This window comes from Hyperoodon ampullatus (assembly GCF_949752795.1).
Source record: "Hyperoodon ampullatus genome assembly, chromosome: 11".
Taxonomy (NCBI): Eukaryota; Metazoa; Chordata; class Mammalia; order Artiodactyla; family Ziphiidae; genus Hyperoodon; species Hyperoodon ampullatus.
Genome location: NC_136924.1, coordinates 56,872,377 through 56,936,239, shown reverse-complemented (window position 1 = coordinate 56,936,239; position 63,863 = coordinate 56,872,377). Strand labels below are relative to the sequence as shown.

Genomic DNA, 63,863 nt, shown 5'->3' with positions numbered 1-63,863 from the left:
CGCACAGTTTGCCGTTTATCCTAATATCCTTCATACTCTATAGCATCACTCAACAGCTCTCCAGCCCGATATGATGCATGCCCAACTGAGGTGCCCTGCTGTGGTGCTCAGTTTCCTCACCCCGACCACACAACAGCAGAGCATCTCGCAAGGGCGGTCAGCTAAGGGTAACCCACCGGGACTGAGAGATGCAGCAGGTTTGGGGGTGAAGGGTGGACTAGGGAAGAGAGGTGCTCAAGAAGAGGGAGAGGGCACGAACAGGGCACGAACAGGGCACTGGGAGGACTCAAGAAACCAGCTTCTTGGCCTCCCCTTAGCCGAGGATGGCCTTGCCCTAACCCCACATCTGCACTATTAAAATCCACTCTGACCATTCTTAGGCTAACCTAAAACCTTAAGTCCTGCTTAAAATCTTATTTATTTATTTTTGGCTGCGTTGGGTCTTCGTTGCTGCGGAGAGCGGGGGCTACTCTTCGTTGCGGTGCGCAGGCTTCTCATTGCAGTGGCTTCTCGTTGCGGAGCACAGGCTCTAGGTGTGCAGGCTTCAGGAGTTGTGGCTCGTGGGCTCTGGAGTGCAGGCTCCGTAGTTGTGGTTCACAGGCTTAGTTGCTCGGCAGCATGTGGGATCTTCCCGGACCAGGGCTCAAACCCGTGTCCCCTGCATTGGCAGGTGGATTTTTAACCACTGCACCACCAGGGATGCCCAAGTCCTGCTTAAACTCTTGATGCTAACTAGCCCTGTGTTACTATCTCCTGGCTCCAGGAACCTCTCTCCCCTTAGCACTGCATGGCTCGTCTCCTCTGGGGATCTGTTTCCCACTTGAAGAGTATTGGCGCCATTGCCAAAAATAGATAAATGTCCCAGAATATATTCTTATTTTTAATTACAAAAATAAGAGACTACCCTGGCAGTCCAGCGGTTAAGACTCCTCACTTCCAATGCAGGGGACACGGGTTCGATCCCTGGTCGAGGAGCTGAGATCCTGCAAGCCATGAGATATGACTGAAAAATTACAACAAAAGAAAAAGTGAAATTGATCCTCACGACGCTGCCATACCTATTGATTCATTCTCTAGAAGTAATAACTTCTAGAAAAGTAATAATTTCTAGGTATAAACTTTCTATACCCTTTTTCTATGAATATACATAATACATATATAAATACACACACACACACACACAATACCATATTGTTTGAAACTTGATATCTTCATTTAATATACCAAGGACATCTTTTCATGTCAGGTCATTTAAGTCTAACTCATTCTTTTTAAAAGCTGGATAGTATTGGGATTCCTTGGTGGTGAAGCCCTGGTGGTTCGATCCCTGGTCCGGGAAGATCCCACATGCCGCGCAGCAACAAAGCCTGTGCGCCACAACTACTGAGCCTGCGCTCTAGAGCCCGTGAGCCACAACTACTGAAGACCGTGCGCCTAGAGCCCATGCTCCACAGCAAGAGAAGCCACCGCAATGAGAAGCCTGCGCACCACAACAAAGAGTAGCCCCCGCTCACTGCAACTAGAGGAAGCCCACACGCAGCAACGAAGACCCAATGCAGCCAAAAATAAAAACAAATAAATAAATTTATTTTTTTAAAAAAGCTGGATAGTATTCCTTAATATGATTAAACCCAATTTCTCTAACCTTCCCCTATTGATGAATACTTGGGTTTTTCCCAATTTTGCGACAAACTTTATGACAAACTACACAAAGTTTGGTGACAGACTATACTAGAACCCACATCCTTGTACATTTATTTTTGTGCCCGTGTTTATTTCAAAAGGACACATTCCTTTTGGAAAATATGCAGTGCCTCAGAATGAAAGCCAAAGCCCTCCTCTACACCTCACCCTAAGAGGAGGAAAAGAGTCTGACCAGTGTGGGAGATGAGGCTGGGTATGTAGATTACTCAATGGCTTGGGAGCATTAAGTGCAATCCTAAACAGTTTGGTTTTTAAGCGAATACAGATTAGGCTTCGCCAAGGGTACAGCGATGGATGTGATATTGACCCTGCGCTCAAGGGCTCACTTTGCAGTCTGTGATGTGCAGGGGTAACCTTTAAGAGGCCCTTGAGCCTCCCCTTTTACTTCTGATCCTGGGGGCTAGAGCTGTCTCCCTATTCTCCAGAGGAGGCCACGGGGGTGGGGGGTGGAGAATGACAAAGGAGGCCCGGATTCCCCAGCCGGCTCAACCCTTTTCCCCCCCGGGGTCTCCTTTGGGTTAGAATGTTGGGGGTGGGACTGGAGAGGGAGCCCTTAGTGCAATTCCCACCCATCACCCCCCCACCCCCACCCCAGCTCAAGGATCTGAAAAGGTGACCCTCTGCACAGAACTCCTTCCTCAGCCTTTTCCAGGCCTCTCCCACACCTGCAGGCATGAAACTTGAATTCTGGAGTGTCTAGGCAACAAAAGCCCCCAGGTGGACTGGCAGACTTTCCTGCCTGCCTCCCCCTGGGCTTCCTGGCTTCTCTCAGCCTAAATCTCAGCTCCACCCACAGTCCTTGCTCTGGGACCTCCCAGCCCAAAGTTCTCTGCCCACCGCAAGGCCCGCGGCACCTCCCTCGGTCCCCCTCTCCTGACTCCGACGGCCAGAGCCTCTCATCTCCTGCAGGACACTCCTGCCCTGCAACTCCCGCTTTCCTGCTCTCCACCCTCACAGCACGCAGACTAGCTCCCTATCCTGAGGGCTCCCTCTTCTCACCGACACTCTCATATCAAACAGTGGGCGGTGGCCCAATTCCTGGAAATCCCCTCCCCTTCCTAAAATAGCTGGAATACTCCTCCCACTCATTAGCCTATGAAATTACCCACTCCTATAAAAACTGACAACCCCATACTCTGGGGCCTTTCTCTCCTTCTGAGATGGCCTGCGCTCTGTCTGTGGAGTGTGTTTCTCTCTAAGTAAATCCACTTCTTACCTATCCCTTTGTCTCTCACTGAATTCTTTCTGTGATGAGACATCAAGAACCTGAGCTTCATTAAGTCCTGAAACCAGGTGTGTGATCTCAGTTGGCAGACTGTGGGTTTTGGCCAGGTTCGAGTTCCAGCCGCGTGGGTTCAAGTCCCAATCTGTGGTGCACGGTTTCACTAGTACCCTCTTCCATCAGAACTCTGTCCACTGCATCTACTCTGCTTTTGTCTCCTTGCATCTACACCACTGTCTGCGTCCTGGGGGCACGTGCCATTTCCCTCTTCACTGTCTCTTCCTTCTTGCTCTCCTTGCACACTTCCCTCCTCCAGCCCCCCATGCCTCCACCCCCTGGTGCACAGGGTAGGTCTCTGCACTTACAGTGCCCCCGAGGGCAGTGAGACGGTGGCAGTCTATGAGCAAGTGGAGCATCCCAAGGGAAATGCCAGTCCTGGTTCTCCATCTAATTTCTTTTTTTTTTTTTTTTAGCATCTTTATTGGAGTATAATCGCTTTACAATGGTGTGTTAGTTTCTGCTTTTTAACAGTGAATCAGTTATACATATACATATGTTCCCATATCTCTTCCCTCTTGCATCTCCCTCCCTCCCACCTTCCCTATCCCATCCCTCTAGGTGGTCACAAAGCACCGAGCTGATCTCGCTGTGCTGTTCCATCTTATTTCTGAAAAAGACTTGGTTGGATGCTTTTCAACTGAAAGAGATGATTAATTCAGCCCTGATCTTGTTCTGTCTTTGTTCATAGATAAATTCTTTTACTTGAAAAGAAACCTTTTCATTTGTGTTTCCATATCACCTGTGATTTCCCCTGCCTTCCACCCGCGGCCCTGCCAGTTGACAGGAAGGTCAGCAAAGCTGCTGATAAGCGGAGCGTAAAGAGGGCTTGGTTCGTGGCAAGGGGGCAGTGGTCTCCTTGCGGGCAACATGCTGCGCTTGCTGGTGTTCACCACGCTGGTCCTTTATGGTAAGTGGGTCATCTGGCTGGAGCTCTGTAGGGAGGGAGATTGAGCAGGGGGGTTGGAAAGCTTTCCTTAAGCCCAGGTCTGCTCTCTATCCCAGGATGGGAAGGAGACTCTGCCTGTGAGTCCAGCAAAAACTTTATTCTCCTGGAGCCCATGATAGAAAAGGTCGGGGGCCTCTGGTTGAAAAGTCCCTGAGCCATGAAGCAGAGAGAAGCCTCTTCCAGAGCCCTGGGCTCCCCCACCAACCCCACTGACAGGAAGACATCCTCAGTGGGCATCTGGTGGCATGTGCACTGCTGTCCCTGCCCCCTGGAGAATCCTGCCAAAGCACTGTGTGTGGGAGGGTGAGGGTGGGGTCAGGGGTGGGGGGTAGGGAGCGGGGAGTCACCTCAGGCCAAGGGGTGACCCTAAGCAAAGCTGAGACCATGAGGAACCTCTGGGGCCTGGCACGGCAATGTGAGATGGGTCCTTGTAGCATGCTAAAGTTCTGGGGACGTGTAGGGGAAGCAGAAAAGCAGAAGGCACTTAGACTTATCTGCTTTCAAAAGGGGCTCAAAGAACTCACAGCTGGGCCCCTCATTTGCTAGGGAGGAACTGTGAGTTTGCAGACAAAGCACAACTGCCACCCGCCCTTCCACCCTGAGCTGACCCCATGCTTAGTCATCACTCACTTTTCTTCTGCCCCACAAAGGACATAGTGCCCAGGACTTTCCAGAAACCAACGCCCGGGTAGTTGGAGGGACTGAGGCCCGGAGGCCTTCTTGGCCCTCTCAGGTGGGTGTTCCTTCACAGCCCCAGGCTGCCAACAAAATGAGAGTTGCCCGTGTATTGACATGCAATACTATGTATGTTTGTGTATATCCTTATCAACAGGAAGCCCTCCAACTGCCTGGATTCTAGCTTTAAAAGATGAATGGGGCTTCCCTGGTGGTGCAGTGTGTTGAGAGTCCGCCTGCCGATGCAGGGGACACGGGTTCGTGCCCCGGTCTGGGAGGATCCCACATGCCGCGGAGCGGCTGGGCCCGTGAGCCATGGCCGCTGGGCCTGCGCATCTGGAGCCTGTGCTCCGCAACGGGAGAGGCCACAACAATGAGAGGCCCGCATAATGCAAAAAAAAAAAAAGATGAATGGGACCAGGCTTAGGAGTTTTTTTCTAAATGCAAAAGGCTTGGAGGAAAGGATTTAAACACCAACCACACTCACTCTCCCAGGCACACACCCAAACACAAACCACATTTACACTCCCAGCAATACCTCTTGTGCCACACTAGCAAGACTGTGTGCCAGACCCATACCTCAGACTCTATACACCTTAACACATACACACACACACACACACACACACCCCACTCCACGCAGTGCGTGTCACCCATGCAAACACACCTCTGCCCCCAAATGGAGCACGTTGCTCATTTGGCTATTTAAAGAGTTTCCACTTTCAAAATAGGACAGCTAGGCTGTGATTTAAGCAATTCTAAAAGGGTAAAACTGGCACATTAACTGGTGCATAGCCATACTTTGAGAGGAATCACTGCGATTAGAATTAAATTCAATTTACAAAAGTTTGTGCCCCAATTTTCAGGGGTAGAGCTATTGTGTGACATGAGACAATGAAGGAGGAGGCGTGAACTGATAAAAATGAATACTCCAGTGGTGTTTCTAAGTATCTGCTGGGGTGAGGGGACACGGTGTATCTTAAAATCTTTGGAGGGGAGTTCTGGGGACCTAAGTTTGTGGCTTAGGTGATGGAGCAATTCCATGGCTACATTTCCTTCCCAAGAGGGAATGGAGGTAGAAGAACCTGGGTTCCTGGCCCTTTGCAATAATATAGGGTAAGGATGCTGAATGCACTGTGTGTGTATGTCTTTACTCCCCCTTCCATGTACACAGCAAACATCACCAAACGACGGAGCCCTCTTTTCTGCTGGTCCCAGGGGCATCTACACGCCCCTTCTCCCCACTACTCCAGATAGCCACTACCAACCAATCAATAGCAACAGGTCAAATGAAAACAATTCGCCATCTCTAGCCCAGAAAGTTGGAGGATGTTTTGAGGTGTGGCAGGAGTTTAAGGAGGTAACACGTGGCTTGGGTCAATGCCTTTCAAGAATCACCAACCTATCCCTCTTTTCTTCTCTCCCCAACTAGATTTCCCTCCAGTACCAGTCTGGAGGTTCCTGGTTTCACACCTGTGGAGGGACCCTCATCAGACGGAACTGGGTGATGACAGCTGCTCACTGTGTGGACAAGTGAGAAAAACAAAGACCAGCTTTTCTGAGTCCCTGGGAGGGGAAGAGTCTGGTCTTTCTGGAGGAATATGTATCTTTTTTTTTTTTTTTTTTGCTGTACGCGGGCCTCTCACTGTTGTGGCCTCTCCTGTTGCGGAGCACAGGCTCCGGACGCGCAGGCTCAGTGGCCATGGCTCACGGGCCCAGCCGCTCGGCGGCATGTGGGATCTTCCTGGACCGGGGCACGAACCCATGTCCCCTGCATCGGCAGGCAGACTCCCAACCACTGCGCCACCAGGGAAGCCCAGGAATATGTATCTTTGACCACTCAGGGCAAGACTTTAAGGAGGTGTTTGGGGGCCTGTGGGGAGGTAGTAGGATATAATGGAAAGTACAAACTATGATGTCAGGCAAACTCAGGTTCACCTCCTGTCCCAGCTTCTTCTAGCTCTGTGAACTCGGATGGCTTACTTAGCTCTCTAAGCTTTCACTCTCTTATCTCTACCTACTTTGTAGAATTATTGTGAGAATTAAGTAGGTAAATATTTAAGTGCCTAGTCAACGCCTGACTGGTAACCATTTTTTCATATTTATCGTGAGCAATGGTTCTTAAATTTGAGCATGGATCAGAATCACCTGCAAGGCACAGATTGCTGGGCCCCACCCAGTAGAGTTTCTGATAGGAAGGTCCAGGTTGAGGCCTGATAATCTGCATTTCTAACACGTTTCCAGGTTATATTGATGCTGCTGGTCCAGGGACCATGCTTTAAGAACTACTGGTCTAGGACTTCCAGTGGTTAAGGCTCCACGCTTCCAATGCAGGAGGCACGGGTTCAATCCCTGGTCGGCAGGGACTGAGATCCCGTGTGCCATGTGGTGTGGCCAAAAAATTTTAAAAACAAAAGAACTACTGCTACTGGTCTAGAAGTTTATATGTCCCTCGAAACCCCTCTATGGGCTGAGAGCCATTATTTCATTTATGCTCACCACACCTCTCCCAAGTTATGAGATACTCAGCCTCTGATGTTTAGCTTAGTAAATTGGGAAAATGAAGTTGATGGTAGTTTTTGTCACTTCCACAGGTTAGCAAATTGGGGATGAGAGGGTTGGTTACTTCCTCATCTTCCAGGGTCTTCCATCCTTCCACTGCCTGGGCCAGATAAGATGGGTTCCTGTCCTAAAGATAAGATGTAAGATGGCTTCCCAACTTTTCTCTAAGAGGGGAAAAAGAAGGAACACTCAGGGCTTCCCTCTCTCCCTCCAGCCAGATGAGCTTCCGTGTGGTGGTTGGAGACCACAACCTGAGCCAGAACGACGGCACCGAGCAGTACGTGAGAGTGCAGAGGATCGAGGTGCATCCCCACTGGAACAGCAACAATATGGCTGCAGGGTAGGGGCAAGGCGGGGCTGGCCTGGGGCTGGGAGGTGGAGGGCTGACTGGCCAGCTATGGGGTCTTGGCTTCCTTCACATTCATCCAGGAGGACTTTGAGAATTAAGATGTTGGAGGACTTGAGAATGTTTGAAGATCTTTGGGGATCTGTTTGATCTACGCTGGTTTGCATGTTTGGATCCCCTGAATCTCCTTCTCTGCACAGTTTAATGTTCCTGTTTTTATTGTTAGTTATTATTAATTTTATGGAATAGACTCCATCAGCAAAAGTAGATTTCTTAAAATGAATCTCACAATGAGAAAACTCCTGCAAGACTGAGCTGTAAACTTTTGGAAAGGAAGTAGTTAAGATGGTAGCCAATTCTATAGCGTGAGTTCAAGTACTTCGGATATTTCTGCAGAGCATTTGACATCTTTCTCCTTTGAGAACTCTTCTCTGCTACGAAGATCAAAACACTCTGCTCCTTTCTGAGTCCCCATTCACAGCTCAAAGAGCGAGCTCCACTCCCCCTGGGCTGCAGACCAGAGCTAGGCGACAATGCTGAGACCTCACCAGCAGGGGCTGCTGTTAAACGTAGAATATCCTACAATCCAAATGCGTAGTTCCTCAAATTTGAGTCTTGGCGAGTCAGTCCCCTCCTTCTTCGAAGTCATTGGTTTCCAATTCCATGGGCACACAAGGCTTAGGGAGAGCTTGTCCCTATGCTGACTTAAAGGAAGGCCTCGTCCTGCAAGCGAGCAGTCTCCTTTCCTCCCGCAGCTATGACATCGCCCTGCTGCGCCTGGCCCAGAACGTTACCCTCAACAGCTATGTCCAGCTGGGTGTTCTGCCAAAGGAGGGAACCATCCTGGCTAACAACAGCCCCTGCTACATCACAGGTTGGGGCAGGACCAGGAGTAAGTCGCCTACATTGGCACCATCCACCACATGGATCTTGATTAGGTAGCTGAGCTTCTGGGGCACTTTTTCTGTGGTCCTAGGTGTTCAGAGCCAAAGACCAGGAACCAGAGATGAAATAACTGGTTCATGAAATCAAGCTAAGAACAAGCCATGGAATAGTCAATTCAGAAATTCTCAGATTCTTATAAAAACAACAACAAAAAAAGATAGACACCTTACCTCCGAGAGTATTTTGTTACCAGCCTCTCATTTTATACATAAGGAAACTGAGGCCCAAAGAAATTAAAGAACTTGTTCAAGATCACATGACCAGGGAATTCCCTGGTGGTCCAGCGGTTAAGACTCTGCACTCCCATTGCAGGGGGCCAGGTTCTATCCCTGGTCAGGGACTATAGATCGGGCATGGCACAGCTAAGAACCTGCATGCTGCAACTAAAAGATAACGCATGCTGCAAAGAAGATCTCTCACACAGCAACAAAGATCCCGTGTGCTGCAAGTGAGACCCAGCACAGCCAAACAAACAAACAACAAATAAATTTTTTTTTTTTTTTCTGGTACACGGGCCTCTCACTGTTGTGGCATCTCCCGTTGCGGAGCACAGGCTCCGGATGCGCAGGCTCAGCGGCCATGGCTCACGGGCCCAGCCGCTCCGCGGCATGTGGGATCTTCCCGGACCGGGGCACGAACCCGTGTCCCCTGCATCGGCAGGCAGACTCTGAACCACTGCGCCACCAGGGAAGCCCAATAAATATTAAAAAAAAAAAAAAAAATCACATGACTAGTTAGTAACTAGTTAGCTGGGGCCAGAACGCAGGTATCCTGGCTTCTGCTTTGGTGGTCATTACACCGTCACGCTACCTTCATAGACAGTCTATAGGCTGTGGGTTGGAGTGAATGAGCCAGGGGTGGCTGCAGGTCCAGAGAAGTCGAGGCAGAGGAGGCCTCAGCTTCTTCCAGTCAATCATGGGAAGATTTCTGGAAGGAAAATTCATTAGATGACATGGAAAGGTGGGAGGCTATGAGCAGAGATGGTTAACAAGGGTAGAGACAGCAGGCCTGGCACAGAAGGCTGTCAGCCATCAGACAGGATCTGAGCTCTGGAGGAGAGGCAAGGCCTTGCTGGGAGCAGCCAGTCTACTGGGGAAGCCTGGGGCTGAGAGAGACATGCTTCTAATCCAGCTCTGCTCCCAGTTCACTCAGTGTCATTGTAGTTCAATTTCCTGATCTATATATAACATGAAAGGATTGTTGTAAGTATCCACAGAAGTAATTCATGTGCAAAGGCTTTGAAAAGTCAAAAAATGCAGATAAAGGAAAGCTCTTAATAAATGGAAACAAGGGTGCATAGTCCCAGTTCTGCTTCACAGGGTTTACAGTGTAAGGAGGAAGCAGGACAGATAAGTTATTAACAGATAAGACCATTCTAGTTACTTAATTAAGGTATCCATGAGATTAAAAAAAAAAAAAAAGCAGGCGTAGGATTAGTGGTTTGGAACCTGGGAACAGTAGTCAAGGATGACTCTTTAAAGGAAGGTGCCTGTAGCTTTTATATAAAGAGAGACAAAAGGAGGATCTATGACATTCAATGGGCAGAGAAAAGGAACTTGCCCGGACATCAGCTTTCATCAGAGCTTGGGAAGGTTTGGCCGGGTGTGGAAGGTTTTTTTTCCCTGGATAGCATCTCAGGCTGACCTCCAATGCTGTGTGTCCTGTTCAGCCAATGGGCAGCTGGCCCAGACCCTGCAGCAGGCTTACCTGCCCACCGTGGACTATGCCACCTGCTCCAGCTCCTCTTACTGGGGCTCCACCGTGAAGAATACCATGGTGTGCGCTGGAGGAGACGGAGTTCGCTCTGGATGCCAGGTGAACACAGGCAGGAAGAGTCAGAAGTCTCACCCTAGGTCCCTCCCCTCTCTGTTTCCCATCCCCCACCTTTTACTCACCTATCTCACACCTACTCCCACCCCTATGTACAGACTAAACTTTCTATTCTAGCATCTGAAGGAGAATGATTCTGTGCTACTAGGTCTATATTCACAGAATCTCCAAGTTTAAAGAAACCTTAAAATTCATCTTCCCTGTTGCCCTCCCCCACCTCAAAAGTTTGTATGTGGCCCAACATTTGTGTGTTGGTATATGTGAGTGTTCTTTAGAAGTTATTTGTGCCCTAGATTTTTTAAAAATAATTTTTTTATTTTTATTTTTATTTATTTTTGGCTGCGTTGGGTCTTTGTTGCTGTGCGTGGGCTTTCTCTAGTTGCAGCGAGTGGAGGCTACTCTTCTTGTAGTGCATGGGCTTCTCTTGTTGCGGAACACGGGCTCTAGGCGTGCGGGCTTCGGTAGTTGTGGCTCACGGGCTTAGTTGCTCTGCGGCATGTGGGATCTTCCCGGACCAGGGCTCGAACCTGTGTCCCCTGCATTGGCAGGCAGATTGTTAACCACTGCACCACCAGGGAAGCCCCTGTGCCCTAGATTTTTAATGGCTGCCATGGGGCTAGGCCTGGAGTGGTGGTTGTAATTGTGTATAAGTTAGCTCCCCTCCCATCAGCCCCAATTTTTCTTATAGCTCCTCCACCACCACCCTTTTGACCCAATATTATTGATAGCAGAATGTATACAGGTGAATATGGTAGGGGAAAGTGCACAAAATCGTTTTATAATAGTATATATAACTATATATATATAAATCATCTTCTATTTAGACAAGATCAATCAGCAATGCACCATCTTACAGATTTCTTTTTTTTTTAATTTTTATTGGGTATAGTTGATTTACAATGTGTTAGTTTCAAGTGTACAGCAAAGTGAATCAGTTATACATATACATTTATCCACTCTTTTTTTTTTTTAGATTCTTTTCCCATATAAGCCATTATAGAGCACTGAGTAGAGTTCCCTGTGCTATACAGCAGGTTCTTCTTAGTTATCTATTTTATATATAGTAGTGTGTATATGTCAATCCCAATCTCCCAATTTATCCCTCCCTTACCCTTATCCCCTGGTGACCATAAGTTTACAGATTTCTTAATGCAGTTCAACAAATATTCTTGATCATCTGCTAAATACTAGGCACTGTGTTTGACTCATCTTTGTATAAAAGATACAAAGATAAATATAAACACAGTGTCTAGTGGAAGAATGGGAAGAGCAGACATAGGACAGAACATTGGAATACAATGTGGTTAAGTGTTATAACAAAAATATGCATAGGGTGATATGGGAGTCCAAAAGATAGGTACTTACCTCTACCTGTTGGTGTCGGAAAAGACTTGCCTTCCCTGAGAAACTAGAGTCTGTACTGAGTCATAAAGCTTAAATAGGAGAAAGCCAGGCAAAAAAAGAGGAAAAGATATTCAGAGAGAGGGAACATGAAGAAAGGCATGGCCCAAGAACCTAGAACACATAGAGAATTATAGGGCATTCCCTACCGTTAGAGCAGAGGTCAGGGCCCACAGCCTCCAAGCCCAGCTTGCTGCCTGTTTTCGCATGGTCCATGAGCTAAGAATGTTTTTCACATTTTTTAAAGGTTGGGAACAAATTAAGAAAGGAATAATATGTCATGGCACATGAAAAATATAAAATTTCAGTGTTCGTTAAAAAAAAGTTTTATTGGAATACAGCCTTACTTGTTCGTTACATATTGTTTATGGCTGCTTTCATGGAGTTGAACAGTTGCAAGAGAGACTGGCCTGCAAAGCCTGAGATATTTACTCTTTGGCTCTTTACAGAAAAAGTTTGCTGACCTCTGGGCTAGAATATAAACTATTACCATACTAGGGAATGTCAGGAGATGACACTAGAGACAGGTAGGAGCCACACGACTTAGGCCTTCAAATGTCATGCCTGGGGACATGAACCTTTATCTTAGGCACTGGGAAACCACTGAAGAGTTCTAAACAGGAGAACAGCATGATCAGATTTGCTTTTTAGAAGCACTCTCTGATGACAAGGTAAGCATGTTTTTGAAGAGAGCAAAATTAGCAGGGAGACTGCTTAGGAGACGCTTGCAATTACCTAGGCAAGAAATCTGAGGGCCCGGGCTTCCCTGATGGCGCAGTGGTTGAGAGTCCGCCTGCCGATGCAGGGGACACGGGTTCGTGCCCCGGTCCGGGAGGATCCCACATGCCATGGAACGGCTGGGCCCGTGAGCCACAGCCACTGAGCCTGCGCATCCGGAGCCTGTGCTCCGCAACGGGAGAGGCCACAACAGTGAGAGGCCCGTGTACCGCAAAAAAAAAAAAAAAAAAGAAATCTGAGGGCCCGAATTAGGGCAGTGGAGAGGAGGCAGGAGGATCAGGAATGACTCCCAGGCATCTGATTTAAGTGATTTGGGGGAGGTGTTTGTTGCCTCTATGAGACAATGTTTATAGGATTTTGGAGGGAAGGTTGAGTCTGACAAGTTGAGTCTGAGATCCCAGTGGGACATTCAGTTATAGTTAACTGGTAAGAAACTATATATAAAGAGAGTGGAGCCTGAAGGAGAAAGCTAGGCTAGAGATAAGTTTAACAGGAAATGAGATCCCTCAAAGTCCCCCACCCCCCATCCCCAGCTCCCCCAGGGAAAAGTGGTAGAATGAGGGGAAAAAAACCAAACAGTGAGTTGGGGGGAAGAACTGTGATAACATAAATATTTGAGTGCTTCAGAGATAGGTGGAGGACAAAGGACCCGTAGGGATCTAAAAAAGAGGTAAGAGAAAAGCATAGTAAATAAAGGTTTCACAAAATCTCAGGAAATACTGATAGGTCATCACATAGTATGCATTGCAGCCAGGAGCCATGGTGGATAACTGAAAGTGGCTACTTCTGCAGTTGACGGGTCACTGGTAACTACAGCTAGAACAGTTTCAGTGGAGTGGTGAGGGCAGAAGCTTGATTGAAGGGTAAGGAATGAAGAGGCAACATTGGGTCATTTGTAGAGATGTGGATGGACCTGGAGTCTGTCATACAGGGTGAAGTAAGTCAGAAAGAGAAAAACAGGGCTTCCCTCGTGGCACAGTGGTAGAGAGTCCGCCTGCCGATGCAGGGGACACGGGTTTGTGCCCTGATCCGGGAAGATCCCACATGCCGCGAAGCGGCTGGACCCGTGAGCTATGGCTGCTGAGCCTGCGTGTCCGGAGCCTGTGCTCCGCAACGGGAGAGGCCACAACAGAGAGAGGCCCGCGTAATGCAAAAAAAAAAAGAGAAAAACAAATATCGTATATTGACACATATATGTGGAATCTAGAAAAATGGTACAGGGCTTCCCTGGTGGCGCAGTGGTTGAGAGTCCGCCTGCCGATGCAGGGGACACGGGTTCGTGCCCCGGTCCGGGAAGATCCCACATGCCGCGGAGCGGCTAGGCCCGTGAGCCATGGCCACTGAGCCTGCGCGTCCGGAGCCTGTGCTCCGCAACGGGAGAGGCCACAACGGTGAGAGGCCCACATACCACAAAAAAAAAAAAAAAGAAAAAAGAAAAATGGTACAGATGAACTTATTTGCAGAGCAGGAATAGAGACGCAGACGTGTGGACATGGGGCAGGGGGCAGGGAAGGGGTGGGTGGGATGAACTGGTAGATTAGGTTTGACATAAATGCACTACCATGTGTAAAATAGATAGCTAGTGGGAACCTGCTGTATAGCACAGGGAGCTCAACCCAGTGCTCTGTGATGACCTAGATGGGTGGGATGGAGGGGGGGGGAGGGAGGTCCAAGAGGGAGGGGACATAGGTATACATATAGCTGATTCACGTCGTTGCACAGCAGAAACTAACACATCATTGTAAAGCAATTATACTCCAATTTAAAAGAAAGAAAGAAAGAAACATAGCAAAGAACATAGAATACTCTTTCAAGAATATTGGATGAAAGTGAGGAATTTTAAAAGTCTGGTGGCTTTAAGGAGGATGACAGTCATGGAGGGGGTGGATCTTTTAAGAGGGAAGAAAATTGAGTGTGTTTCTGGGCAGAGAGGAAAGGATCCTGTAGAGTTGGAGAGAGGGAAAAAATGGATGACACAAGATCCCGGAGGAGAAGGAAGAGATGAACCAAGAGCACAGGTGGAGCTGGCCTTGAACAGGATAGGGACACAAAAATGTGCACAGACATGAAAGAGAGTGCAGGCTGAGTAGCTGGAAGTTGGCAGGTGTTCTGCAATCTTGCTTCTATTTACTCATGAACTAGGAGTCAGATTAAATGCTGAAAATGAAGGGACAAGGGTTTTTTGTGTCTGGATTAATTAAGGTGAATGGGTTTAGAAAGACTGGCCTCCATGATGTTACTGATATAGGCTGAGGTTGGAGACCATGCAATAATCATAATGGATATATGATTCACTCCATTCAAGGATCTAGTTGTAGGGAATGGATTAATCCAGGGCTGGGTTTTCATGCATTATTGGGACATAAAGACAAGATTGCAGATCAAATGCAAGCTCCAAGCTAGGTGGAGAAGGAAGAGAAGCCAGAAGGAGGCTGGTAGGCTGGCTGAAATAGTAGAATCAAAGATTAAACGGTTTTTTCTGTGTTTGTTTTAAAGATTTTTTTTTTTTTTTTGATGTGGACCATTTTTAAAGTCGTCACTGAGTTTGTTACAATATTGCTTTTGTTTTATGTTTTGGCCCTTTGGCCTCAAGGCATGTGAGGTCCTGGCTCCCCAACCAGGGATCGAATCCACAGCCCCGCCCCCACACTGGAAGGCTAAGTCCCAACCACTGGACCGCCAGGGAAGTCCCTAAAGGGTTTTTTTTTGTGAGCATTTAGAACTACGGAAGTAAGGTGAGCAACTCATCCCAATTTTCCCAGGACTTCCCCAGTGTCAACTGAAAACAAAACAAAACCACACAGCCTGAAAGTTGAGAGTTATGTTTTATTCAGTGATCTTACTAAGGACTATAGCCTGGGAGACAGCCTCGCAGACAGCTCTGAGCTACTGTTCCAAAGAGGTAAGGGAGGAGCCAGGATATATTGGAGTTTTTGCTGAAAAAAAAACAAGGAGACAACCATCAAAGATTACTGCTAATAACAAGAAACAGACATTTCAAGTGAATGATTTTAGTGTTTTTCTGTGTATGGGAAGATGCAAGAGTCTAGGCTTACAGAAATCATTCCTTTGATATGCATCGTAACTATCTAGGGCCAGTATCATTTTTCTCCATCCTGAAATCCCCTCAGGATGTGGAAGGTGGCTGCAGTGGCTGGTGGCTTGATGGCGGGCAACATTCGTTGTTTCCCAGAATGGAAGGCAAAATTCTTTGTTTACTGATATGGCAGGCAACATTTTTTTGTCCACACCAGTGTCAAAACTTAAAAGTCCTATATCCTAGGAACCCTACCTGCAAGTTGGGGAAAAAAAAAAAAAGATGAACACATAAGTCAAGCTCTTACAGGTCCTCACCAGCCACCTTCACCTATAACCTCTTAAGGTTTAAACTTTCTGAGTTTAATTCACTTTCCTCTGCTCTCTCTCAAGGCCTTGAACTCTGAAAAACTAGAGTATTTTTCTTCTGGCTGCCACTCCAGATAGGCAATTCTTCTGAGGCGATTGTGTTGCCAGGTCTCTTCCCACTGGAATTTCCCTAATATTGTGTCTTTGTTTTCTGAGCTCTGTTTTCTGAGCTCTTTCCCAGCTCTTCCTTCTGCCCTAAAATCCTCAGCCACACCCTCCATCGCTACAGTCTTTGTTTCTTTTCAGGTCAATTAGCATAAGAAAATCGTATGATATACAATTCAATTACCTTCCATTCCTCTAGCTTAGAAATACTATCAAACCCCTATTAGAATTTGGGTGGAAGATATTTAAACTGTTTTGTTTTGTATTGAGTACAATAATCTAAAGGAAGCATCTTCTTTTCCTAAACATAGTTGGGATGGGGTACAGCTATTTCCTTTTTAAAAGAATTATCCCCAATTTGAACTTTTGGTCTCTTTCCCTAGTTCTTTTTTTAAGTTTTAATTTTTATTGAAGCTATGTGTATTAAACTGCTTAAGGTGGCCAATAAAAGTATGAGGCTTGGGCTTCCCTGGTGGCGCAGTGGTTGAGAGTCCACCTGCCGATGTAGGGCACACGGGTTCGTGCCCCGGTCTGGGACAAGATCCCACATGCCGCGGAGCGACTGAGCCCGTGAGCCACGGCCGCTGGGCCTGCGCGTCCGGAGCCTGCACTCCGCAACGGGAGAGGCCACAACAGTGAGAGGCCCGCGTACCGCAAAAAAAAAACAACAAAACAAAACTATGCGGCTTAATAGTGGGAAAGAACAGTCACTGTGTTCCTTCTACCCCCTCAGGTTCTCCCTCTCTAGAGGGGACCACTTTCAACTCCTCAGCTGATTTCTTTCAGTGTCTATTTCCACGTCTCTAAAAGCATATACTTATATTGCCAGGTAATTTTTCAGCTCAGGCATTATGCAAGATGTGCAACCCCTCTTCCTTTTACACATATATACTTGCCCCCAGCATGAACTTTTCTATCTGCACCCCCAACCTCCCCAAATAATTTTGGTTAAATTAGCATTTAGTATTTATTATGATTGTGTAAAATGCTATTCCCTGCATAATTTTGTTTTCCCTGGGGTTAATAATTGTCTTTAAATTTGCATAATGTATACTCAATTTATCACCAGTTCAGCCCCAAACTCTCCACTAATTTATAAGTAACCTATTTTATCTTCTCTTGACCCTAGTGTTCTGTGTCTTGGTATGGGTCTATTTGCATTCATTTTGAGGGACAATTAGTGGGTTTTTCATTCTGGAAACTCCAGACCTTTGCTTCTGAAATGTTTATTTATTGATCATTTCCTCCCCTCCATTTTTATTTTCTCTTTCTAGAATTTCCATTATTCACACACATCTACCTCCTAAATTTTCATATTTTCTCTCTATATATTTTGTCTGCTTTATCTCCTAACCCAATCTTTCATTTCTACTATCATAGTCATAATTTCCAAAGGCTCTTTTTGTTTTCTGAATGCTCTAATAGCTTCCTGTTCTTGTATCATGGATGCAATATTAATCATAGTTTTGTTGTTTATATTCTCCCTGCATAATCTTGGTTGCCTTCATTTTTTATTTCTTTCTCTTTGTTTTGATCTTTATTGTTTTTAATAAGGAGGTTTTAATTTTTTAATTTATTTATTTTTAAATTTATTCATTTTATTTTTGCCTGCATTGGGTCTTTGTTGCTGCGCGCGGGCTTTCTCTAGTTGCCGTGAGCGGGGGCTACTCTTTGTTGCAGTGCGCGGGCTTCTCATTGCGGTGGCTTCTCTTACTGCGGAGCACGGGCTCTAGGCGTACGGGTTTCAGTAGTTGTGGCTCGCGGGCTCTAGAGCGCAGGCTCAGTAGTTGTTGCACACAGGCTTAGTTGCACCACGGCATGTGGGATCTTCCCGGACCAGGGCTCAAACCTGTGTCCCCTGCATTGGCTGGTGATTCTTAACCACTGCGCCACCAGGGAATTCCCTTGATCTTTATTTTGTTTTCTTGTTTTTTGTTTATGGTTTTTTTGGGGGTTTTTTTGTTTTTTTTGCGGTACGCGGGCCTCTCACTGTTGTGGTCTCTCCCGTTGCGGAGCACAGGCTCCGGATGCGCAGGCTCAGCGGCCCTGGCTCACGGTCCCAGCCGCTCTGCGGCATGTGGGATCTTCCCAGACCGGGGCACAAACCCGTGTCCCCTGCATCAGCAGGCAGACTCTCAACCACTGTGCCACCAGGGAAGCCCGATCTTTATTTTTATATTGAGGCTTTCTTCAGATGTTTGGTCATCCTTGACCATATGCTCTTATTTCAGAGTGGGACAGTGAAGAGCTGATAGGTAGCTCTGAGCCTTAGGTGGGGTTCATCTATAGTGAACTGCTTTGTCAGGGGATCTGGCTAGGCCATTTCATTGGGGGACTTCCAATGTTAGTATCTTTAGATCTTGCCTCATGTGCTGGTCAGATTCTCCAAAGAAATATCTTCCAATATTATGTCTGGAATCACAGAACTGACATTCTGGGAACTGAGTAAGGAAACGACTGTCAAGGTCACAGTCTGTAAACTCCGGTTTGTCTGATTCTAAGCCCGAGCACGTAACCACTACCCAATACATCACTTTCTCTTCTCTTTACGCCAGTTTAGTTTAACATGTTTTGACTACCTACCCTGTGTCTAAAGGCTAAGTCTAATTAGCCCCGTTGGTCTGAGTGCTGCGGATAAATAAACCATTAGAACAACCTATTCCCCTCACCCCAGGTTCTGTTTAAGTCAGTAACAGCTATTGAGCCTAAGATGTTCAAAGTTCTATGCTAGCATTGTGGAGAGGAAGATATCAGTAAGATGTAGTTCCTGTCTCAAGAAGCTCACAGATAAGCGTGGGAGATAGAAACAAATTATGAAACCAAAATACAAGGCAGAACATGACATGAGTGCTACAAAAGAAAGGAAGAAGTGCTATGGTCGTTTCGAAAGGAAGAGGAGATTCATCTTGATTGAGGGGATATGAAGGAAGTGGGGATCTTAATTGGAGCTTTTAAACAGTACGGGATTGTACAAACAGAGATGGGGGTGGGTGGGTGTAAGCAGAAACAAAGGCCCAAAGATCAAAAGATCTGGAGTTTTAGGACACTGCTTCTCCTCTCCACAGGGTGATTCTGGGGGCCCCCTTCATTGCTTGGTGAATGGCCAGTATACTGTCCACGGTGTGACCAGCTTTGTGTCCAGCCTGGGCTGTAATGTCTCCAGGAAGCCCACAGTCTTCACTCGGGTTTCTGCTTACATCTCTTGGATAAATAACGTGAGTCCTCTCAAATGAGTTTGAAATAGGGTTACCTGGAGACCCAAGCACTGGCTGGGGTGAGGAGAAAATGTTAAGCAGGGGAAGCCATCTTCTTCCTCACTACATTCAAATGTTTACTCCTTTCCCTTCCTCTATAGTGTACTTTCGCTTGATAACATTGCCATCCTGGTTCCACTTCACATACCCACTAGGAATGCTTCACTGTATTGTTTACTGCTTAGGGTAAGGTGGGTGGTGGCAACAGCAGATCTGAACCAGGTACATATCAGTGCTGTCCAGAGTCAAAGCCAAGGGGAAAATGGCTTCCCTTTCCTGGGCGAGGGAAGAGGCACTAAACTTCTCCTCCACCGGTACTTTCTAAGGGCATCATGAGAATTTGCCCTACCCTTTGCAAAGAGGTTTTACCACCTTAAACAATGCTTGAGGGTTAGGTGAGACTATATCTACACTGACCTGGTGGTAGAGCCTCACAATTATCCCACCTATACCCTCCAGTCTTCAAACACATTCTGGAGTCTTGTGGCATGAACCTTGACTCACAACCGGTTCAAGGTCTGCCCTTGCAACTAAGTCTTGAGTATGTGCCTATAACTTTGAATTGTCCTGACACAGCTGAGAACTACTTCCTGCCGCCCGCCCCGCCCCACCCCACCCCCCCACCCACCCCCCCGCCATAAACCCAGTACAGGGCCATACTCAACTGGGAGCCCTGAAGGAAAAACAAAGGAGGTGGGCAGAAGTTACTGACTGGATATAACCGGTTTTTCCTTCAGGTCATTGCCAACAACTGAACATTTTCTTGTGTCCAACGGCCTTCCCAAGATGTTTCTTAGATCCACAGCAGGACTTGAGGCCATCAAGGAAAAACCATTCTAACAGACTATTGAGCCAGATGCAGAAAAGCAAATAAAATTGAATATATATATTACCCTGTGTCTTTTTATTTGTAATTAAGCCCTCTAGTGGAAATGCAGTTGTAGGGCCTGAGTTGGATTTCACCACATTTCTGGGCTCGTTCTTCCATTTGCTGCCATCTCTATCAGTTCACAAACTAAGCCAAGTGACAGTGGTCTTACATTGTCCTTTTTGGATTATGTTAGGACCTACTCATCCATTAATCTGCCCAGCTGTCCCTCCTCCCAAACATATTTGCTATATTCAAAGGCACAGAGGGCTTTAAAATGTTCCTGAGTGACTAAATGTGCCCTGACTCTCCCAAGTAGACTGTGGGCTTGTCCTTCTTTTGTTTCTCCCTACAGTGCCTAGAACAGTGCTCACCCCAAGGTTCTGAGTCATGGCAACTACAAGGATACATTAGAGATAGGAGTACAGGATTAGGTGGTAGGTCAGATGCCAGCAGACAACGTAAGTGACAAATTAGAAAGGAGACAGAGAGGAAAGAATAGAAAAAAAGGAGAAAAGAAGATAAGGAACAAAGAAAGGAAAGGGTTGAGGGGAAAATAATATGTGGTCTCAAACGAAGTATGAGTCAGCACTTCAAGGCTGGACAAAAATAAGCAACCAGATCCGGGGTTCTATAAACCACAGAGAACTGGGAAGCTGATAATTCTGTCCTATCCTGGCCAGGGCTCAGTCTGTTAGAGTGGCCTGTGATAGAGTGAAGAGGGAACTGAAAGGAGAAGGCTAAGAGGGTGAGAAGTAGCTTTTCATAGCAATCACTGAGGACCAGACAAGAGGTACCAGGATAGTTAACATTACAGCAGGAGAAACTGGCTAAGACCGGTCTTGCAATTTATAGGCTGCTTTGTCAGCAGAGGCCTCTAGAACAGTGTATACACCAAAAGAAGCTGCGCTAGACAGGACACCTTTATTCCCAACTCACTTCTACCACTGAGGAACTGGGTAACCTTGGGCAAGTCACCAGCCCTTTCTGTTACTCAGTTTCCCTACCTAGTTAACTTCTAAAGATTTTTCCTGCTCTAATAATACTATATAGTTTGGTGATGACCAATTTCAGTTCCCAAGGGATTGGCACTGAAGACGGTTTCTTAGGAAGCAGTGGCTGGGCTGCATTGCTGAGGATGCTGAGGATTCCTGACAGTGACCCAGGTATCGGCCTCCTTCTGCTAGTGACACACCTGTTGTCATCGCCATCTCTCCTCAGTGTTCCCACAGCACCACAGTCCTCCCACTTGCCCCCACTTCTTCCCACCCAACGTCAAGTCCTTCCATTTTCTTCACTTTGCCTCTTCTAGACCATCCCCACAGCTAGCGTTATAACAGAATAAACCCTAATGACCTATTACCTGAAATTTTTGTATCCATTTCTAGAAATGAATTAAGCACATAACATTATAAACATCTAATTAACAACCTACCTCAACTTCCAGACATTAAGCATTTTGAAGTCAGGGATCACATTTTTTAAATTCATTCTTGGCTTCCCCAACACCCAGCAATGCCTGTCACATGGTTGACCCTGAGTGCAGTATGCCTTTTTGGGGGAATGACCTGAAAAACAATAGCAGAGAAGGCCCTCCAATTTTGTCTCAGACTTCCAGCTTCCCTCTCCAGTCCTTAGGAAGTGTATTTTGTCCCTCTTCCTTTCTTTCGGGGAATTTTACCTGTACTATAAAATCCTTGAGTAAGCAGTTCCTCCAAACCCAGAGTCCTAATTTCCAGCTATCCCCTCAAACATGTCAGGGAGTAACTTTCTTTTCTTTCTTTGCTTTTTTTTTTTGTTAAATGTGGTCCTCTCTGCATTAGAGATTAAGTTGAGGTTTTTTTTAAATTAATTAATTTATTTATTTTTGGCTGCATTGGGTCTTCGTTGCTGCACGCAGGCTTTCTCTAGTTGCGGCAAGCAAGGGCTACTCTTCGTTGCAGCACGCAGGCTTCTCATTGCGGTGGCTTCTCTTGTTGTGGCATGTGGGCTTCAGTAGTTGTGGCACGGGCTCAGTGGTTGTGGCGTATGGGCTTAGTTGCTGCGCGGCATGTGGGATCTTCCCGGACCAGGGCTCGAACCCCTGTCCCCTGCGTTGGCAGGTGGGATTCTTAACCACTGCGCCACCAGAGAAGTCCCAGGGAGTAACTCATCTGGAGACCTTCTACCTAGAGAAGAAACTTATAATCTGAGCAGTCCCACCCCAAGTTACACAATTGATATCCTCTCTCCATTTAGTACACTGTACTAGTTCCTCCAGCTAGAAAAATTTGCTCCCCATCCCCAGCACAGGCTTCCATACCCTCCTCCTCAGCCTTTTTTCAATAAAGGTCCTCTCCTTTCCTAAGCATCCTTGTTTCTACTTCTAGCTCAGTTGTTCCTCCCTTCCAAGTCCAGATCTGGAGTTGTCCCCTTTGCTCAGCCTACCCCTACCAGATCTAGGTTTAGAGCTGTGAGTGAAAGAATGTTGCCTGCCGTATCAGTAAACAAAGGATGTTGCAGACATCAAGCCATCACACTACAGCAACCCCTCCCCCAGTGGTGAGCCCTGAGGGAACTCAGGATAGAAACAGGATGCTGACCATCAAGCCATCAGCCACTGAAGCCACCCACAGCCCCAACAGTTTACCCTGAGGAGACTCAGGATGAGAAAGCACAGGATACTGGCCCCAGATAGCTGAGGTGCATATCAAAGGAGTGATTTCAGTGAGCCCAGACTCTTGCATCTTCCCACAAATAGAAAAGCGCCAAATTCCTTAACTTGAGATATCTGGTTTTCTTTAATTAACCATAATCTTTTGATGTTCTGACAACCTGGTCTTTGTTGCAAAAACTCCTATATATCCTGGCTCCTCCCTTACCTCTTCCCGGCAGTCTCTCAGAGCTACTTGAGAGGCCGTATCCCAGGCTTAAGTCCTCGGTTTTGTCCGCCAAATAAAACGTAATTCTCAACTTTTAGGTTGTGCTTTTTTTTTTTTCAGTTGACAGAGCCAACCTCCTCTCTGGTAGAGGGTTTCCATCTTTAAAAACTGCACCCTGGAGTAAGAAATTTTATTTGGTGACCCAGTACACATACCTCTTTTCCCATACAACATTCTTTTTATTTATTTATTTATTTTTGGCCGTGTTGGGTCTTCATTGCTGCGCTCAGGCTTTCTCTAGAGCACTGAGCGGGGGCTACTCTTGCGGTGCATGGGCTTCTCATTGCAGTGCCTTCTCTTGCTGCGGAGCACGGGCTTCAGTAGTTGTGGCTCACCAGCTCTAGAGAGCAGGCCCAGTAGTTGTGGCACACGGGTTTAGTTGCTCCGCAGCATATGAGATCTTCCCGGACCAGGGCTCGAACCCGGGCTCGAACCCGTGTCCCCTGCATTGGCAGGCGGACTCAACCACTGCGCCACCGGCGTAGTCCCTTATACAACACTCTTGCTGAGTGGAAATCACAGTATTTTCTACCCCCTTGTTTCAGTTATCCCCCCCCGCTAATCGGTTACAGCTAATTGGCTCTCGGGGAACACTGAGTCTTGGCCCACGTTTGCAAACTCTTCAACGAGGCTGGTGTTCCTCTATCACAGGGCCGGAGGGTTTGGAGTGCCGCCTGAGGGCAGGCCCGCCTTTCCCGCCTCCTGGGAACAGGCCCAGGCCCAGCCCCAGCCTGAGCCCCACAGGTGCCCCATTGGCCCCTCCCCGGGTCCGGGAGCCAGATGGCAATGGGCTTTGGGGGAGGGCCCCGAGGCGCCACCGGCTGGGCCTCGAGTGGGCCTTGCAAGGGTCTCCGTGAGGGCCGTGCGCCCTGGGCCTCAGGCAGCCTCGGGCAGCCCAGGGTGAGCCCGAGGCGGCGGCGGGGCGGGGTGTGCGTCGCGAGGCCCGCCCACCCTCCCGGGTGCGAGGCATGCCGGGAACCTCGCTTCCTCCTCAGGGGCCCCGAGAAAACCACAGGGCTCCGGGCCAGGGCTGCCGCCCCTGGGGAGCCGGCAGGATGGCTGAGGGCAGGGCGAGCGGCGCTGCCGGCCTCTTCGCCAAGCAGGTGCAGAAGAAGTTCAGCAGGGCCCAGGAGAAGGTAGGCAGCCGGGAGCCGAGGCCGAGGCCCAACGGGGCGACCAGGGCGTGCAAGGTGCTCGGGGCCGGGAGGCTGGGCCGCCCTCAGGGGTATCCGGTTGCCCTCGGGAAACGCGAGCGGGGACTGGGTTTGCATTGAAACGGGCAGATTTGAGAGAACGCAGAGCCTTGCCTGGTCTTGGGCAGGGATAGGGGAAGCCTGGAGACGGTTCCCGCGGCCTCTCTCAGGAACCTTAAACAACGCCCAAGCTGACCCAGAAAAGGGGAAAGAAAGGAACTAACGTTGGTGACTGCTGTGTAGCAGATTTTGGCCTCGCAACCCAGCGAGGGTGGTATTTTTTTAGATGATGAAATTGAAGGTTCAAAGAGGGTCATTTCCCAGAGTCATAAGACAGTACTGACCAGCTGGCCTGCCAGCGAGCATCACCCGTTAGCTGGGACAGGGAGTCCAGGAGGACTAGAGGAATTCTGCCCAATTCCCTCTGTACCTGACTCGGCCTGGCCGCGGGGTGTTGCTTAAGCGGATGTAAGCAGAAGCCCGTATCTTCTTCCTGTGCCTCGCTTTGGCGTTGGAGAGTACCCTGTTCAGGGTGGGGAAACAGCACTTCTTTTTGCATTGTATCCTCGGTTAGCTGTGGGTGGCCCTGCGCCATCTAGGTAGGCTGTCTGTACGTCCGTCTGTAACTTGCCTACCTACGGAGATGGTGTGGACGCTGCTCCACACATTTCAGTGGCATTAACTGTTTCTACCCGTTCAGAGTATTTTCTTTGCTTCTAACCTGAACCCCTGCTCTCCACCCACCAGCACTCTGGTAGATGAGATGGTATGGGTAAATGAATAGGCTAGAAGAAAAACCAGAGGGAGAGAGCGATAAGGACCTGGGAGAGAATTTTGGTTTTCTAAGTCTTCGTGGTCTTAGAAGCATTTGAATGAACACCATATGCTTAAGAATTTAAATATTTGTATCATCTTCTAAAAGCGGAGCACTAGCTTGAGTGCTGGGAAGGATTAAAGGCAGCCAGCTCTCCCAAATGGGATTATCAACAGAGAATTGATGGAATATAGATGTAGTCCCTATGTTTAAGAAGCTCACAGTGGAAGGGTAGGGGGAATGTGTGTGTTTTTTCCCCCGGTCTTTGTCTGAGGAAGCTGGGGTCATGTGAAAGAGCAGAGGAAAAGGAAAAGATTTTTTGTTACTTTACCCTAACTTCACCTTGATCATGGTTTCAGGCTCTCCAAAGGCTGTCTAGTTACAAATCTGATAGTGATCAGAGCCTACGGGAAGGTCTAGTTAGAAGTGGTTTATGGAGGAAAAGGAGGTACTAGAGGGCTTCCCTGGTGGCGCAGTGGTTGGGAGTCCCCCTGCCGATGCAGGGGACACGGGTTCGTGCCCCGGTCCGGGAAGATCCCACATGCCGCGGGGAGGCTGGGCCCGTGAGCCATGGCCGCTGAGCCTGCGCGTCCGGAGCCTGTGCTCTGCAGCGGGAGAGGCCATAACAGTGAGAGGCCCGCGTACCGCAAAGACAAGAGAAAGAAAAGGGAAAAGAAAAAAAAAAAAGGAGGTACTAGAGAAGAGAAGGCCAGCTACTCTATGGGTTGGAAAAACAAAAAGAAATCGCCAAAGACCAAAAAGCTCGTGGATAATAGTTATGTTTAAAAGACACAGCAATTGATTTTACCTCACTCACCTTCTGTCCTCATCTAGCCTATCAACACTACGCCCTTGCTTTAGGATTTCTTTCCTTTTTTAGCATGGGCTCCGAAGCCTCAGGTGAACAACATCCCTGCTCTGAGCTTCAGGTTCTGCATCTGTAAAATGAGAATTGATGTTCAGTAATTTGGAAACTCAATTTGGTGAGGACACCAAAGTGAGAAGGGGAGAGGGCGCCTCAAACCTCAGAGTCAAGTATTTCCCAAAAAGAGAACCAGCTGCCCAGGTACACCCTGTTCTTTCTTCCTAGTCTGAACCCTGAGAAAGCAGAGAGAGGAGCAAACTCAAATCTGCCCTGAGGAACTCCCAGGTTGTTGCAGAAAACAAAGAGATACTCTGAACCCAGACTTAGACACAAAGGCAGGCAGACATTGAACTTCGAGCTGTACAGCTGGCACCCTAGAGGTAGTGGATGTTCCCTGGATAGAATGGGAATGGCCTAGGTTTGGGAGAAAGAGCTCAGCTCAGCCTGCCAGAGTTTTTGAGTCTTGGGAAGTTATTGAAGGCAAGATAAAGAGGGAGAATGTTATAGTCAAAAGAAAGGACTCACTGGGACACTGCAGTTTTACTATAAGCAGTTGACTGTAATCATCTGAGTAATATGTAACAACTAATGTGTCAAATATCAAGTGCCTGCTATGGACAAAGCACAGGAATATAAGAAGGACATGATACCTCCCTTTATGGAGCCCACATTCTTGTGATATGATCTCACTTCATCTTTTCAACTCTTTAAGCATGCTATTAGTATCCCAACTTTAGAAATGAGGAAATAAGTCTCAAAAGAGATTGGCAAGTGGCAAAATTATCACTGAAACTCAGGTGTCCTGCCTTAGGATCCCAATCGCAGGCTGCTCTCTTTACAAGTTTCCTGAAAAACCACTCTAACATCTGTGTCTCCCCACTTCCTGCTGTGCCTGCCCACTTCCTGCTGATCTTCTTGAAGGAGCAAACCTAGGAGTGAAGGTCTGGTGACTGTTAAACACAATGGAGATGAAGCATTCCTGTTTTATTTTCCAGTTCCTACTCAGACTCAACAGGAGTCTGGCTTTATTGTGTTTTTACAGTATGATACATCTTCACGTTTCAAACTAATACTTTCACCATCTGTTTGTGATTTCTCTGTGGCAGACTTCTCAGATCTCCCCCAAGAAAGGGCATTCATTGTTTACCACTCCTTTTTTGGTCTTTTCCTCTGTTGACTTTTACTCAGCTTGTATCCCAGAGGGTTCAATCAGCAATATTTACAGAAAAACTCCTTTGTCCGAGATACTGGGCTGGACCCCGGAGGGAATTTAGATATGAGCAAGAGGCATTCTTGCCTGCTAGAAGCTTACAGTCTAGTTGTTTTTTGTTGTTCTTGTTGTTTGTTTGTTTGTTTAAAGTAAAATAAGTGACCTGAGAGATCTGCTTGTCCATGGAAATTCAGAGGACAGAAGAATTGAGAATAGAGGGAGGTTTTGTAGTGAAGGCTGAATTTGAGGTAGGAATTATGGCTGATTAGTAGTTCCTCAGGCAAGTGGTGAGAGAGCAGTCCAGCTGAGGAATGCCAGCATGAGCAAGGCATGGAGTCTAGAAATCCTTTTAGGCAGAATAGGGAGAAATGCAGCTGAGCTGGAGCTCAGGGAGTGGTGGGAGAAAAGGCTGGAAAATATATTAGGGCCATATTAAGGAGAGCCTACTTTAGAATATATCTTGAAAATAAGGGTTTTTTACATAACTACAGCACTATCACATCTAAGAAAAAATTTTCTAACAAAATTCCATAATGTCTAATATCCAACCCCTCTTCAAATTACTCCAATTGACAGAATTAACTAAAATATAAAACATGTCTGCAGTGATTTTTTTTAAGCTTTATACTTTCACCCCAACCTACACAAAAATTAAAATAGGTCAATGAACACTGGAATATTCTTCACCTGTTTCACCAAGTGTTAACATTTTGCCACATTTACTTTCTCTCTTGTCCCTGCTCTTTCTCTTTAAATAATCTGTATTCTAACTTCTCATCTGCTAGGCCAGGCTAACTGGGGCAAAATTCTCAGTGCAGGACTTTAAGGATTGGCATTATATGGGCTTTCATTAGTAAATAATCCAAAGGTAGAATTATTAATTCTTTCAACAAACATCTGTAGAGCATTCGTACATCCTCCTTCCTCAAGGAACTCTAGTTGAGGAAGAACATCTACAACATAGTGTAGGTGCCCTGACACATGGTCCTCTTGCTTAAGGCAATAAATACTTTGGGCCCAGGGCGTTGGGTTATGTTTTCAGGGTGATCATACTCATCTTTTCAGTTTCAGAATTGAAGGTGGGAGTGTTCCCTCAACACACACCCTCCAAGCCTTATTGCCTTGAGCCTTTTGGGGTTTGGGGATATTGGTCTGCTCCAGGGTGTGCCACATTGACTCTAGACTGAACTGACACCTCTCTCCTTTCAGCACCCCTCCCCCCCAGCAGAAGAACCAAGCCCCAGGCAAAGGAAGGGAGGGGTGGCAGGAAGGAAGTGAGAGCTGCCATTACCACTAAACAAGTCGGTGTTGCAACTTTCTGGTAAAGGACAGTGTTTGGTTGGGGGCAGAGGGTGGAGCCTGGGAAGAGGAGCGACTCTGCACACCCAGGGCCGCTGTCAAGTGAGGTGGAGTAGAGAGACACAGACACACTATGGCTAAACTGAAAAGGAAATAAAGACAGGTATTTATAGGTAAGGGAGTGGAACTAGACACAATGATAATATTTGTATTAAGTACTCACCATAGGGCAGCACTGTGAAAGCAATTTATGTGTATAATATCACTTAATTCTCCCAACAACTCCAGGAGGTATTATTATCTTAGTGGGGGAAAGGGAGTTCTGTAAACTGAGGCTCTAGAGTTGAAGTGATTTGCCCAAAGCCTTATAACCAGTAAGTGGAAAAGCCAAGATAGGGGCATATATCTATCTCACTCCAGTGACCTTGAGCTTAACCACCATAGAGAGAGCTCCAGAAGTGAGAGATGTTAGCCCCAGGATTAAGAATGGAGACACCTTAGTCAGAGTCTACATAGAGCCGGTCTCACGCCCAAGACCTGGGCGCTTTTTCAGAAGATTCAGAGTCCTTCGCAATGAGACTCCAATCTCCCTTTCTAGTTTCCTTACCCATCACTCCCCACAACACACCCTAAACCAGTGCTGAACCGTCTCATGAAACTGCCATGAATTTGCATACTCCTGTGACTTTGCTGATGTTGTCTTTGCCTGAAATCCTCTTTCTATCCTCACCCTTTTAACTTTATTTCAGTCTAGCAAAATCTTTTTTTAAAATATTTATTTATTTATTTGGTTGCACCGGCTCTTAGTTGCAGCAGACGGGCTCCTTAGTTGCGGCACACAGGCTCCTTAGTTGTGGCACGTGAACTCTTAGTTGCAGCATGCAGGTGGGATCTAGTTCCCTGACCAGGGATCGAACCCTGGCCCACTGCATTGGGAGCACGGAGTCTTATCCACTGCGCCACCGGGGAAGTCCCTAGCAAAATCTTAATTCAAGGCATTGGTTCCCTCCTGTATCAGTCTCACTCTCCTTCCTGTTGTAAGTATTAAGTATCTATTTGCTGGATACCAAGAAATACAGATAAGGCAAGTGCCCAGTCCGCAAGGAGCTCACAGTTTAGAAGGAGACATAGATAAATGCAAATAATAAAATAGTAATAGGGGAATTCTCTGGTGGTCCAGTGGTTAGGACTCAGCGCTTTGACTGCTGGGGCCCGAGTTCAGTCCCTGGTTGGGGAACTAAGATACTCCGCAAGCAGCACAACATGGCCAAAAGAAACAAAAAAACAAAAACAAAAACCAGTAACAAAAGTGTATACAGGTACAGAAGTTGTAACTGCTTAGGAGGGAGTGATTTAGCTTGATTAATGGGATGAAGTAGATGTGATTAAGTGTCACAAAGGATATAGAGTATGAATTAGGTCTTTTTAGATATTTGGCTGATGATAAGGTGAGGAAGAGCATTCTGGAAAGACGGCATTGGGTTATGGGTTTATTTAATGTAATACTCTCCCCCACGCCGAAAACCACTGTAAATAACAGCATCTACAACAAGCAACAGTATGGCTTATTAGAAAACTAAAGAAGTGTGAGAGAGAGAGACCGGTAGGAAGAAGGAATACTGAGAGCTGAGGCTCAATGAAGGGTCAGATCATTGAGACCCATATGTATGCTAGAGTTAGAACTATAACTTGTAGATACTTTTTTTTTTTTCTTTTGGCTGCGTTGAGTCTTCGTTGCTACGCATGGGCTTTCCCTAGTTGCGGCGAGCGGGGGCTACTATTCATCGCAGTGTACAGGATTCTCATTGCGGTGGCTTCTCTTGTTGCGGAGCGCGGGCTTTAGTTGCTCTGCGACATGTGGGATCTTCCTGGACCAGGGATCAAACCCGTGTCCCCTGTATTGGCAGGTGGATTCTTAACCCCTGTGCCACCAGGGAAGTCCCATATTGGGCATTTAATAAAAATCTGTTGAGCAGATGAATGGAGAATCATCAGAAGGTTTTAAGCAGCAGCATGATAGACCAGGCCAGGTGGAAGACAATGAAGGCCTGGACTAAAGCTATGGCAGTGAGACTGGAAATCATGGGATGGTTTCCGGATGGTGAGGGATTCCATGAAGGAAGTGAGAGAATTAGTTGAGGGCAACTCCTGATTCTGACTTGGGCCTGGGGGATGATGGTGCCTCCTTCCAAAATGGGGTTACAGATACAAGAGTCAGGGTCTTCCTTGTTATAAGTGAGTGTCCCCTATGAGAACAGGAGCTGTGCCTTTCTCATTTCCATATCCTTTGCATCAGCACTCAGATCTGTATGATGGTTGGCTCTCCCAGTATGATGGTTGGTTCTCCTGGTCCCAGGGGAGAGGAGATCAATATGGACAGCCCTCACTTCTAGCTGAGTTTCAAATGCATTATATCAGGGCTTCTTAAAGTTTTCCACAAGGGCCTTCAGAAGAAGAGAGTCTCCTGCTCGCCTATCTGACCTCATCTATCTAAAGGAATCTGCTGCTATGGCTGGAAGAGGGTCTCTCAAGTAAAAAAATATCTTCAAGGCTCATGTTTTATCTTTAAAAGCCATGCACATTTTACATTCTTCTAATTAATTCTTGTTTTAATATAATACTCTCCCCCACACTGAAAACCACTGTAAATAACAATTTCATTCCAGGAACATATACCTTATTTATTCTGGTCTTTATATACACCCCCTAGTACACTGCTGCATATCCCCAGGAGTACCCCAATTTGAGAAGAACCATAAAACGTGATTGATTTTTCAGCAACATGCTATATTTCTAATTCTGTTGGGCTGATATGAGTACATCCCTTAAGTTGCATCTGAGACTCTGAGAGAAGCCAGGGTCAAATGAGGCCAACAGTTAAGAGAGACTTGACTATAACAGTGTGGACCTCTCTGATTTATATCCCCAGGTACTGCAGAAGTTGGGGAAGACTGTGGAAACCAAAGATGAACGGTTTGAACAAAATGCCAGTAACTTCTACCAACAACAGGTAATCTGGAGGGTGGGAAAGGGAAGCTTGGAGGAAGAAAGAAGATATGAGGGCCGAGGGGCAGAAGAACAGCAGGTTCTGCAAATCAGCAAGCATCCCTACTAACCCATCCTCCCTCCAGGAGTACGGGCCACTGGGTGACCTGCTGCTTATCCTTCTCCTGGGAACCACAGAAAATTACCTTTCCTGTTCCTGCTCACTCTGGGTTTAGGGGGACAGACGAGTGTTCTTCTTTTCTCTTGGTGGTTCCCCCAGGGTACAGTGACATCACCAGGTCCTTAGACAAAATCAAAACAAGCCCCTGTCACCTTAGTTTCTGGCTTACTATCTTCCCTAGGCTGCCTCTCTCCCACCCTAAGGGTCTTCTCATCTCAGTGGCCCCATGTTTTGTTGCCTCTTTGTCCACTGCATCTACCTCACCAAAGCCATTTATTCGAAAATAATACCTCCATCTTTTACCTGTCATTCTCACCCAAACCTCCTGTTCTCACTGTTCCTTCTGTCTTCACTGGATGTTATGGGTAATTTTATGTAGAAAACTTACTTTAAGAAGTGGATAACAGGTCACTGCAGCCAACTCTGAAAATTCTATAGTACACATGCAATTGAAACAAGAAAAAATATATAATTCATATATAGTAACATAAAAAAAAAAAGAAGTGGACAACAGTTGGTGGCCTGCAAAAGGGGAGAGGCAACTGGCCAGTCAGTGGGCCTTGGAGAGCCGTGTTTCCAGAACTGCTGGACGTGACACCCTCTCCAGACCCAGCATATGAATGCCAGGTGGCTGCCATGAACTATGGAGCCGTGTTTCCAGAGCTGCTGGACGTGACACCCTCTCCAGACCCAGCATATGAATGCCAGGTGGCTGCCATGAACTACGGAGCCATGAGGATCTACAGCAAAGGACATTTTCAGGGCGGAAGCCATGTCAAAAATGAAAGAAATTGCCGTCTTTAAACTCTGAAAACTGATAACAAACCAGAAAAATCCAAAAGTAAGCCACTTTGGGGAAAAGTATTTTACATTGACTTACCTTCTGTCACTGTATCTGAAAAACTGCCAAAGGACATTAAGGATCTGGGACGGCGAGTTGAAGAATTTCTCAGTAAAGATATCAGTTACCTTATTTCAAATAAAAAGGACAAATTTCTCGTGTACCAAGCCCTGAATTTGCGTATAGTGCAGAAACCACTTCACCTCATTCTAGCCATGATGGAAGTTCATTTGAGTCTCCAGATTCATTCAGTGTGTTTGATGAGAGGAAAATTAGTAGTCGAAAAAGCTAGAAATGACCATGATTTTTTTCCTTCAAATAGTATATTATCAAATGCCTTGTCATGGGGAGTAAAAATTCTTCATATTGATGACATTAGATGCTACATTGAATAAAAGAAAAAAAGAGTTGTATTTACTCAGGAAATCCAGCACTTCTGTAAGCGATGTGGGGAAAAGAATAGGTATTGGTCCACAAAAAGCAAGAGCAAGAAGACTCAAAAAGCCTTTTGTAAAGGTAGAAGATATGAGCCACATATTCCAAGTGAGCAGCATGGAAACTTTGCACAGAGTGATCACTATCAAGTTGTTGATGGTATTGTATCTAAGTTAGTTTTTGACGTTGTGGAATATGAAAGGGACATGCCTAAAAGAATAAAGTACAGTATTAGATCCATTTCTCCTATTACTGCAACTGTCCTGAAAAAGCCTGAATATAAAGAAAAGCTAGAATTGCAACATACATCTCAGACTTCAGGGAAAATAATGTACAAGTGATTGAGCAGAGTTTCCTATATAAAGAAACCCAGGAACCTGAAAAAAATTTGTGTTTATTTCAGAACATATTCCCTACTTTTCCAGTGAATTGAGAGGGCTTGATGAGAAAACATCTAATAAATGTTCCATTTTAAATCCAGCCAAAAATGACATAAAACAAAATTTTACACATCTCCCTCCACATAAAAATGAACAGGAATGCATTCTTGACATTTCTGAACATAAATTAATTATACATGAAAATGACTTAGAAGTAAGGGTAGATCACTATCCATGTAGGCCACAGACATGTATATAAGTTTCTAATTTCAATATGGATAAGAGTGCATCTCAACCAAAATGAAAGTCAGATGCTGTGCATTTTCCAGCACAGGATCTGAAGGAAAAGGACCTTCATTCAGTATTTGGTCATGATTCTAGTCTGTTAGCAATAAACAGTTTACAGGAACATCTAACAATTCAAGCAAAGACTCCATTCCAGAGTCCTCCTAGGAACCCAGTGAATGTGACATCAAGAATACAGGTAGTTTACCTTCTGGTAAAATCCACTGGAGAGTGAAAATATTATAAGGAAGAAAAAAAAAATCTGCAACCGAATGTGGAGTTTGATAAGAAGAGAACTGAACTTCTTACTACACAAGAAGAAAACAATCTGTACTTCACCACTACAATCTCTACTGAACTTATTTCAGACTAGTGAAGTCAGAATTTTTAGATTTCACAAGCTATGCTGAAAACAGTGGTATATGTGATGTTTTAGATATTTGGGAAGAGGGAAATTCAAATAATCTGTTGTCAGTGTTTTTCTCTTCCCTTTCAACCTGTATATTTACTGGCTTTTGACTTAAAATAAATAGCTTTCAGAAGTGATGAAGATCATACTCTTGAAATTTTTAAAATTTGTATAAAATTCTTACTTTTTTTTTGCCAAGTTTGTTTATAGAACCAAATGTAAATATTAACAATAAAGGTGATGTTTGCATTTTTCTGCAGAATTGATTACCTGTTACAGAAAAATTATAGAATAAACTTGTGGCTCATTTTTTAAAAAGGAGGGAAAAGAAGTGGATTACAGAGGTTTAACCTATGGGATATTGACTTTCCATCTCTGTGTGCCAGGCATCACATTTATCTCATTTAATTCTGACATGAGTCCTGGAGATTGGATCCCCTGTTTATAATAGAAGGGAGTTAGTTATTAACTTAAATGAATATCCAGTTGCAATGCAATTCTGACACTAGATACCCAGAGTTAGTTCAAATTTCACAGGTTGAGGGCATAGTCCGCCACTAGGCTACCTCACTTCAGACACCATCTGTAAAGCTCCAAAGTTCCCAGGCCACCTGCACTTTTGATAAACTGGCTACAAATTTGGGGGTTCCTACTGACCCCTCATCTTCCGTAATTCACTAGAATGCTCACAGAATTCAGCAAAGTGCTCTACTTAACTACAGTTTTATTATAAAGGGTACAAATCGGGACCAGCCAAATGAAGAGACACACAAGGGGAGATCTGGGAGGATCCCAAACATGAACCTTCTGTGTTCTCAAGACACGTCACCTTCCCAGCACATTGATGTAGGATTACCAACCAGGGAAGCTCGCCTAAACTTCAGGTGTCTAGAGTTTTTATTGTGATTTCATTACATAGTGAATCATAGGCCGTGTGATTGAACTTAATCTCTAACTTCCCTCCTCTCTTTTCCGGAGGTCATACTGATATCACCTGTATGAAAGCCCCAACCCTCTAATCACTTGGTTCACCTTTCCCACCTGACCAGCACCATCCTGAGTCATTTCTTTAGCATAGACACAGGTATGATCTGAGAGGCCCACCATGAATAACAAAATGCCAAGGATTTAGAAGTTACTTCTCAGAAACCAGGGCCAAAGACCAGTCAAATTCTTTATGGTATAATGTAAGAATTATATGGAGGGCTTCCCTGGTGGCGCAGTGGTTGAGAGTCCGCCTGCTGATGCAGGGGACACGGGTTCGTGCTCCGGTCCGGGAAGATCCCACATGCCGTGGAGCAACTAAGCCTGTGCTCCAGAACTACTGAGCCTGCACTCTAGAGCCCACAGGCCACAACTACTGAGCCCGTGTGCCGCAACTACTAGAGCCCACACTCCTCAACAAGAGAAGCCACCGCAACGAGAAGCCCGCGCTTGCTGCAACTAGAGAAAAGCCCGCGCACAGCAACAAAGACCCAACGCAGCCAAAAATAAAAATTAAAAAAAAAACAAGAAGAAGAATAAGAGGATCAGGTGGGACAACCCCCTCAGAATTCCCTATGTGAGCCTACCAACTAAACACCACTTGAGCAGGGAAATAATTTGAGAAATGAAATGGAGTTAGGCTAGGAATAAGGAAAAACTTTTCTCCTGAGAGAATGATATACATAGTAACTGGTGTTTGAACATGCTTGGGAAGTTTATTTAACAAACATGTCATAAGTACCTGCTGTATGCCAGGCACTGTGCTAGATGCTGGGACTTCAACTTGAATAAGACAACACGCCTGTTCTCAAGGCTCTCACAGTTTAAGGAGAAAGACAGTGAAAAAAGTCAGGTCTGAAGCTGCACCTAGGTGTCTAAGATGAATGGGAGGAAAAAGGACAAGGTCAAGGAAATTGAAAGTGAAGTATTCCAGAAGTTGGACCAGTTGGTCATGTGCCCTACCTTTCACCTGCAACCAGTTTGTAGGTAAACTTTTTTTTTTTTTTTTTGGCTGCGTTGGGTCTTCCTTTCTGCGCATGGGTTTTCTCTAGTTGTGCCGAGTGGGGACTACTCTTCGTTGCGGTGCACGGGCTTCTCACTGTGGAGGCTTCTCGTTGTGGAGCTCTAGGTGTGTGGGCTCTAGGTGCGTGGGCTTCAGTATTTGTGGCACACGGGTTCAGTAGTTGTGGCTTGTGGGCCCTCGAGCACAGGCTCAGTAGTTGTGGCACACGGGCTTAGTTGCTCTGTGGCATGTGGGATCTTCCTGGATCAGGGATCGAACCCGTGTCCCCTGCATTGGCAGGCAGATTCTTAACCACTGTGCCACCAGGTAGCACCTGTAGGTAAACTTTTTATTAATAAATAACACTTCCAAACCTCCCAGCAAGATTTCAAGGCCTTGACACTTACCTAGGTTCTTAATCAAATTTCCGTAAGTAATTTTTCTTTGAGGGCTCTGCTTGCTTCCCCCTTTCCCTTTCCCCAAAACATATATTGGGTTGATTTTTCCATAACATCTTATGGAAAAACCCGAGCAAACTTTTTGGCCAAGCCAATGGGAAAGAATTATTTTCGTCAAGCAACATTTTAATCTCTTATTTCTGGTAGTGACAGCTGCTTCCAGTTCATTGCCTTTAAAATCACATCTAACAATCGAGCTTCATCTTTCCCTTCTGGACCTCGATTAGATCAAGAACTGTCAGCACTTGCTCAGGGTTGGTCATTCTCTTATTTTGCTGAGTGTTTGGGATTCTGAGTCCATTTTTCTCTAGCAAGTTGGGAACTCCAGGACAGGCACTTCTTCTCCATCCTCAGAACCCCAGTCTCTTAGGACATAGCTCTGCTACCTGAGTGCTTAGGACGCACTTCCAGAGTGATTCATTAACTGAGGGCTGGGACTTTGTATCAATATAAGGGATGGGAAGGACTAACTCAGACTCCTTATGGTACTGCCAAGAATTTTGCAAGGACTTAGAGAGCAGAAGTGATAAAATCATAACATTTAGAGCTAGAATTAACATTTAGAGCTAGTCTTACTTGGTATTTACAGATGAGGAAATTAAAGCCAGAGCTAAGACTGTGAGAGTCACATCTGTCAGGAGAGAAGAAAGATGCTGGGATTATTCAGCCTGGAGACATTTCAGGTCAAAGGAATAAAATGTCACAGGTGCTATCCCACCACCCCACCCTCTACTACCACTACCACCACCTCTCTCCCTCTGTCTCTCTCTCTCTCTCTCTCTCCTCTCAAAGGAAACAGGAGCAGAAAAGAAGAACTTTGACCAAAAGACTTGATTCTAAAACACGGACTATGGTATAAATAGTACCCTTAGTTTTGAACAGTGTACATACAACCTGTACCACCATACGTGGTAGCCTTGATCACTGATCAGATTTTTCAGGCCATATAATATCTAGTGGGATAAAAAAATTAAGAATTTCATTTGTAGAAATTATGCAAGATCATTTAACAGCTTTTGTTATTCAAACATGTATTTTGGAGACCAAATCTTCATGGTGAAGTAAAAAGTTGGATCCATGTTGTTTTCTTTCAAGAAAGAAATTAAAATCCTTGTTAACTTTTATAATCCCCAAAACTCTTTCAAACCATGGTTATCACATTTTCAAAACTCTCAGAGTTATACCTACCTACCATATCCATGTTTAAAAGCTATTATGTACATTTAACATCTTAGACTGTTTAAACTTTTTTTTCTGTGAATGAAAAGCAAAGAGGAAGTGAGACATCTTTCCTGGTGAATGCTAAGTGTTTCTGAATTTTGTTAACTGACAGAATCTGTCTCTATCATGCTGTTGAAAGCACTTTCTCAAGGTCACCAGTGACCTCCAATTACCAAGTTCAGTGATTTACTGATTCTTGATGCATTCTAACCTCTCTGTAGTATCTGATCCTTCTTCAGTCATCAGAGGATGCTGTCTTGGTCCTCATTTGCTATAACACACCATAAGATCCCAGTTCTTCTCCTACCTCTTTGACAGTGCCTTAGATTCCCTTGAGACTGTGTCTTCGTGTCCCTTGAGCCCTGGCATTCAGCCTCTTGAAAAGGACTTTTAACCTGAGGTATGGTCAAAAGTTTGGACTGGCTCAGAGGTGAGCTCTGGAGGCAAGAAGATGGATAAAATAATTAGTCCAGTTTCCTTTGTTTACTTGACCAAGTAGACCTGGGTTTTCTGCTGCTAAAATTAAATAATAATGATTTTTCCCTCAAAGAATTGCACAGATTAAAAAATTAAAAATTTAAGTTATTAGATAGAATTTTCTGAATTTTCAGCTTTTCTCTCATAAATTTTTTATACTTTTGGTATGCTCAGTAGCCTACCTGTAATGAACATAAGCAAATAAAACAAGTTCACAAGTTCACAAGTATTTTTATCATGTACTGCAAAATGGATCTTAGCTCAAATCATCTGAACTGGTGTGAGGATCACTGTCCTGGTCCGTAGGCCTGGCCCTGTACGATACCCTTGATGTGGGCTGCACCTTTCAGTCCAGTCTCACGCTCCTGAAGTCAAGCTCCAAAATGTCAACAGCCGGGCTTCCCTGGTGGCGCAGTGGTTGAGAGTCCGCCTGCCGATGCAGGGGACACGGGTTCGTGCCCCGGTCTGGGAAGATCCCACATGCTGTGGAGTGGCTGGGCCCGTGAGCCATGGCCGCTGAGCCTGCGCGTCCGGAGCCTGTGCTCCGCAACGGGAGAGGCCACAACAGTGAGAGGCCCGCGTACGGAAAAAAACAAACAAACAAACAAAATGTCAACAGCCTGGCCTCAAAATTAGTTGTCACCCAACTGGAAACTAGAGTTCACATAGAGGAAAGAGACCAGAATGGGAATGGGCTTTAGACAACACCATGAGGAACAATTGAGGAAGCCTCTGAAAAAGAGGACTCGGTGCAAGCCACGTGAAAGACATCTTCAAACCTGTGTGCAAGAGAAATTAGCCTGCTCCAAATACAGAAGGCCAACCTAAGACCAGTGGGCAGAAGTTCTAATAAAGCTATTAAAAAATGAAGTGCAAACTAATAGAACATTGTAGATCAAGTATACTCCAATAAAAGTTAATTTAAAAAAAACCCTATACATTGGTCAAAATCTTCCTAGAGATGACACAATTTAGTTTCATGATGGTGAACCTAAATTTTCCTAAGACCTGCCTATAATTAGGCCTGGTAAAGAGTGTTATTGATTAAAACATATAATACAGGGGGAAAAAAATGAAGTGCATAGGAGAAGAGGAATGGCCTGTGTGAGGGTGCAGAGAAGAAGAGGGCCTGGTGTCTACAGAAAATGGTAGCAGTTTTTCTACCCAGAGAGGAAGGTGTAAGTCAGAGGATCACGTATATAGTGTCACACAGGACTCAAGTTGCAACAGAGGAACTCTAGGTTCTAGTTCACTGGAAGGGAGAACAAACAGAGGAAAGAAGACATGCCAGTGCAATGGGAGCAATTTCCCAACTTAAAATTTGCCCCAAAAGAGACAACCAACAACTTCTTGGTAAAGAGAGTAGAGGCTAATATATAACAATTGCAAACGTTTGAAGAAATTCCAGGATTGATCTCTGCCTTTAACCTACTTTTCAACTTTGACTTCTGGAGCATCTTTCGAAATATATCTCTTTAGTCATCAAAGGCATTTCTCCCTTTCAGGCAGAAGGCCACAAGCTATACAAGGACCTGAAGAACTTCCTCAGTGCAGTCAAAGGTGGGTATCAGGGAGTACAGGGGGATCCAGAGGGCATTTATGCAGCTACTAAGAGGTCTGGGGGATGGAAAAAAAAAAACAGCTATACTCAGGCTTTTCATCACTAGCCTGTGCCTGACTCCTGGATCTTTGTGGGCCGAGGAAGAGTAACTTTTCCTATCCCAGCCCCATCCAGCTTCTCTGACTGATAACCCAAACCTTCTGAGGTTGTCCTTTTGGATTGGAGCCACTGATTTGTCTGTCACCCATATGATTATACCAAACTACTTTATGGTAGGACTGTGTTCTCTCCTTTCAGTGATGCATGAAAGTTCAAAGAGAGTGTCAGAAACCCTGCAGGAGATCTACAGCAGCAAGTGGGATGGTCATGAGGAGCTGAAGGCCATCGTAGCGGTAAGAGTATTCTGGGCTTTACAGCTCTTCAACACTCACTCTACCCTCATCTCAACCTCACCCCAGCTTCTCTGTCCAAACAAATAGGAAAACAAAGGAGCCAGTTCACACTGTTCATTGGTATAGCTGTGATCACAGGTGGTAGGAAAAAGCTGTAACAGGAAAATATTATATGAAGTTAAAAAGTTTTCTGTAATCTGTGGATTCCTCTGTTTTTTTTTTTTTTTTTTTTTTTTTTTTTTTGTGGTACGCGGGCCTCTCACTGTTGTGGCCTCTCCCGTTGCGGAGCACAGGCTCCGGATGCACAGGCTCAGCAGCCATGGCTCACGGGCCCAGCCGCTCCGCGGTATATGGGATCCTCCCAGACCGGGGCACGAACCCGTATCCCCTGCATCGGCAGGCGGACTCTCAACCACTGCGCCACCAGGGAGGCCCCTCCTCTGTTTTTTTACCCTCTTCCTCTCTTTAAAACCTTAGGAAGTTTTACCTACACAAAACCAATTGGTTGTTTTTGAAAACCAATTTCATGCAGTTATTTGCTCCCAAACTTCCCTGTCCTTCAAGCTCTATAGAGTCCAAGACTCTCGACCAGCGGTTCCTGTTCTTAATCCCTTGAATGCATGTCCAGTCTCTTATACAGCAGTTCCTTGGGGACCGGCTGTTTCTTCATCTGACTCTTCCCCAGAATCCAAAATGATATTCTAAAAATATCAGTGCTCCAGAAAGGAAGTTTGTTGCAGGAAGAATTTGGATATTTCCGTGGAATGCAGTTGCTGTTGAGAAGTGGAGCCCTCAGCACTCCCCTCTGCCTCTACCCCACAGAATAATGATCTCCTCTGGGAAGACTATGAAGAGAAACTAGCTGACCAGGCTTTGAGGACCATGGAAAACTATGTAGGCCAATTCAGCGAGATTAAGGTAATCAATTTACAGAATCAAGGATGGGTTATGGGTGGCCCATATAAGTTAGAAAACATGTTGGGTTAAAAGTATAAGCAGAGTTAGAGCCCATGGTTAGGGAGGAAGTTGGATAGGTTAGGAAAAAGATTGAAAGTTGAGGGTTAGACAAGAGGTGAGGGAGGAGGGTTAGAGATAGTGTGAAGGTTACATTTAGACTTAGATTTCAGTGAACTAGATTCGGGCTGGCTTTGAATTAGATCCAGGTCAGGGCATCCCATTTCGTTGTGAGAAACAGTTGGTGGGACTGTAGACGTTTATTGTAGAGAAGAGGAAACTTGGAGGAGTTACAATAATTATCTTCAAATACTTGAAAGTCTGTTAGATAAAAGAGGAATTCAACCTGTTCTAAACTGTTCCAGAAAGTAGAATTAGAATTCATTAATTCATTCAACTCATATTTATTTATTTATTTATTGAAAAATGCCATGCTCCATGGAATTCAGCTTTTTTTTTTTTAACATCTTTATTGGAGTATAATTGCTTAACAATGGGTGTTAGTTTTTGCTTTATAACAAAGTGAATCAGTTATACATATACATATGTTCCCATATCCCCTCCCTCTTGCGTCTCCCTCCCACCCTCCCTATCCCACCCCTCCAGGCGGTCACAAAGCACCAAGCTGATCTCCCTGTGCTATGCGGCTGCTTCCCACTAGCTATCTACCTTACGTTTGGTAGTGTATATATGTCCATGCTTCTCTTTCGCTTTGTCACAGCTTACCCTTCCCCCTCCCTATATCCTCAAGTCCATTCTCTAGTAGGTCTGTGTCTTTATTCCTGTCTTACCCCTAGGTTCTACATGACATTTTTTTTTCTTCTTAAATTCCATATATATGTGTTAGCATACGGTATTTGTCTTTCTCTTTCTGACTTACTTCACTCTGTATGACAAACTCAAGGTCTATCCACCTCATTACAAATAGCTCAATTTCGTTTCTTTTTATGGCTGAGTAATATTCCATTGTATATATGTGCCACATCTTCTTTATCCATTCATCCGATGATGGACACTTAGGTTGTTTCCATCTCCGGGCTATTGTAAATAGGGCTGCAATGAACATTTTGGTACATAACTCTTTTTGAATTATGGTTTCCTCACGGTATATGCCCAGTAGTGGGATTGCTGGGTCATATGGTAGTTCTATTTGTAGTTTTTTAAGGAACCTCCATACTGTTCTCCATAGTGGCTGTACCAATTCACATTCCCACCAGCAGTGCAAGAGTGTTCCCTTTTTTCCACACCCTCTCCAGCATTTATTGCTTCTAGATTTTTTGGTGATGGCCATTCTGACTGGTGTGAGATGATACCTCATTGTAGTTTTGATTTGCATTTCTCTAATGATGAAAGATGTTGAGCATTCTTTCATGTGTTTGTTGGCAGTCTGTATATCTTCTGTGGAGAAATGTCTATTTAGGTCTTCTGCCCATTTTTGGATTGGGTTGTTTGTTTTTTGTTATTGAGCTGTGTGAGCTGCTTATAAATTTTGGAGATTAATCCTTTGTCAGTTGCTTCATTTGCAAATATTTTCTCCCATTCTGAGGGTTGTCTTTTGGTCTTGTTTATGGTTTTCTTTACTGTGCAAAAGCTTTTAAGTTTCATTAGGTCCCATGTGTTTATTTTGATCTTTATTTCCATTTCTCTAGGAAGTGGGTCAAAAAGGATCTTGCAGTGATTTATGTCATAGAGTGTTCTGCCTATGTTTTCCTCTAAGAGTTTGATAGTGTCTGGCCTTACATTTAGGTCTTTAATCCATTTTGAGCCTATTTTTGTGTATGGTGTTAGGGAGTGATCTAATCTCATACTTTTACATGTCCCTGTCCAGTTTTCCCAGCACCACTTACTGAAGAGGCTGTCCTTTCTCCACTGTACATTCCTGCCTCCTTTATCAAAGATAAGGTGACCATATGTGTATGGGTTTATCTCTGGGCTTTCTATCCTGTTCCATTGATCTATCTTTCTGTTTTTGTGCCAGTACCATACTGTCTTGATTACTGTAGCTTTGTAGTATAGTCTGAAGTCAGGGAGCCTGATTCCTCCAGCTCCATTTTTCGTTCTCAAGATTGCTTTGGCTATTTGGGGTCTTTTGTGTTTCCATACAAATTGTGAAATTTTTTGTTCTAGTTCTGTGAAAAATGCCAGTGGTAGTTTGATAGAGACTGCATTGAATCTGTAGATTGCTTTGGGTAGTAGAGTCATTTTCACAATGTTGATTCTTCCAATCCAAGAACATGGTATATCTCTCCATCTATTTGTATCATCTTTAATTTCTTTCATCTGTGTCTTATAATTTTCTGCATACAGGTCTTTTGTCTCCTTAGGTAGGTTTATTCCTAGATATTTTATTCTTTTTGTTGCAGTGGTAAATGGGAGTGTTTTCTTGATTTCACTTTCAGATTTTTCATCATTAGTATATAGGAATGCCAGAGATTTCTGTGCATTAATTTTGTATCCTGCTACTTTACCAAATTCATTGATTAGCTCTAGTAGTTTTCTGGTAGCATCTTTAGGATTCTCTATGTATAGTATCATGTCATCTGCAAACAGTGACAGCTTTACTTCTTCTTTTCTGATTTGGATTCCTTTTATTTCCTTTTCTTCTCTGATTGCTGTGGCTAAAACTTCCAAAACTATGTTGAATAAGAGTGGTGAGAGTGGGCAACCTTGTCTTGTTCCTGATCTTAGTGGAAATGGTTTCAGTTTTTCACCATTGAGGACGATGTTGGCTGTGGGCTTGTCATATATATGGCCTTTATTATGTTGAGGAAAGTTCCCTCTATGCCTACTTTCTGCAGGGTTTTTATCATAAATGGGTGTTGAATTTTGTCGAAAGCTTTCTCTGCATCTATTGAGATGATCATATGGTTTTTCTCCTTCAATTTGTTAATATGGTGTATCACGTTGATTGATTTGCGTATATTGAAGAATCCTTGCATTCCTGGAATAAACCCCACTTGATCATGGTGTATGATCCTTTTAATGTGCTGTTGGATTCTGTTTGCTAGTATTTTGTTGAGGATTTTTGCATCTATGTTCATCAGTGATATTGGCCTGTAGTTTTCTTTCTCTGTGACATCCTTGACTGGTTTTGGTATCAAGGTGATGGTGGCCTTGTAGAATGAGTTTGGGAGTGTTCCTCCCTCTGCTATATTTTGGAAGAGTTTGAGAAGGATAGGTGTTAGCTCTTCTCTAAATGTTTGATAGAATTCGCCTGTGAAGCCATCTGGTCCTGGGCTTTTGTTTGTTGGAAGACTTTTTATCACAGTTTTCAATTTCAGTGCTTGTGATTGGTCTGTTCATATTTTCTATTTCTTCCTGATTCAGTCTTGGAAGGTTGTGCATTTCTAAGAATTTGTACATTTCTTCCAGGTTGTCCATTTTATTGGCATAGAGTTTCTTGTAGTAATCTCTCATGATCTTTTGTATTTCTGCAGTGTCAGTTGTTACTTCTCCTTTTTCATTTCTAATTCTATTGATTTGAGTCTTCTCCCTTTTTTTCTTGATGAGTCTGGCTAATGGTTTGTCAATTTTGTTTATCTTCTCAAAGAACCAGCTTTTAGTTTTATTGATCTTTGCTATCGTTTCCTTCATTTCTTTTTCATTTATTTCTGATCTGATCTTTATGATTTCTTTCCTTCTGCTAACTTTGGGGTGTTTTTGTTCTTCTTTCTCTAATTGCTTTAGGTGCAAGGTTAGGTTGTTTATTCGAGATGTTTCCTGTTTCTTAAGGTGGGATTGTATTGCTATAAACTTCCCTCTTAGAACTGCTTTTGCTGCATCCCATAGGTTTTGGGTCGTCGTGTCTCCATTGTCATTTATTTCTAGGTATTTTTTTATTTCCTCTTTGATTTCTTCAGTGATCACTTCGTTATTAAGTATTGTATTGTTTAGCCTCCATGTGTTTGTATTTTTTACAGATCTTTTCCTGTAATTGATACCTAGTCTCATAGCATTGTGGTCAGAAAAGATACTTGATACAATTTCAGTTTTCTTAAATTTACCAAGGCTTGATTTGTGACCCAAGATATGATCTATCCTGGAGAATGTTCCATGAGCACTTGAGAAAAATGTGTATTCTGTTGTTTTTGGAGGGAATGTCCTATAAATATCAATTAAGTCCATCTTGTTTAATGTATCATTTAAAGCTTGTGTTTCCTTATTTATTTGCATTTTGGATGATCTGTCCATTGGTGAAAGTGGGGTGTTAAAGTCCCTTACTATGAATGTGTTACTGTCAATTTCCCCTTTTATGGCTGTTAGTATTTGCCTTATGTATTGAGGTGCTCCTATGTTGGGTGCATAAATATTTACAATTGTTATATCTTCTTCTTGGATCAATCCCTTGATCATTATGTAGTGTCCTTCTTTGTCTCTTCTAGTAGTCTTTATTTTAAAGTCTATTTTGTCTGATATGAGAATTGCTACTCCAGCTTTCTTTTGGTTTCCATTTGCATGGAATATCTTTTTCCATCTCCTTACTTTCAGTCTGTATGTGTCTCTAGGTCTGAAGTGGGTCTCTTGTAGACAGCATATATATGGGTCTTGTTTTTGTATCCATTCAGCCAATCTGTGTCTTTTGGTGGGAGCATTTAGTCCATTTACATTTAAGGTAATTATCAATATGTATGTTCCTATTCCCATTTTCTTAATTGTTTTGGGTTCGTTATTGTAGGTCTTTTCCTTCTCTTGTGTTTCCTGCCTAGATAAGTTCCTTTAGCATTTGTTGTAAAGCCGGTTTGGTGGTGCTGAACTCTCTCAGCTTTTGCTTGTCTGTAAATGTTTTAATTTCTCCATCAAATCTGAATGAGATCCTTGCTGGGTCGAGTAATCTTGGTTGCAGGTTTTTCTCCTTCATCACTTTAAATATGTCCTGCCAGTCCCTTCTGGCTTGCAGAGTTTCTGCTGAAAGATCAGCTGTTAACTTTATGGGGATTCCCTTGTGTGTTATTTGTTGATTTTTCCCTTGCTGCTTTTAATATGTTTTCTTTGTATTTAATTTTTGACAGTTTGATTAATATGTGTCTTGGCATATTTCTCCTTGGATTTATCCTGTATGGGACTCTCTGTGCCTCCTGGACTTGATTAACTATTTCCTTTCCCATATTAGGGAAGTTTTCAACTATAATCTCTTCAAATATTTTCTCAGTCCCTTTCTTTTTCTCTTCTTCTGGAACCCCTGTATTTCGAATGTTGGTGCGTTTAATATTGTCCCAGAGGTCTGTGAGACTGTCCTCAGTTCTTTTCATTCTTTTTTCTTTCTTCTGCTCTGCAGTAGTTATTTCCACTATTTTATCTTCCACCTCACTTATCCGTTCTTCTGCCTCAGTTATTCTGCTATTGATCCCATCTAGAGTATTTTTAATTTCATTTACTGTGTTGTTCATCATTGTTTGTTTCATCTTTAGTTCTTCTAGGTCCTTGTTAACTGTTTCTTGCATTTTGTCTATTCTATTTCCAAGATTTTGGATCATCTTTACTATCATTATTCTGAATTCTTTTTCAGGTAGACTGCCTATTTCCTCTTCATTTGTTAGGTCTGGTGGGTTTTTATCTTGCTCCTTCACCTGCTGTGTGTTTTTGTCTTCTCATTTTGCTTATCTTACTGTGTTTGGGGTCTCCTTTTTGCAGGCTGCAAGTTCGTAGTTCCCGTTGTTTTTGGTGTCTGTCCCCAGTGGCTAAGGTTGGTTCAGTGGGTTGTGTAGGCTTCCTGGTGGAGGGGACTAGTGCCTGTGTTCTGGTGGATGAGGCTGGATCTTGTCTTTCTGGTGGGCAGGTCCACGTCTGGTGGTGTGTTTTGGGGTGTCTGTGGACTTTTTGTGATTTTAGGCAGCCTCTCTGCTAATGGGTGGCATTGTGTTCCTGTCTTGCTAGTTGTTTGGCATAGGGTGTCCAGCACTGTAGCTTGCTGGTCGTTGAGTGAAGCTGGGTGCTGGTGTTGAGATGGAGATCTCTGGAAGATTTTCACCGTTCGATATTATGTGGAGCTGGGAGGTCTCTTGTGGACCAATGTCCTGAAGTTGGCTGTCCCACCTCAGAGGCACAGCACTGACTCCTGGCTCCTCAATTTGGGATGATTCGTTGTCTATTCACGTATTCCACAGATGCAGGGTACATCAAGTTGATTGCGGAGCTTTAATCCGCTGCTTCTGAGGCTCAACTCATATTTATTAAACGTCTACTCTGTTGGGCACTGGGCTGGTTTTGGACTAATATAGGAAGAAATTAAAGGAAGCCTCACTTAAATTTCTCATAGCTAAAGCTTTCCAAAAAAGAAATGAAATATACTGTGAGATAGCAAGTTCTCTATTCTCTGTTCAAGAAGAAGTCGAACTACTTCTTATCCTGGATATTGTAGAGAAACTTTGTGTATTGAATAGGAAGTTGGATCAGGTAATCACCAAGATCCTTTCAAATTCTGTGGTTGAGAGAAGGAGGCAAAGCCATTAACATTGTTTGCCTCTCCCTGCTATAATTTGTAGTTGGGATGAGATTGAGTAAATGTTCTCTCAGTGCTCATAATAATTTACTATTTGTATTATGCTTTAGGCTTTTCAAAGCCCTTTATATTCAGCATTTGATCTTTAAAATAACACTATAGGGCAGTTGAGGCTACTGAGGCTCCAGAAGAGGTGGGCCTTGCCCTAGGTGACAAGGCTAATAAGTGGCAGCATTGGGAGTAAAACCCAAAACTCCTGACTTTCAATTTACTAGGATTCTCAAGGCCATTTCTTCTGGATGCTGAACCAGTTTCTAGTGGGTTCCCAGGGTATATTAAAATTCAGTGCAGCCTTCCAGGTGGTCTGGAGAATTGCCCTCTACTGTCTCTCCCCCTGAGAATTCCCATTCTTTCCAGATAATGAGGGAGATCCCTTTGGCACAAAACCCTATTAGAGAGTAAAATTTGATACTAGGACAGGAATCTTGCTTCTCTGTTTGATACTCTGTTACCCACATCCTGGCCACCGAAAAGTGAGTATCAAGGCCCTCTCTCTTGACTCTGGGTTAGGAAAGAATTGCCAAACGGGGCCGGAAACTCGTGGACTATGACAGTGCCCGACACCACCTGGAGGCAGTACAGAATGCCAAGAAGAAAGATGAGGCCAAGACTGCCAAGGTAAAGAAGAGCCTGGTAAAAACTCCCTGCCCTCCCTCTCCCCATAATGGTGGCAAGTGGCTGGGCCAAGCTGGGTTTAGGAAACGATAAATTCAGCCTCCGGTATCCTGAAGGAAATCCTGTCTCCTCTGACACTGATGCTCTAAGGATGGTCAGAGACTTGAGGCTGGGGAGGACATAGGTCTGGGGAAGGGGAGGCATGGTTCCCAGTAAGCCCCGTCCCTGAAAACATGCAGAGAATAAGGGAAGCAGCCTCTAGCTTTGGGTTCAGGAATAAGGGGAATTGTCCTGTCTCTTTTACCACCTAGGCAGAGGAAGAGTTCAACAAAGCCCAGGCTGTATTTGAAGATCTGAACCAGGAACTACTAGAGGAGCTGCCTGTTCTTTATAATAGGTAATGATTGAGATTCAGGAAAGGGCTGGACCCTCGGGCCAGTGGAGTCCCAGGCCACCTGGCAGCCCAAACATGTCCTCATGAAAAGAGCCCTGGTCCAAGAGTGGGATGTAACCTCAGCCCTGCTCGTAACTTGCTGTGTGATATTAGGCAAGCCACCTTTCTCTCTCGACCCTGGTTTCTTTGTCTGCAATACAGAGATAACCATCCCTGCCCTACCAGCTTTTCCGGGTTTAAAGACAAGATGCTTCTTAGATAAGAGAGATCTTGGCAAGTAAAGTGCTGTCATCATGCATACTAGGAGTATCTGGTTTTCTGCTCGAGCGTGTATTGTTTTAAACAAGCTTGGTTAGTGAACATCCGGATTCATGTAGAAGATACACCATGGGATGAGTATTTCCATTAATGAAGATGTCTTTGCTTCACAGTAGGTAAAAATGTTTTAGATGTAAATTTTCCACATTGGAAGAGGAATCTGAACAGAAGCTCTATTTGTATCCTATTTCCTTTTCATTGTACAAGATATGCTTTAAGGGACTTCCTGGTGGCGCAGTGGTTAAGAATCCGCCTGCCAATGCAGGGTACACGGGTTCAAGCCCTGGTCCGGGAAGATCCCACATGCCACGGAGCAACTAAGCCCGTGTGCCACAACTACTGAGCCTGCGCGCCACAACTACTGAGCCTGCGCTCTAGAGCCTGCGAGCCACAACTACTGAGCCCATGTGCCACAACTACTGAAGCCCATGCGCCCTACAGCCTGTGCTCCACAACAAGAGAAACCACCGCAGTGAGAAGCCTGCGCACCGCAACGAAGAGTAGCTCCCGCTCGCTGCAACTAGAGAAAGCCCGCGCACAGCAATGAAGACCCAGCGCAGCCAAAAAAAAAAAAAAAGTTATGCAGTTGCAGTCAGAGTATTTTATATTGTCACTTTATATTAGTCTATGAATGAGGGAGCCTTTTTAATGACTACATGTATTCTAAAACATTAATTATGTGATTTCTAATTTAAACAGAATTGAAATTTAATAGTTTCTTTAAATGTAAGCTTCCCCAATTCATTTACGGTAGAATCCCATTAATGTACATATAGCTTCATAGAAGTCCAAGTATTGAATACTGAGAAAGAATACTTACTATAACGATTATAATTGTATGGCCTTATATTTATACGGCACTTTAAAAATTCTTCAAAGCACTTTCATATCTACTTCAGAACCTAAAGAGCCTGAATCAGATAACTTCTTTCATAGAGATCTGTTAGACTTTGGTGTCAGCCTAGGCTGGTCGTGTCTCCTCTGGCCTTCGCACTCCTGAGAGTCAAGTGTACCCCTGGCCTGGCTCTGACGAATCCAGATCCCAGAACGTCCTGAGCCTAGGCCTTGGGGTGCTTTTCTGTGTGGAGCCGGCAGTGGCTTTGGCTTACGCTCCTACCTTGTACTTCAAAGACTTCCTTTACCAACACTTACCTTTACGTGTTTGTTGTTTTGCCTCTTGATAGTCGTATTGGCTGTTATGTGACCATCTTCCAAAACATTTCCAACTTGAGAGACGTCTTCTACAGGGAAATGAGCAAGGTGAGAAACATCCGGCCAATTTAGACATCTAGGAGGGTTTTTCTAATAAATATGAAGGTCGCTCTAATTTACATAACCTCATTAGATATCCATATTGGCATCACAAATTATTACTTCTTTCTCATGATGAAATAATAGCACTTGATGGACCGTGTTGAACTGTATTAAAGCACATCTTTAACTTAAAAAGGATGAATTGTATATTTTAAATGAATTATATTTCAATAAAGATGTTAAAAAATACATAGTATGAAAAGCTGAAAGGTCCTATAAGGAGAAATTGATAAATCTTCATAGGAGATTTTAGCAAAGGGAAACCACATTACTGACAAACTAACAGAGTGAAGTAAGAGCTAGAAACCTAAATGATCAATAATTATATGGGAAAAACCCCACAAATATAAATAACAAAAAATGCAGAATGAAGTGGTGATAGTGGACGTTCTTGTCTTGTTTCCAGTTTTGGGGAAATTTTTCAGTGTTTCATTTCTAGGTATGATGTTTGCTTTAGGATGTTTGTAAATACCCTTCATAAGTTAACAGAAATTCTTCCCTATTTCTAGTGTACTGAGTTTTTGTTTGTTTTTAATACACTGAAGAAAATGAAAAAAAAAAAGCACATGTTTATATAATGTCAGAGGGCCCTCTCCATCTCCATTAACAACTGAATAATGGCATCCAAATGGGCTTCAGATGCATAGAAGAGATTAGAGTTATGGAAGGAACAGCTGAAATGGGGAACCAAGTTCAACCTCCATCTTCTGTTGCTGGGGAGCAGAGAGGGCAGTGTTTAGGCACAGGTCAGTTTCTCAGGTAGTTCGTCTTGAATAGGGCCAATCCTATTCAATGACGGGCAGCCACAGAACATGACCTCACGGGGTCACTTCTAGTCCTGCGATTCCAAGACGCTTTGCTGTTAAAATATTAATTATATTCACATCCACATCCACACACGTTCCTCTCCACAGTTTCTTTGGCTAAATTATGATTTGCCTAGTTAATATTACAATGAGTTTTCATTCCCTGGATCACCTGAGAGATGCTAGAACCTCAAATCAGCATCAAATACCAAGGACCCAGCCTTGAGAGAGCTGCCAGTCTGATGGAAGAGGCAGAACTTTAGACATAGTAAAGGAAGAAGGGGTGGTGGGACAGGACCCTGGACAGTAGTGCAAAAGGGATAAGGAATTTTATCATTAAGGGTAGGAAGGTTTTATTTGGGGGAGAGAAGAGATATGCCAGTCTCAGGTTCCCACGTGGCTAGCATCTCCTCTCTTGCTTACTCCAGCTGAACCACAATCTCTACGAGGTGATGAGCAAACTGGAGAAGCAACATTCTGACAAAGTCTTTGTGGTGAAGGGACTCTCAAGGTGAGCCACTTCTGACACTCATTTCTGCTTGGTTTGTCCTGTGTGTGAACACATTCAACACTCTCACCTCCAATCCCAAATCCTGACCTTTTCTTTTCTGTTCATGTAAATAATATTGGTTTTTGTTGGTGCTACACCCCTATATAAAGTATTTTTATGAAATATTTTAGTGGTAACTAAACGTATAAAGAATAATACAACAAAGAGTCATATACCCACCACCAAATTTAAGAAATCAACTATTGGGACTTCCCTGGCGGTCCAGTGGTTAAGACTCTGCACTCCCAATGCAGGGGGCACAGGTTCGATCCCTGGTCGGGGAACTAAGATCCTGTATGCCGTGTGGTACAGCCAAAAAAAAAAAGAAAGAAAAGAAATCAACTATTATATATATATAATTAAATCTCCCAGTGTCCCTTTCCCACTCACTTTCTCTTCCTGTCCCCCACCAAGTGTAACCACTATCTTAAATTTAGTATTTATTATTACCATGCATGTCTTTTTACTTTTATTATATACATATATATGCACACATAGAAAATATTATTTTGCATGGTTTAAAATTTTACTTAGATAGAGAATTATACTGTATGTATTCTTTTGCAACTACTTTTGTTCTCTTAGTATTGTTTGTGAGATAACTTATCCTTGTTGCTACATGTTGCCAGCTGTGATCTTTCCTTTTCATGATTGTTATGGATGCTATTGTATGCCTAGTTCACAGTTTATTTCTCTGAACTGCTAGTGGACATTTGGGTTGTCTTACAGTTTTATGCTATTACAAATAATGGTGCAGTGAACGCGTTTCACATTTCTCCTTGTGAATGTTATCAAGAGTTTCTTTAGGATGTGTACTGGGAGTCGAATTGCTGAGTCGTAGGGTTCTGTGCCTTTGGGTTTCTTCAGCCTTACTAGACATTACCATTGTCAGATTGCTCTCCAGAGTGATTGTTCCAATTTACAACTCACCGGAAGTGAACAAAAGCCCTCATTGCTCCATATTCTTGCTACCTGCGACATTGTCAGACTTCTTAATTTTTCTAAGGTAATGGGTATGAAATGGAAGTTTTGCAGTTTTAATTACGTCTCCACAATGGCTGGTTAGCTTGAACATCTTTTCGTGTTATTGGCCTTTTAAGGTTCCTTTTGTGTGACTTTCATGTTTATCCTTTCTTCACATTTTTCATTTGGATTGTTTACCCTTTTTAAAAAACTGATTTACATGAGATGGGTTTTTTTTGATATTCTGGATATTAATCCTTTAATGATATGTACTGCAAATATCTTCTCTTTCTTTTTTTTTTTTTTAATATTTATTTATTTCAGCTGCTCCAGGTCTTAGTTGCGGCATGTGGGATTTTCGCTGCGGCATGAGAGCTCTTAGTTGTGGCATGCGGACTTCTTAGTTGTGGTATATATGTGGGATCTAATTCCCCAACCAGGGATCGAACCTGGGTCCCCTGCACTGGGAGCGTGGAGTCCTACCCACTGGACCACCAGGGAAATCCTGCAAATATCTTTTCTTAACCTGTTATGGCTTGCTTTTCTGTGTGTGTGTATGTGGTGTGTCTGTTGCCTTCAAGCATTCTTTATGCTGATAAATGTGAGCAATTCACTGGTCCCTCAGAATGTGATCATTTTCTTACTCTGATGCCTTTGTTTAAGAAGTTTTATTAAGTTCCTTCTATACACAAGGTTTTATGCTGAGAGTTAGGCATCTAAGGACATAGGTGACTTGTCTTTCTCCTGAAGTGATTTACAGAAGTTGGAAGGGGGACATCCCTGGTGGCGCAGTGGTTAAGAATCTGCCTACCAATGCAGGGGACACGGGTTCGATCCCAGGTTCAGGAACTTCGCACGTGCCATGGAGCAACTAAGCCTGCGAGCCACAACTACTGAAGCCCATGTGCTGCAACTACTGAAGCCCGTGCGCCTAGAGCCCGTGCTCTGCAGCAAGAGAAGCCACCGCATTGAGAAGCCCGTGTACTGCAATGAAGAGTGGCCCCCACTTGCCACAGATAGAGAAAGCCTGTGCTCAGCAACAAAGACCCAACGCAGCCAAAAATAAATAAATAAATTTATAACAAAAAAAAAGTTGGAAGGGCACAAAATGTGCCTAAGGAAACAAGGAACAATATAAGATTGCACATACTAAGGGCCTGAGGAAACCAGTAGGAATTCAAAGAGTTAAGTAATTGCGGTGTGCAGATAGATGGTCAGGGAAGGCTTTGAGGAGGTGGTAAAACTGAGCTTGAGATTTGCAGGAAGAATGGGTCTCAGTTTGTTGTTTGTATTCCTCATTTAGCAGTTAGTTACAGACTGTTAAAAAGAATCACTAACAGGCCAATATAGACTTCCCTTTTACTCCCAAAACTCTTTTTCTCCTCTTCCCCGCATTGAAAACCAGAGTTCTCTCTAAGTGTCCATTCATCTGAAACTTACCATCATTTACACCAAGATGTCCCAGAACCTTTTAGGGAAATCTGGTCTTTTCTTGCTATATCCTGGGCCTTCTAAACCTGCTGACGCATAGAATGCTAGTGCTAGAAAGAACCTTATGTCACTTAGCTTATCTTACGTCAGAAACTCCCACAGGGCTGGAACTAAGTTTTTCTCTCTTCCTATCACCGTCTCCCATTCTTGAACCCAGGACACAGCACATAGTTGGTACATGTCAAGTAAATATTTGTGAGCTGCTTAATCAGTTAGTGGATGGTACATGGGAGGCCCTTAAGGAGGTGAGTAGGAGTCAAGCTGATGTTGCTGTAGAAGCACTCAGCACAGTATCCAGCATACTCGATAAATGTTATAGTCAGTTTTCATTGTTCGTGGTAGTTTTGTTCTAAGTCACCATGAGCACTGAATTAGTGAATACTGAACCATTGCTCCCAGGGGAAACACAGGGTTAGTTTCCTGTGAGCCCCGGGTCCCAACATTTTCATCAGTCAGTCAATACATAACCTTTCTTGTGTGTGTTTTTGTTTAAATACACCTCATTTAATACATATTGTTGATTTATTCCTATTGAACTCACAGCCACCAGCACTATGCCTGAATGAAGCTTATCTAACATGTATTTTCTCTGTAAGGCACATCACAGACTTTCTGCTCTCAAACAGCACTTTAGCACTATACTTGGAGGCCATTTTAAACAGCAAAATCACCAACAAAAAGCACAACAAAAAACTTGGCAAACAGGACATATTTACAGTAAGAGAGCTAAAACAGGAAGGCAGAGGCTTGCCTTGTTAGACCTCAGCTGGGAAAGTATTGGTGAGGCACTCATTCTTCACAGCTGGCACATGTCCGTGAATGACCGCAAAAGAACCATGAGTGTTGATTTTGAGGTTATAAATAAATTTCAGGGGGTAGGTGCATTTGCAAACACAGAATCCATGAGGATCAACTGTATATCACTCGTGAATCTTTTCCCCAAAATACTTTGTTAATATATTGCTGAGTTTTTTTCCAGTTTCTTTTTCTTTATATATTTTTAGATAATCAAGATCGTGATATGGATAAAATGTTATAGCTTTTTTCCAATTCACTTTATAATATAAGCATTATTGCAAATTATACAAACTTTCTAATACCATGTTAAATTGCTTTATTCTGTTTTATTATTATATGAATGTATCATTTATTTGGGGATTTAGGTTACTTCCAGTTTTTAGCTCTTCTGAATCTAAATGCCCTTCCTTTTTTTAGCAGCAACAGACGCTCTCTAGTCATCTCTCCCCCAGTTCGAACATCTACAGTCTCCAGCCCTCTTACCTCACCTAGCAGTCCCTCTGCACTTTCCTTAAAGAGTGAGAAGGACTCCACCTCAGCAAGTGAGGAAGAGCTGGCATCTGATCCAGCCCAGGGAGAAGACAACTCCGAGATTAAAAAAGAGCCCTTAAAAGACAAGGAAATAGAGGAGGAGGCTGAAGCAAGCTCCTCTGAGGAGGAAGAGCCTCTGCTAGCTTTCAATGGCCCCTCCCAGGCCCAGCCCTCACCCACCGTTGAGGGTGGAGAGTCCCAGGAGGAAATTCTCCCTGGCTCCCCAGCTCCATCACCAGGCAGAGCTCTGATCCCTTCAGAGCAGGCCTCATCTTTCCCAGAAGTAGTCCTCCGAACCCGCACCTCAAGCGAAGGATCTGAACAGCCAAAGACAGCCTCTATGCAGAGGGCCTCAGCACCGCCTGATAGGCCTCCTCCACCCAGAGCCACTCCCAGCCCCAGGTCCTCCTTAGGGAACATGCCCTCCAGCCCTCCAGCCTCTGAACAGAGTTCACCCACCAGCCCTAGGGCCTCCTTGGGGGCTGAGACTCCAAGTCCTAGGGCCTCCTTAGAGGCCTCTCCTGATCCGCAGCCACCAGAGAAGCCAGCAAGAACTCCTGAGGTCGGAGAAAAGGAAAACACCAATAATCTGAACCCAGAAGAACTTTGTACTTCCCCAACCTTGATGATCTGTCAGGTGAGAATGGATCTGGCTGAGTCTTTATTCCCTTTATAACCTCCATGTAGATTATTTTTACTATGGTCAGGTTGCCCTACAGTAGATAAGACTTTATGTCATTATATTACAGTTTCAAGGATACTCTTGGACACCTTTTTTGGTTCTGGGGATTGCACATCTTCATAGCAACGAATTTAGCGACCTGTAGTCCCAGGGTAATTGACTTCTACAAAGAGCTTATCTCTGATATAAGGAGATTCTTACTAATTTCTTTCTTTTGCTCCAAGTTCTGGGAGTTCCCAACGTAAAGAGCCTACAACTGGATCCTGATCTTTACCATTTTTAATGTGGGGGAGGGAGGAAGGTCTCACTTCACTTTGTCATACTTGTGATTATGGTGAATAGACCCCAAGCAAAATGGCATCAGCAAATTTCCAAGGTATATCTTCTTTAATGAGAGAAGCCTAGAAGAAGGAACTCACAAAGGGAAGGTAAAGCAAAAGGGATGGTCTTTTGAAAGGTGAAAATATGGATGAGAAAAGGATTCTGTTAAAATAGAGACACAGACCCTCTGGAGAGCAACCAATTCCGTGAAGGATCTGGAAATCAAGTCATATTCTATTCAAGTTACATGGAAGTCTATCATATAGAGGAGAGATCTGACATGTTCTATAAGACTCCTGAGGACAGAAAAAGGCCTTGCGTGTAAAGTGTTTTTGTTTTTTTAAGTACATTTTGGATCCATATAAGAGGAACTTTCAGCAATTAGCTCTAAGAAGTGGTATGGGAAAACATTTTTCTTAATACAGAGGAAAGGGGGCACAAGGGGCATCAAAAGCCAGAATGAGCTGGGCCATCTTGAAAACTAGTTGCCCTTCCTTGATGTTAAAAGCTAAGGCCATATGGTTCCCTGTCAGGTGCATTGTAGAGAGGATTATGGGGCAACATCTGACTAGGTGGCACCCAGATTCGTTCATTCATTCCACAATCACTCATTAAACCCCTACTATGTGCCAGGCACTTTTCTAGGAAGTGGGGTATTACAGTGAACAAAACACAGAATTCTCTGCCTTCCAGCTGCTTACATTCTAGTGGAGGGGGAGATAGACAAGAAACAGAATAAGTAAGTAAAATTACAGTTTAGTGGTGCTATGAGTTAGGGAGAAGAATTAAGCAGGGCGAGGCATAGGGAGTGGGGGCTGAATTGCAGCTTTAAACAGAGCCGACAGAGAAGGTGACATCTGGGCAATGAAGGAGGCCAGGGCATGAGCTATGTGGATATCTGGGAGTGTGAGATGTCTGGTACCCCTCAGATCATACCACCCTACTACTGAATATGCCTACCTGAAGGTTGACCAGGCTATCTTGGGAGTCTCCTGCTGTCTGAGAGGAACTAACATGGACAGAGGGAACAAGGGTGTGATGTCTGGCAAGGCAAGGAAGGTAGAAGACAAGAGGACAATAGACTTATCTCAGTTGACTCCCCTGAGATACTAAAATCTGAGTCATCAACAGTATTATGCCCTGAGTCTTGATTCACGTGAGGTACTGAAGGTCCTAACAGAGCATAATATAAAACCTTCCCTTGGCTGGTTTCCAGTCTGAGATAGCTACACTGAGTGAGAGATATGCAGGGCATGTGGATAGTGAATAAGCCCAAGATAAATGTGGGATTTTGCATAGATGAAGAGTATAGCCACTTCTGCACTGAAAAGAGCAACTCAACTCTATGGAAAATCCAAAATTAATTTAAATTTGACTTTGTAATATGTTATATGATTTTAGTATAGAGACAACAATAGAATGACCTGTTTGGCTCAGGTGCATAATAAAACAAGTTTGCGTTCTTGGAGTAATTTTACTGAAGGGATTATGGGGACCAAGATGCTGTCTATTTGGAGGAACAGGCTAGTAACACTGTCCTCCTTGGAAGTGAGGTACAGGACACAACTTCCTTCCCCTGAGGTTACCTCCTTATATTTGAGATTTACTCCCAGCCTCTCCTGTGGGATTGCGTTGGTCATTGGCTAAGGAGACATATTTTTCCTATGGAATTAAGCAATAGAGCATCTTAGATCCTAGTGTATCAGTATTATCAATCCTCTGAAGCCTGTGTCCTGTAAGATTTGTTCATCTCCCTCACAGATGCATCATAAATCATATTTTCTCTCAAGCAGAATTATGGACTTACCACATATAAAAACGGGTAAATAAAAAGATAACTGTTAACAACAACAACAAAAAAATGTTGGGGCTTCCCTGGTGGCGCAGTGGTTGAGAGTCCGCCTGCCGATGCAGGGGACGCGGGTTCGTGCCCCGGTCCGGGAAGATCCCACATGCCGCGAAGGGGCTGGGCCCGTGAGCCATGGCCGCTGAGCCTGCGCGTCCAGAGCCTGTGCTCCGCACTGGAGAGGCCGCAACAGTGAGAGGCCCGCGTACCGCAAAAAAAAAAAAAAGATAACTGTGAGAAAATCTGTTCTTGCTCAGCATTTGACTCACCTGAGAGAAAATGAAGATTTTGATAACTTTCTTGGAGGTATTAATAGTATTACCTTTGAGGTAGTTCATGGCCTAGAATCAGCAGAGGGAGTACGAAGAAGGAAATTTTCCTGAAAGGAGAAATCACAGAATTTCAAGTGGCTGTCATACTGTTAGAAATCAGTTCTACTTTAAAAGGGTGAATTTTATAGTGTGTTAAATAAATTTCTTTTTTAAAAAGTTCATTCTAAACCTTAGAGTGCCAAGGTCTTCCCCTGGCTTAGTAGTTACTAGACACGGCTTTTTCCACACCTTGGGCTCCCATCTCAGAACCTAGACCTTTTCCCAAGGAAACCATCCTATCACTTGCCTCTCCTAACTGCTGTGGGTTAGGATCATCTAAGTGTGAGAACTGCCGTGCATTCTTGAGGAGGATTAGCCTAAAAGTGATAGGTAGTGGTTTTAAGACCTATATTTACACACTTACAGAGTCTCACCTAGCTATACGTATAGATGCCATGTCACACAAATCATGGAAACAACTCTGGAATCTGAAGACCTGGCTTCCTGTCCCAGCAAGTCATTTCACCCTTCAAATCTTGGTTTACTGATATGAGGGAGGATGGCAGTAAAACCTTCCCTGTTGCCTTCAGGCTGTAGTGAAACAACATTGTACGATTGCCCTTAGTATTATCTATGACCCTTATGAAGTGTAAGGTACAAAAGACCCTTCTAAGCTGAGAGGCTGGGAGGTTGAGACACATCTCACTGGCAGACCTCTTCTTTTCGTAGAACCAAGGTCTTCAGCTTCATGTCTCTGCGGTTCCGGAAGAGAGCAGCGTCATAGCACCTGAGCCTCGAGAAGAGGTAAGGAGTCCAGATATGCAGACAGCAGGAGGGGTGGTGAGACTGGGATTGCGGATGGACAGATGCTTGGCTACAGGCTGGCATCCTCGCTGTGGGCTGTGAGGGGAACCCAGCAGTGAACAGTATCCTTAGGGAAAAGTCAAGCACGCGGGAGCCAGAAGAACCAAGAGTGACTGCACTTTGTGGTTCCTTTGTGCCCATTTCCCAACTGGCTTTGAACCTCCTGACCTCTTCCCCATAGCCCTATCTCCTAAGAATTTATTTAGTTATACCTGAACTTACTTCAAAAAGGAGCTGAGAGCTACAAAAGGCATACAAAAAGTAAATACATACAGGCACCCACATGAAATGTAGTAAAGTAACTCAGAAGTGTACTAGTGAGAGTGACATAAAATGGAGCCATGAACTAGGCAAGTACAAATGTGCATTCTGTAAAATAGACTTACTAAGGATGGACCACAAACTTGGTTCCAGACTAACATCCAAGAAGAAGAGGAAAAACCTGATCAGTTCACACAGTTTATGATGCCCATTCCTTAGGAGAACAACTCCTGCTACTAAGATGAAAAATCTCTTCTGCGAATCCTCATAAAGAGATGGTGAATGACATAATGAACAGTATCTGCAACAAGTCTTTACAATAATCCTAACAGCCAGTTTCACATTGCCTCCACCTCCATACAGGCCAGTGCATTACATGAAATATAATTCAGGACAAGAAAATGGAGTTTTCACACACACACACACCCCTTATTAACTGGTTAGTGGCAGGGCAGGTCAGCATCTAATGCAATCATGTTTCGTTTCTAGGTGTCTCCCATTCAAAATGCACAACTCTGAAGAGGAACTGCCAAGACCTCCCCACACACACCTCCCCAGAAAAGCCCCTCAGCTAGAGGATGTAAGTCAGAGGGACTTCAGATCCAGCGTTCATTTCTGGTTTCTCAAACTGTGAATGCTGGCGGTCTCTAAAGACCTAGCATTAATGGAAGCTGAGGAGCAGACTCGGGAGGGAGGGAGGCGGTCTTGGGAGAAGAGACCGTTAGACTCGGAATATTTAACTCAGGTTTTAGCATTGTTAGAATAGTAAGACTTTATATACTAATGAAGTGGGGCTAAAATGACTAAAAAGCAAAAGCATCTGTAGACATAGACATTTGTCCACCCACAGGCATATAACCACACATACTCAGAGAATAGTGAACAGATCTTTGAGTTACCACTCATTTTGCAAGACTTAAAACCAAAAGAACAGATTTTCAGACTGTTAAATAAATTATTATTCTGATGATGTATGGATTTTTTGTTTGACACAGGAAGTTGTTCCAGCCCAGCAAACTATTCTTCACTTAGGCAAGGTTATTGACTCTACCCCAGGTTCAGAAAGCTTTAGTCACATCCCTGACCCCCAGCTCACCCTACCTCCTGGCTAGAACTCTTTGATGATGCCAGGGGCCACAGGCTCCTCTCCTCAAGCAAGATGCTTTATTGCCTGACCCCGCCCCCACCCTTTGGTTAATAAGCAAATATTCTTGGAAAGGGTTTATATTTTAGAGCTCTATCTAGTGCCTACAGTTTGGTACTTGGTGTAAATAAGGATCTGAGCAGGATGGAAGAAGAAAGAGAACTCCAAGTGAAGGGAAAGGATACATGGTATGGATACAAAGTATAATGGAAATGGTATGGAAGTTGGAGTCAGAATTCTTGGATTCAAGTCCTATCATGTGCTTCTGTGAAAACATTAAAAACTAACTTTGAAGTCCTGCCACCCTGATAAACATGCACACATATGCAAGCACTCACTCATCCATCTTTGCTTTTGTTTCTGGGGGTGATGGATGATGTCACTGTTCAGTCATTCAGCAAGAATTTATTGAGTACTCTGCCAAGCACTGTACTAGGTACTAGAGAAATAATGATGAGGAAAAAAAGGTAAGAACATTATAGAGACAGAATACTGAGCAGGGAGCAGAGAGGCCGGATTTAGCAATGAGTGAGAGGAGACGTGATGAAGACTGAAGTTTTAAGGAATTATTCTAGGTTAGGCGTGAGAGACTAGAATTTGGTGGTGCCATTTCCTGAAGTGGTGACTGTAGGAGGAAGTGCATTATATGTGAGTTTTCTCGTTGCAAGCAACAAACTGACACAGTTAAGCACTAAAGGATACGTTGGAAGGATATTATGCAGCTCATAGAACTGAAAACAACCAGGCTGCAGAAAGAACCCTTGGATGTCTGTAGCAGGAACGTGTGGACTGCCCCTCCAGGCAGCTGTCATTGGAAGACTCAGCTTCAGCTGCCTCCTGCCAATGTGTCCTTTCCAGATGCAGATTCCCTGGAGAAAGAATCTGGCCCAGTTTGGGGGGAGGCACGTTAGGGTCTACAGTGACAGGAAGACCAGTGGTGGTGGTGACACGGGGTGGGAGTAGGGAGGGGGGATTATGAAGAAGCGCAAGGAAGCTTTTGGGGTGATAGAAATGTTCCTAATTTTGATTATGGTGATAGTTTAATGTGTATACGTGTGTCAAACTGATCAAATTGTACCCTTTATGGGCAGTTTATTGGGTGTCCCATACAAACACTGATACAAAGAGCTTGAGAACTTGCATGACTTTTCAGTAGACATGTCCCTTAGGGAGCTGGTAATGCATATTTGTCATTTTTAGGAGTCATTTTTCTAAGATCTAATCCTGTTACTCTTCCATTTAAAAACTTTCAAAGGATCTCTACTGCTGTAATGGAGAGGAGGTTGCATATCCCCCTATAAAAGCCCTACTGTCTGTATTTTAATTCCTCTCCTAGAAGGCATCCCACTCCCGTGGCACTCAGTTACTGCTGGCAGTGATACTCAGGGCTAATGGAAGGGTCGGGGGTATGCTAGGGATACAGGCTCCTGGCTGTCCAAGGTCCTCCGGGACCTGCTTAGAATACCCCTCCCAAGGCAAAACCCAGTTCGAGCCTTTTCTTTACCAGGCTTTCCCTGACCCTCATCTCCTAGGAAACTGATCCTCTTTGGAGAGTGTGCCAGAGAGTACTTCTCGGGACTTACGGTCTGGTGGTGGGGAGATAAGCACTCAAGGTAACTGCTACAAAAGAGGCACAAATGAAGTGGGAAATTTTACTAAACCATGAGACTGACACTTCATTTGCATATGGCCCTACTGGAGGCTCCAGGAAGATAGGGAAAAGGGCCAATAAGCTGGGCATGCGTAATAATTTTGCTTATCTAGGGTAGATAATCCCAGCCAGGGACCAAATTGTTTAATTTACAAAATAGTAAAGTTGTGGTTGGTCCAATGGTAGTGCATTAACAGAACTTATTAGACTAGGACTTAGAAGACTGCCATCTTGGCAGTAGTGCAAGACCGGGCTGAAAGATGATAAAATTGGGCAGAGATGAATATCTCTTATCCCCTGCCCTGAGGCCCCTGGAGGTCTGTTAACACAAGGATGGCTGTTCCAGTTTCTGAAGTTTAGCATTTAATCCTTGGAGAACACTGGTAGCTCACCACCACTTGAGGCTTCATTCATCATCTATCTGTATGCATCTCTACCTAGAATTAATTGCAAGAACATCACCCAGTCCCTGCCTTCCAGCAATGTGAAGGACAATACTGACAGACTAGGTAAGATATCCAGAGAGTACTAGGAACAGCACACATCCAGGATATATGGGACACCCCAAAGAGCAGAGCACATACTGCTTACAGTATTGCTTATTTTATGCTAAATTGGGTGCTGAGCATGTGCATATTGGATCCTGTTTTTCTGCATGTTTACACTTTCAAAATGAATAGCATGTGCCTACAGGGTTAAAATCATGTACCAGCAAAACTTTTAAGGTTACATTTTAAACAAAGAAAATGCTTGTGAGAGACTATTAGCCATCAAATTAAATTGTAAAACTAACAGCAAATCAGTATTCAGTTGGGCTGGATGGCCCATGAGAGTCTGTGGTTCTTAACAATCTTCAGACATAATGGAATATGCCATGCGGGAGACTGACCCAGATAACAAGAAAAAATCTCAACTTTTCTTGGAATTCATGGTCAGCTTGTCAATAAATGCAAGCAGTTGTCCACCTTTGCAACTTAACCGTTAGGATTTGAATTTCCTTTTCTCTTGGGTATTCTTTTATCTGAGGACTGGCCAGCCTTACCTTTTTATTAACTTACATCCACCTTGCCTACGTGTTACTTTCTTTGCCTTTCTTGGTTGGATTGGTAGTTTTCCCACACGTGGGCTTTCTTCTTCCTCACTGATAACTGCTATGCCTTTAAAAATATATTCAAGTAAATGAATTTAGTCAATTTACTGTTTTTTCTGTTTTTATTTTTATTCCAACCACATAACATCTTTAGGAATGAAAGCAACTCTGCTTTCTTTTCTTTCCTTTCTTCCTTCCTCCCTCCCTCCCTTCTTTTCTATCTTTCTTTCTTTGCTTTTTTCTCACTCTGTGCCCCCATTCTCTGAGACTCTCTCAGTCTTTGTCTCCCAAATGAACATGCACAATTCTGGCTCTATCGATCTATATAAATATTGATTCCCAAACCTAGAGACTGCCTCCCAGGAATAAGAAGCACAGAAATCTGTATCACTGAGAGGGAAGACAGAATAACCACAAGAGTTCTAACCCTAAACAGGAAGCCAAGATAACATTTACTGAGCACTTACTGTGTGCCAGGTAAGCTT

The 63,863-nt window shown here is 44.2% G+C and overlaps 2 protein-coding genes and 2 pseudogenes across 4 annotated transcripts; all 4 read left to right on the top strand.

Moving 5' to 3' along the window:
* Positions 1-3,853: 3,853 nt before the first annotated feature.
* Positions 3,854-19,948, top strand: CELA1 (chymotrypsin like elastase 1; the record flags this gene model as incomplete). Its single annotated transcript, XM_079714933.1, has 9 exons — positions 3,854-3,893; positions 4,583-4,665; positions 5,782-5,946; positions 6,040-6,140; positions 7,384-7,509; positions 8,271-8,407; positions 10,130-10,275; positions 19,005-19,154; positions 19,931-19,948. 9 exons carry the CDS (start codon positions 3,854-3,856, stop codon positions 19,946-19,948), a joined length of 966 nt encoding a protein of 321 aa, XP_079571059.1.
* Positions 19,949-24,037: 4,089 nt separating this feature from the next.
* Positions 24,038-60,012, top strand: BIN2 (bridging integrator 2; the record flags this gene model as incomplete). Its single annotated transcript, XM_079716001.1, has 12 exons — positions 24,038-24,118; positions 31,293-31,373; positions 39,528-39,582; positions 39,881-39,975; positions 40,798-40,893; positions 47,939-48,046; positions 48,355-48,440; positions 49,940-50,015; positions 51,304-51,386; positions 55,095-55,845; positions 59,098-59,172; positions 59,983-60,012. 12 exons carry the CDS (start codon positions 24,038-24,040, stop codon positions 60,010-60,012), a joined length of 1,617 nt encoding a protein of 538 aa, XP_079572127.1.
* Positions 32,247-32,901, top strand: LOC307059957 (protein DBF4 homolog A-like; annotated as a pseudogene). The gene has a single exon. The product of its transcript is annotated as a protein DBF4 homolog A-like (transcript).
* On the top strand, positions 32,913-37,158 carry LOC307059956 (protein DBF4 homolog A-like; annotated as a pseudogene). Its single transcript has 2 exons — positions 32,913-33,501; positions 37,117-37,158. The product of its transcript is annotated as a protein DBF4 homolog A-like (transcript).
* Positions 60,013-63,863: the final 3,851 nt, after the last annotated feature.